Raw genomic sequence first — 72089 nt, 5'->3', positions numbered from 1 at the left:
AATCAATCCCGTATACAATTCCCTTTGTCTACCGGTACAGTACTTGCCCGAGACTCGATCGTCGGTATGCCAATACCTTGTTCAATCTTGTTACCGGCAAGTCTCTTTACTCGTTCTGTAACACATCATCCCGTGATCAACTCCTTGATCACATTGTGCACATTATGATGATGTCCTACCGAGTGGGCCTAGAGATACCTCTCCGTTACACGGAGTGACAAATCCCAGTCTCGATTCGTGCCAACCCAACAGAACTTTTGGAGATACCCGTAGTGCACCTTTATAGCCACCCAGTTACGTTGTGACGTTTGGTACACCCAAAGCATTCCTACGGTATCCGGGAGTTGCACAATCTCATGGTCTAAGGAAAAGATACTTGACATTTAGAAAAGCTTTAGCATAGGAACTACACGATCTTGTGCTAGGCTTAGGATTGGGTCTTGTCCATCACATCATTCTCCTAATGATGTGATCCCGTTATCAATGACATCCAATGTCTATGGTCAGGAAACCATGACCATCTGTTGATCAACGAGCTAGTCAACTAGAGGCTCACTAGGGACATGTTGTGGTCTATGTATTCACACATGTATTGCGGTTTCCGGTCAATACAATTATAGCATGCATAATAGACAATTATCATGAACAAGGAAATACAATAATAACCATTTTATTATTGCCTCTAGGGCATATTTCCAATAGTCTCCCACTTGCACTAGAGTCAATAATCTAGTTCACATCACTATGTGATTGTAATGAATTGACACCCATGGGGTTTGATCATATCTCGCTTGTGAGAGAGGTTATTAGTCAACGGATCTGAACCTTTTAGATCCGTGCGTGCTTTGCAAATCTCTATGTCATCTCCTAGATGCAGCTACCACGCTCTATTTGGAGCTATTCCAAATAACTGTTCTACTATATGAATCCGGTTTGCTACTCAGAATAATCCGGATTAGTGTCAAAGTTTGCATCGGCGTAACCCTTTACGACGAACTCTTTTACCACCTCCATAATCGAGAAAATTCCTTAGTCCACTAGTTACTAAGGATAAGTTTGACCGATGTCCTGTGATCCATTCCTGGATCACTCTTGTACCCCTTGACTGACTCATGGCAAGGCACACTTCTGGTGCGGTACACAGCATAGCATACTATAGAGCCTACGTCTGAAGCATAGGGGAGGACCTTCGTCCTTTCTCTCTCTTCTGCCGTGGTCATGTCTTGAGTCTTACTCAATACTCACACCATATAACACATCCAAGAACTCCTTCTTTGCTGATCTATTTTGAACTCCTTCAAAATCTTGTCACGGTATGTATTCATTTGAAAGTACTATTAAGCGTTTTGATCTATCCTTATAGATCTTGATGCTCAATGTTCAAGTAGCTTAATCCAGGTTTTCCATTGAAAAACACTTTTCAAATAACCCTATATGCTTTCTAGAAATTCTACATCATTTCCGATCAACAATATGTCAATACCACATACTCATCAGAAATGCTATAGTGCTCCCACTCACTTCTTTGGAAATACAAGTTTCTCATAAACTTTGTATAAACCCAAAATCTTTGATCATCTCATCAAAGCGTATATTCCAACTGCAAGATGCTTACTCCAGTCCCTAGAAGGATTGCTGGAGCTTTGCACACTTGTTAGCATCTTTCAGGATTGACAAAACCTTCTGGTTGTATCACATACAACCTTTCCTCAAGAATATCATCGAGGAAACAAATGTTTTGACATCCTATCTGCAAGATTTCATAAATCATGCAGTAATTGCTAATATAATTCCAACAGACTCTTAGCATCGCTACGAATTAGAAAGTCTCATCGCAGTCAACTCCTTGAACTTGTCGGAAAACATCTTAACGACAAGTCGAGCTTTCTTAATGGTGATACTTACCATCATTGTCCATCTTTCTTTTAAAATCCATCTGTACCCAATAGCCTTACGACCATCAAGTAGTTCTTCCAAAGTCTATACTTTGTTTTCATACATGGATCCTCTCTCAGATTTTTATGGCCTCGAACCATTCATCGGAATCCGGGCCCACCATCGCTTCTTCATAGCTCATAGGTTCATTGTTGTCTAGCAACATGACCTCCAAGACAGGATTACGTACCACTCTGAAGTAGTATGTATCCTTGTCAACCTACGAGTTTTGGTAGTGACTTGATCCGAAGTTTCATGATCAATATCATCAGCTTCCACTTCAATTGGTGTAGGAGCCACATGAACAACTTCCGGTGCCCTGCTACACACTAGTTGAAGTGACGGTTCAATAACCTCATCAAGTCTCCACAATCCTCCCACTCAATTCTTTCGAGAGAAACTTTTCCTCGAGAAAGGACCCATTTCTAGAAACAATCACTTTTGCTTCCGGATATGAAATAGGAGGTATACCCAACAGTTTTTGGGTGTCCTATGAAGATGTATTTATCTGCTTTGGGTTCGAGCTTATCTGGCTGAAACCTGTTCACATAAGCGTCGCAGCCCCAAACTTTTAAGAAACGACAACTTAGGTTTCTCTAAACCATAGTTCATACGCTGTCATCTCAATAGAATTACGTGGTGCCCTATTTAAAGTGAATGTGGTTGTCTCTAATGCTTGACCCATGAACGATAGTGGTAATTCGATAAGAGACATCATGGTATGCCCCATATCCAATAGGGGCATCTATGATGTTTGGACACACCATCACACTACGGTGTTCCAGGCGGTATTAGTTGTGAAACAATTTCCACAATGTCTTAATTGTGTACCAAACACGTAACTCAAATATTCATCTCTATGGTCATATCATAGACATTTTATCCTCTTGTCACGACGATCTTCAACTTCACTCTGAAAGTACTTGAACCATTCAATAATTCAGACTTGTGTTTCATCAAGTAAAATATACTCAGCATCTACTCAAATCATCTATGAAGTAAGAACATAACGATATCCACTGCGTGCCTCAGCACTCATTGGACTGCACACATCAAAATGTATTACTTCCAACAAGTTGCTTTCTTGTTCCATTTTACTGAAAACGAGGCTTTCAGTCATCTTGCCCATGTGGTATGATTTGCTTGTCTCAAGTGATTCAAAATCAAGTGAGTCCAAATGATCCATCTGTATGGAGTTTCTTCATGCATACATACCAATAGACATGGTTCACATGTCTCAAACTTTTCAAAAACGAGTGAGTCCAAAGATCCATCAACATGGAGCTTCTTCATGCGTTTTATATCAATATGACTCAAATGGCAGTGCCACAAGTATGTGGTACTATCATTACTATCTTATATCTTTTGGCATGGACATGTGTATCACTATGATCGAGATTCAAAAAACCATTCATTTTAGGTGCAAGACCATTGAAGGTATTATTCAAATAAATAGAGTAACCATTATTCTCCTTAAATGAATAATCGTATTGCGACAGACATAATCCAATCATGTATATGCTCAACGCAAACACCAAATAACAATTATTTAGGTTTAACACCAATCTCGATGGTAGAGGGAGTATGTGATGCTTGATCACATCAAGCTCGGAAACACTTCCAACACATATCGTCATCTCACCTTTAGCTAGTCTCCATTTATTCCGCAGCTTTTATTTCGAGTTACCAACACTTAGCAACCGAACCGGTATCTAATACCATTGTGCTACTAGGAGTACTAGTAAAGTACACATTAATGTAATGTATATCCAATATACTTCTATCGACCTTGCCAGCCTTCTCATCTACCAAGTATCTAGGGTAGTCCTGCTTCAGTGACCGTTCCCCTCATTACAGAAGCACTTAGTCTCGGGCTTGGTTTCAACCTTGGGTTTCTTCACTGGAGCAGCAACTGATTTGCCGTTTCATGAAGTACCCCTTCTTGCCCTTGCCCTTCTTGAAACTAGTGGTTTTACTAACCATCAACAATTGATGCTCCTTCTTCATTTCTACTTTCGCGGTGTCAAACATCGCGAATAGCTCAAGGCTCATCATATTTATCCCTTATATGTTATAGTACATCACGAAGCTCTAGTAGTTGGTGGCAGTGACTTTGGAGAAACATCACTATCTAATCTGGAAGATTAACTCCCACTCGATTCAAGTGATTGTAGTACTCAGACAATCTAAGCACATGCTCAACAATTGAGCTTTTCTCCTTTAGTTTGTAGGCTAAGAAACTCATCAGAGGTCTCATACCTCTTGACGAGGGCACTAGCCTGAAGTCCCAATTTCAGCCCTTGGAACATCTCATATGTTCTGTGACGTTTCAAAAATCGTCTTTGGTGCCTCAATTCTAAACCGTTTAACATTACTGAACTATCACGTAGTCATCAAAATGTGCATGTCAGATGTTCGCAACATCCACACATGACGTTCGAGGTTCAGTACACCGAGCGGTGCATTAAGGACATAAGCCTTCTGCGCAGCAATGAGGATAATCCTCAGTTTACGGAGCCAGTCCGCATAATTGCTACTATCAACTTTCGACTAAATTTTCTCTAGGAACATATCTAAAACAATAGAACTGAAACGCGAGCTATGACATAACTTGCAAAGACCTTTTGACTATGTTCAGGATAATTAAGTTCATCTAATGAACTCCCACTCAGATAGACATCCCTCTAGTCATCTAAAGTGATACATGATCCGAGTCAACTAGGCCGTGTCCGATCATCACGTGAGACGGACTAGTCATCTTCGGTGAACATCTTCATGTTGATCGTATCTACTATACGACTCATGTTCGACCTTTCGGTCTCTTGTGTTCCGAGGCCATGTTTGTACATGCTAGGCTCGTGAAGTCAACCTAAGTGTTTCGCGTGTGTAAATCTGTCTTACACCCGTTGTATGTGAACGTTAGAATCTATCACACCCGATCATCACGTGGTGCTTCGAAACAACGATCTTTCGCAACGGTGCACAGTTAGGGGGAACACTTTCTTGAAATTATTATGAGGGATCATCTTATTTAGTACCGTCGTTCTAAGCAAATAAGATGCATAAACATGATAAACATCACATGCAATCAAATAGTGACATGATATGGCCAATATCATTTTGCTCCTTTTGATCTCCATCTTCGGGGCTCCATGATCATCATCGTCACCGGCATGACACCATGATCTCCATCATCGTGTCTCCATGAAGTTGTCTCGCCAACTTATTACTTCTACTACTATGGCTAACGGTTTAGCGAAGAAGTAAAGTAATTACATGGCGTTATTCAGTGACACGCAGGTCATACAATAAATTAAGACAACTCCTATGGCTCCTGCCGGTTGTCATACTCATCGACATGCAAGTCGTGATTCCTATTACAAGAATATGATCAATCTCATACATCACATATATTTCATTCATCACATCCTTCTTGGCCATATCACATCACATAGCATACCCTGCAGAAACAAGTTAGACGTCCTCTAATTGTTGTTTGCATGTTTTACATGGCTGCTATGGGTTTTTAGCAAGAACGTTTCTTACCTACGCAAAAGCCACAACGTGATATGCCAATTGCTATTTACCCTTCATAAGGACCCTTTTCATCAAATCCGATCTGACTAAAGTGGGAGAGACTGGCACCCGCTAGCCACCTTATGCAACAAGTGCATGTCAGTCGGTGGAACATGTCTCACGTAAGTGTACGTGTAAGGTCGGTCCGGGCCGCTTCATCCCACAATACCGTCGAAACAAGATAGGACTAGTAACGGTAAGCATATTGAACAAAATCAACGCCCACAACAACTTGTGTTCTACTCATGCATAAAATCTACGCAATAGACCTAGCTCATGATGCCACTGTTGGGGAACGTAGCAGAAATTCAAAATTTTCTACGCATCACCAAGATCAATCTATGGAGATTCTAGCAACAAGAGAGAGAGGGAGTGCATCTTCATACCCTTCAAGATCGCTAATCGGAAGCGTTGCAAGAACGCGGATGAGGTAGTCATACTCGTGGCGATTCAGATCGCGGTCGATTCCGATCTAAGCGCCGAACAACGGCGCCTCCGCGTTCAACACACGTGCAGCCCGGTGACGTCTCCCATGCCTTGATCCAACAAGGAGAGAGGGAGAGGTTGGGGAAGACTCCGTCTAGCAGCAGCACGACGGCGTGGTGGTGGTGGAGGAGCGCGGTACTCCAGCAGGGCTTCACCATGCACTACGAGAGACGAGGAGGGAGAGAGGTAGGGCTGAGCCTTGGGAGAGAGATACTCATATGTTGGTCAGCCCCAAAACCTCCACTATATATAGGGGGAAGGGAGAGGGAGAGGCTCCCTAGGGTTTCCCCTAGGGGGGGGGGGCGGCCACAGCAGATGGGATCTCCCCTTTGGTGACTTGGCCGCCAAGCCAGGAGGTGGGAACCCTAGATGGGGCGCCCCAAACCCCCTGGTCATGTGGGAATAGGTGAGGGGGGCGCACAGCCCCTTAGTGGGCTGGTTTGCCCCCTCCCATTGGCCCATGAAGCCCCCCAACACTTGTCGGGGCTCCCGAAACACCTTTCGGTCATGCTGGTCATCACCCGGTACCTCCGGAACACTTTCGGACTCCAAAACACTCCGTCCAATATATCAATCTTCACCTCCGGACCATTCCGAGAGTCCTCATGACATCCGGGATCTCATCCGGGACTCCGAACAACATTCGGTAACCGCGTACATACCTTCCCTATAACCCTAGCATCATCGAACCTTAAGTGTGTAGACCCTACGGGTTAGGGAACCATGCAGACATGACCGAGACAACTCTCCGGCCAATAACCAACAGCGGGATCTGGATACCCATGTTGGCTCCCACATGTTCCACGATGATCTCATCGGATGCACCACGATGTCAAGGATTCAATCAATCCCGTATACAATTCCCTTTGTCTACCGGTATAGTACTTGTCCGAGATTCGATCGTCGGTATGTCGATACCTTGTTCAATCTCATTACCGGCAAGTCTCTTTACTTGTTCTGTAACACATCATCCCGTGATCAACTCCTTGATCACATTGTGCACATTATGATGATGTCCTACCGAGTGGGCCCAGAGATACCTCTCCGTCACACAGAGTGAAAAATCCCAGTCTCGATTCGTGCCAACCCAACAAACACTTTCGGAGATACCCGTAGTGCACCTTTATAGCCACCCAGTTACGTTGTGACGTTTGGGACACCCAAATCATTCCTACGGTATCTGGGAGTTGCACAATCTCATGGTCTAAGGAAAAGATACTTGACATTTAGAAAAGCTTTAGCATACGAACTACACGATCTTGTGCTTGGCTTAGGATTGGGTCTTATCCATCACATCATTCTCCTAATGATGTGATCCCGTTATCAATGACATCCAATGTCCATGGTCAGGAAACCAGGACCATCTGTTGATCAACAAGCTAGTCAACTAGAGGCTCACTAGGGACATGTTGTGGTCTATGTATTCACACATGTATTGCGGTTTCCGGTCAATACAATTATAGCATGAATAATAGACAATTATCATGAACAAAGAAATACAATAATAACCATTTATTATTACCTCTAGGGCATATTTCCAACAAATAATTCATCTATCCTATGTTTAGATGTGTTTTTATGTTTTAATTAGTGTTTGTGCCAAGTAGAACCTTTGGGAAGACTTGGGTGAAGTCTATGCGATCTTGCTGTAAAAAACAGAAACTTTAGCGCTCACGAGATTAGCTGCCATTTTTTTACTGGAGAGTGCTTTTAGGTTTATTATTTTTGAAGATTATCAATAGAAAAATTCCTCACATCCGTCAATTTATATTAGAACTTTCGGAGTTACAAAAGTATTCGAAAGTTACAGATTGCTGCAGACTCTTCTCTTTTTGACAGATTCTGTTTTTCATGTGTTGTTTGCTTATTTTGATGAATCTATGGCTAGTATCATGGGGTATGAACCATAGATAAGTTGGAATAAAGTAGGTTTAACAGCAATATAAACAAAGAATGAGTTCATTACAGTACCTTAAGTGGTGGTTTTTCTTTCTTGCACTAACGGAGCTTATGAGATTTTCTGTTGAGTTTTGTGTTGTGAAGTTTTCAAGTTTTGGGTAAAGATTTGATGGACTACGGAATAAGGAGTGGCAAGAGCCTAAGCTTGGGGATGCCCAAGGAACCCCAAGATAAATTCAAGGACAACCAAAAGCCTAATATTGGGGATGCCCCGGAAGGCATCCCCTCTTTCGTCTTCGTCTATCGGTAACTTTACTTGGAGCTATATTTTTATTCACCACATGATATGTGTTTTGCTTGGCGCGTCTTGTATGATATGAATGTTTGATTTTTAGTTTACCACAGTCATCTTTGCTATACATACCTTTTGGGAGAGACACACGTGATTCGGTATTTAATAGAATACTCTATGTGATTCACTTATATTCTTTGAGCTAGATAATTTTGCTCTAGTGCTTCACTTATATGTTTTTAGAGCACGGCGGTGGTTTTATTTTTGTAGAAATTATTTATCTGTCATGCTTCACTTATATTATTTTGAGAGTCTTTTAGAATAGAATGGTATTTTCTTGGGTTATGAAATTAGTCCTAATATCATGGTCATCCAAGTTGGATATAATAAAAACTATCATATATAGTGCATTAAACACTATGATCAATTTGATACTTGATCATTGTTTTGAGATATAGAGGTGGTAATATTAGAGTCATGCTAGTTGGGTAATTATGAAATTGAGAAATACTTGTGTTGAAGTTGGCAAGTCCTGTAGCATGCACGTATGGTAAAAGTTGTGTAACAAATTTGTAGCATGGGGTTCTCTTTGATTGCCTTCCTTATGTGTGGAGGTCGGGATCGCGCGATGGTTAACTCCTACCAAACCTTCCCCTAGGAGCATGCATAGTAGTACTTTGCTTCGAGGGCTAATAAACTTTTGCAATAAGTATATGATTTCTTTATGACTAATGTGAGTCCATGGATTACACGCACTCTTACCTTTCCGCAATTTGCTAGCCTCTACGGTACCATGCATTGCCCTTTCTCACCTTAAGAGTTGGTGCAAACTTCGATGGTGCATCCAAACCCCGTGATAAGATATGCTCTATCACACATAAACCTCCTTATATCTTACTCAAAACAGCCACTATACCTACCTATTATGACATCTCCATAGCCATTCCGAGATATATTGCCATGCAACTTTCCACCATTCCGTTTATTATGACACGCTCCATCATTGTCATATTGTTTTTGCATGATCATGTAGTTGGCATCGTATTTTGTGGCAAAGCCACCTTCATAATTCTTTCATACATGTCACTCTTGATTCATTACATATCCCGGTACACCGCCGGAGGCATTCACAGAGAGTCATATTTTGTTCTAAATATTGAGTTGTAATTCTTGAGTTGTAAATAAATAAAAGTGTGATGATCTTCATTATTAGAGCATTGTCCCAAGTGAGGAAAGGATGATGGAGACTATGATTCCCCCACAAGTCAGGATGAGACTTCGGACTTTACAAAAAAAAGAGGCCAAAGAAGCCCATCAAAATAAATAAAAAATGAGAGAAAAAGAGAGAAGGGACAATGTTGCAATCCTTTTTCCACACTTGTGCTTCAAAGTAGCACCATGATCTTCATGATAGAGAGTCTCCTATGTTGTCACTTTCATATACTAGTGGAAAATTTTCATTATAGAACTTGGCTTGTATATTCCAATGATGGTCTTCCTCAAAATGCCCTAGGTCTTCGTGAGCAAGCAAGTTGGATGAAAACCCACTTAGTTTCTTTTGTTGAGCTTCCATACATTTATAGCTCTAGTGCATCCGTTGCATGGCAATCCCTACTCACTCGCATTGATATCTATTAATGGGCATCTCCATAGCCCGTTGATACGCCTAGTCAATGTGAGACTTTCTCCTTTTTTGTCTTCTCCACACAACCTCCATCATCATATTCTGTTCCACCCATAGTGCTATATCCATGGCTTATGCTCATGTATTCTGTGAGAGTTAAAAAACTGAAGCGCGCTAAAAAGTATGAACCAATTGCTTGGCTGAAACCGGGGTTGTGCATGATGGGAGTATTTTGTGTGATGAAAATGAAGCATAGCCTAACTATATGATTTTGTAGGGATAAGCTTTCTTTTGCTATGTTATTTTGATAAGACATGATTACTTGTTAGTATGCTTGAAGTACTACTATGTTTATGTCAATATGAACTTTTATTTTGAATCATTTGGATCTGAACATTCATGCCACAATTAAGAAAATTACATTGAGAAATATGCTAGGTAGCATTCCACATCAAAAATTCTGTTTTTATCATTTACCTACTCGAGGACGAGCAGGAATTAAGCTTGGGGATGCATGATACGTCTCCAACGTATCTATAATTTTTGATTGTTCCTTGCTATTATATTACCTCTTTTGGATGTTTATGGGCTTTACTAAATACTTTTATATAATTTTTGGGACTAACCTAGTAAACGGAGCCCCAACCCAAATTGCTATTTTTTTCCTATTTCAGTGTTTCGCAGAAAAGGAATATCAAACGGAGTCCAAACGGAATGAAACCTTCGGGAGAGTTATTTTTGGAACAAACGCAATCCAGGAGACTTGGAGTGGACGTCAAGAAGCAAACAAGGAAGCCACGAGGCAGGGAGGCGCGCCCTAGGGGGGTGGGCACACCCCCCACCCTCGTGGGCCCCTCATGGCTCCCCTGACCAACTTCCTTCACCTATATATATCTATGTACCCCGAAAACATCCGGGAGTACCACGAAACCCTATTTCCACCGCCGCAACCTTCTGTTCCCGTGAGATCCCATCTTGGAGCCTTTTCCGGCATTCTGCCGGAGGGGGAATCGATCATGGAGGGCTTCTACATCAGCCCACCCCGAGCCCACCCCAGCCCACCCGCGCCGCCCTAACCCTAGCCGCCGCCAGCCGCCGCAGCCACCGCCCTGCCGGAGCCGACCGCCGCCGCCGCCCGTTGACCCGCCGCCGCCGCCATTGACCCTCCGGAGGTAGTCCCCGCCGCCGCCGCGGTTTTCGAGAGAAAACCATCGGTTTTTTAGGTACCTGGTTTATTTTTTTATATAGATCGTTTTTTTCCTGGTTTAGTTATTTAGCAAACGCCCGTTCGTTCGTTCGTTTTAACGAATGGTTTTCGTCTTTTAGCCGCAGACAGCGAACATTCGTTGTTAGCCTGTTCGTCTATTTTTCTTTTTATCGGATTTTCTGCGATTATTTTCGATCGCAATTTCTGATCCAATTTTCGTTCTAGTATAACTTTTTGCTCGTTTATCGGAAATCAGGCGATTCAAGCGCTTAGAGTTTCGTCTCGAAACCCTCTTTCCATTTAAACAACTCAAACAAGTTTTTTCTACTGTAAAATTTGACTTACGTCCAGATTAGTAAACGAAGCCTCTTTCTTTCGCCGTTTGACTTTCGCTGCTTCGTTTGGTTTGATTATTTTTGCAAACCGGAGTTCTTAAGTTGAACTTTCTGGTTAGATCTCTTATTTGAGTTTTACCTGTGCGTTAGTTGAGTGCTTATTGTATGCTTGTTTGTTTGCAATAGAGTACTCGGAGTGTGTCGCTTGCTACTTCGAATCTCTAGGTTTGACGGATCATCAGCAAGGCAAGTAACACTTTGATCATACCTCTTACTACCCAATTTTATTGCATTAGATCAATCCTCAAACAATTGCATGATTAGGATCTGATTAATATGTGGGTTTTGGGAAGTAGATGAGGTAGAACCTATTACCTGTTTTATTATCAACCTTTGGGAGTTACTTCTACATTTGCTTATTTTTGCTTTGCTATGCTAGTAGACGTGGATTGGGTGAGTGTATCCATGACAGGTGTGAGATTGTTAAATTAATGGTTTACTTAAGGTGGCAACTTAAATTCACATCTGGGTGGATTGAGGCACCTGGGAAACCCAGTGTTGCCTGTATTTTTGGAAATCCCGGGGTACCGTGTGATTCTCCTATGGACCGCCACCCAGGCTCAAAGGGATCATGATATTTTTCATGCTAGAAACTTCCGTGTGCAGCCGCAAGCTACCATGGGCTCTAGCATAGTTGATTAAGTTGCGTGAGCTCTTGAAGAGGTAGACTAGCAGATGTAGGGGATGTAGATTGGTACTGTCTACCTGGAGTAGAGAGTTAATGCTTCTGAAAGACCGTGTCTCGGTCATCCGTTTCTCAAACATCATGTCGTGCGAGAAATCAAGCGAAGGAGATCGAGTCTTGTGGGGAAAAGTGTGCAAACCTCTGCAGAGTGTATAAACTAATCATGGTTAGCTGTGTCCCCGGTTATGGACGTTTTGAGTATCTAGTACCTGCATTATCATGTGAATCTCATCATGTTACTTTAAATTAATTTGTTGGGTTTAATGATGATGCTTAATTGGGATTGAGTTGGAGGAACCTTCTCAATGTTTAACAACCACCATGATAGTTAAATAAAATTTATTCCTTTGCAGTAGGGAAAAATTGGCTTTATGCAAAACTGTAACCATATTTCTTTCCACCAGCCATATATGCATGTGGTGATAGCATTAGTCTGTTCATTACTCTCTATGTGTTACATTGCCAGCATATTCCATGTGCTGACCCATTTTCGGGCTGCAACATTCATGTTGCAGACTTTTCAGACGACGAGTAAGGTGCCTTAGGTCGTGGTCTTATACTCTGTGATGCCGTTGGAGTTGATGGACTCTCTTATCTTCCAAGCCTTCCGCTGTTATCGATATTAGATGGACTTAAGCCATATTTATTGTAATAAGTTCTCTTTTGAGACATTCGATGTAATAAGTGTGTGATTGCTACTCTGTCATAAATCCTTCAAGTACTGTGCATGTCAGCATTACCGATCCAGGGATGACACTGATGCACAGAGATCAGACTGTTTGAGGTCTGGTCGCTACACTAAGGTTTATCAATCCGTGGGAGGCATAGTATGAAGATGGTCTCTTTCAAACAACCCTGCAACCAAATAACAAAGAGTCTCTTGTGTCCCCAACACACCCAATACAATGGTAAATTGTATAGGTGCACTAGTTCGGCGAAGAGATGTTGATACAAGTGCAATATGGATGGTAGATATATATTTGTAATATGAAAATATAAAAATTGTAAGGTAGAAAGTAACAAAAGTCAGCGAAAACGGTATTGCAATGCTTCAAAACAAGGCCTAGGGTTCATACTTTCACCATTGCAAGTTCTCTCAACAATGATAACACAATTGGATCAAATAACAATCCCTCAACATGCAACAAAGAGTCACTCCAAATTCGCTATAGCGGAGAACAAACGTAGAGATTATTGTAGGGTATGGAACCACCTCAAAGTTATTCTTTCTAATCAATCCATTGGACTATTCCTATAAGTGTCACAAACAACCCTAGAGTTTGTAGTAAAATAACACCTTAAGACACACGTCAACCCAAATCCTGATGTCACCTCAAGTATCAGCGGGTATGATTATACGATCTGCATCACACAATCTCAGATTCATCTATTCAAACCAACACAAAGAACTTCGAAGAGTGCCCCAAAGTTTCTACCGGAGAGTCAACACGAAAATGTGTGCGGACCCCTATGCATATGTTCACAAGGTCACAGAACCCGCAAGTTGATCACCAAAACATACATCAAGTGGATCACGTGAATATCCCATTGTCACCACAGATAAGCACATGCAAGACATACATCAAGTGTTCTCAAATCCTTAAAGACTCAAAATAATCCGATAAGATAACTTCAAAGGGAAAACTCAATCCATTACAAGAAGGTAGAGGAGGAGAAACATCGTAAGATCCAACTATAGTAGCAAAGCTCGCGGTACATCGAGATCATGCCACATCAAGAACACGAGAGAGAGAGAGAGATCAAACACATAGCTACTGGTACATACCCTCATCCCCGAGGTGAACTACTCCCTCCTCGTCATGGAGGGCGCCGGGATGATGAAGATGGCCAATGGTGATGGATCCCCCTCCGGTAGGGTGTTGAAACAGGGTCCCGATTGGTTTTTGGTGGCTACAGAGGCTTGCGGCGGCGGAACACCCGATCTAGGTTTTGTTCTGGAAGTTTGGGGATATATAAGAGGTGTTGGCATCGGGAACAAGTCAGGGGGGTCCATGAGGCAGCCACGAGGTAGGGGCGCACCCATGGGGGTAGGGCGTGCCCTCCACCCTCGTGGTGGCCTCGGGACTGTTCTGGTCCATCTCCGATGCTCCGTGGGCTTCTTCTGGTCCAAAAATAATCTTTGTAAATTTTTAGGTCAATTGGAGTCCGTTTGATATTCCTTTTCCGCGAAACTCAAAACAAGGAAAAAACAGAAACTCTCACTGGGCTCTAGGTTAATAGGTTAGTCCCAAAAATCATATAAAATAGCATATAAATGCAAACATCCAATAGATAATGTAATAGCATGGAACAATCAAAACTTATAGATACTTTGGAGACGTGTCAAGCATCCTCAAGCTTAATTCCTGCTCATCCTCGAGTAGGTAAATGACAAAAACGGAATTTTTGATGTCGGAATGCTAGCAAGTGCACAAGTTTGATCAATGATAATTTCAACCACTTTCTCTAGCATCCATGTATCATAAACAGTAGCCCATCTCATAAAACTTCTCATGATCAAGTAACAAGCTATTCACATGTTAAAGCATAGACCATAAACTTTCTTGAAAACTAGCAAACTATATTCTCAGTCCTCAAACAATTGCAATTCATCTTATTTTTAGGAAGGGTATATGTAAGAGATTTGATTTAGAAAATCCCACATACTTAACTATCATATAGTCTTCCAGGATTTCTACCACTCAAAGCATATTCTTAGAACAAATAGCATCCATCGAACACAGAGAAAGATAGGGGCTTAATGTTTCGCCTTCCTACTTACTTATCATATAGATAATTGTCAACAATAATAATTCATGATCAAATATATTTGAATGGCCATATATGCTTAGATCTTTCCCCACCACATGATGCTTGCCAACTAAAGAGTAGGTTGGAATGAGAAGTGTTGGGATATAACTATTGGGTATGACCTGCCCAAGAGGGGTCGAGTCACACCACTAGCAGGTTATAACGATAAGGCGCATGAAGATGTTGAAGATGGCGGTACACGAAGAAAGCTTATTGAAGGCCCAAGACCCAAAGGCGATTTGAGGCCCATGGTCGTAAACCGCCATATGTTAACTTGTAGGTTAAGGAAAGTGTAGATTCTGTCACCGAGCCGGACACGTTGTGTATGAGCCAGCCATGACTCTGTAAGCCACCGGACATTAGCCTGTGTATATATAGGGGTGACCCAGCGGAGGTTTAGGGCAAAAAAACAACAAATTGAGATCTAGGTCAAGTGTATTCGCTCCCTGGTAATTGAAACCCAAGCAATATAGCCTAAAGCAGGAGTAGGCCTTTACCTCGTTGTGAGGGGCCGAACCTGGGTAAAAACTCTCCGTGTCCCTTGTCCCGTTTAACCCCTAAGCTAACCTTGTAGTGATGGATCCAAACCTAAGTCCTCATGCTAGGGCATCTGCTGTGACAATTCCATGACAGTTGGCGCCCATCGTGGGGCCAGCGCACGGTGGTTTCGAGTTCTTGAAGGCAGCTTCGCAGGGCTCAAGGGATACGCTGTGGGCTGGATGAGCAAGAGTTGTCGCGGCAAGCTTTACATTGATTATGAGGGCTGGGGCCCCGAGGCCGGCTCAATCGAGTACGGGTACCGGGTCCCCTTTGGTGGAATCCATGTCTTCATTGGCAAGATCGGTGAGTCGGAAGCTGAGACGGACATCTCCACCAACATCGTCGAGTCAGCTCGGTGCGCGTGACCCGCCAAAGCCACCCTGAAGCATGTCTTTGTTGGTTTCGTTCACGGAGTGGAGCTGGAAGGAGGATCTGAATCTGGTGGTGAGACGGTTGTCTACTCAGGCGACGAGTCCTCAACTGGAGAGACCAACTCCATCTATCAGGTTCAGGATGGCGGGCTTGGGGGCTGTTCCGATGGTGACAGTATTCCGGACCCCTACGAGCCGCCACATCGGGTCATGATCTTTATGGCCGATACACAACCATGGCAGGATTCTACAACTGCAGCAGCAATGATCTCCGGGTCAGCAGCAGCGATGGCTGTTAGGGCAGGAGGCCCTGTGCGCCCGTCGGCTCAAGTTTTGTCTGATCTGGTGGATGCCCTGGCGAAATTGGTTACGGCAGAAGTTAACCCGGGTAACAACCGACTCTTGCATAAAAGTAAAAGATAGGCCCTTCATAGAGGGAAGCAGGGATTTGTAGAGGTGCCAGAGCTCGAAGCTTTTAAAATAGAGATAAAATAATTTTGGGAGGTATGCTTTCATATTCAACATAACAACTAAGAGTTCCCAATATCTTCCATACTATATACATTATAGGCGGTTCCCAAACAAAATGGTAAAGTTTTTACTCCCCACCACGAACAAGCACATTCCACGGCTGGTCCAAAACAACGGGTACCGTCCAACTATCAACAATCCTGGGGGAGTTTCGTTTAATTATTTGTGATTTTGTTTTTAATCTTTTGATCATAGGACTGGGCATCCCAATTACCAGCCACTCTCTCGTGAATGATGAGTGGAGTCCATCTTGATAACCCACAAGTATAGGGGATTGCTTGTAGCCTTCTTTGATAAATAAGAGTGTTGATACGTCTCCATCATATCTATAATTTTTGATTGTTCCATGCCCATATTCTACAACTCTTACATACTTTTGGAAACTTTTTATACTATTTTTGGGACTAACATATTGATCCAGTGCCCAGTGCCGGTTCCTGTTTTTTGCATGTTTTTTGTTTTGCAGAAAATCCATATCAAACGGAGTCCAAACGGGATAAAAATGGACGGAGTTTTTTTGGAATATATCTGAATTTTGAGAAGTGGAATCAACGCGAGACGATGCTCGAGGGGCCCACGAGGCAGCGGGGTGCGCCCCAGGGGGGTGGGCGCGCCACTGACCCTCGTGGGCACCCTGTAAGGCGGTTGTTGCCCATCTTTCACCGCAAGAAAGCTAATATCCGGAAAATATCATGTACGAAGTTTCAATCCAATCGGAGTTACAGATCTCCAGGAATATAAGAAACGGTGAAAGGCCAGAATCTGGAATGTAGGAACAGAGAGAGACAGAGAGACATTTCCAATATCGAAGGGGCTCTCGCCACTCCCATGCCATGGAGACCATGGACCAGAGGGGAAACCCTTCTCCCACCTAGGGAGAAGGTCAAGAAAGAAGAAGAAGGAGAAGGTCAAGGAAGAAGCATAGCCTAACTATATGATTTTGTAGGGATAAGCTTCTTTTTGGCTATGTTATTTTGATAAGACATGATTACTTTTTAGTATGCTTGAAGTATTACTATGTTTATGTCAATATGAACTTTTATTTTGAATCATTTGGATCTGAACATTCACGCCACAATAAAGAAAATTAGATTGATAACTATGCTAGGTAGCATTCCACATAAAAAAAGCTGTTTTTATCATTTACCTACTCGAGGACGAGCAGGAATTAAGCTTGGGGATGCTTGATACGTCTCCAACGTATCTATAATTTTTTATTGTTCCATGCTATTATATTACCTGTTTTGGATGTTTATGGTCTTTACTAAACACTTTTATACCATTTTTAGAACTAACCTATTAATTGGAGGCCCAGCCCAAATTGCTATTTTTTTTGCCTATTTCAGTGTATCGCAGAAAAGGAATATCGAACGGAGTCCAAATAGAATGAAACCTTTGGGAGAGTTAATTTTTGGAACAAACGCAATCCAGGAGACTTGGAGTGGACGTCAAGAAGCAAACAAGGAAGCCACAAGGTAGGGAGGCGCCCCCTAGGGGGGTGGGCGCGCCCCCCACCCTCGTGGGCCCCTTGCGGCTCCCATGACCGACTTCCTTCGCCTATATATATCTACGTACCCTGAAAACATCCGGGAGCACCACGAAACCCTATTTGCACTGCCGCCACCTTCTGTTCCTGTGAGATCCCATCTTGGAGCCTTTTCCAGCATTCTGCCGGAGGGGGAATCGATCACGGAGGGCTTCTACATCAACGCCAACGCCTCTCCGATGAGTTGTGAGTAGTTTACCACAGACCTTCATGTCCATAGTTATGAGCTAGATGACTTCTTCTCTCTCTTTGAATCTCAATACAATGTTCTCCTCGATCTTCTTGGAGATCCATTCGATGTAACTCTTTTTGCAGTGTGTTTGTCGAGATCCGATGAATTGTGGGTTTATGATCAAGTTTATCTATGAGAAATATTTGAATCTCCTCTGAATTCTTTTATGTATGATTGGTTATCTTTGCAAGTCTCTTCGAATTATCAGTTTGGTTTGGCCTACTAGATTGATCTTTCTTGCAATGGGAGAAGTGCTTAGCTTTGGGTTCAATCTTGCAGTGTCCTTTCCCAGTGGCAATAGGGGCAGCAAGGCACATATTGTATTGTTGCCATCGAGGATAAAAAGATGGGGTTTATATCATATTATTTGAGTTTATCCCTCTACATCATGTCATCTTGCCTAATGCGTTACTCTGTTCTTATTAACTTAATACTTTAGATGCATGCTGGATAGTGGTCGATGTGTGGACTTATAGTAGTAGATGCAGAATCATTTCGATCCACTTGTCGCGGACATGATGCCTATATACATGATCATGCCTAGATATTCTCATAACTATGCACTTTTCTATCAATTTCTTGACAGTAATTTGTTCACCCACCGCAATACTTATGCTATCTTGAGAGAATCCACTAGTGAAACCTATGGCCCCCGGGTCTATTTTCCATCATATAAGTTTTCAATCTACTTTATTTTGCAACCTTTACTTTTCAATCTACATCATAAAAATACCAAAAATATTTATCTTATTTTATTATCTCTATCAGATCTCACTTTCGCAAGTGGCCGTGAAGGGATTGACAACCCCTTTATCGCATTGGTTGCGAGGTTCTTGTTTGTTTGTGTAGGTACAAGGGACTTGGAGTGTAACCTCCTACTGTATTGATACCTTGGTTCTCAAAGTTGAGGGAAATACTTATGCTACTTTGCTGCATCACCCTTTCCTCTTCAATTACCCATCACAAACTCTTCTCCCTCTCATTACATTATTTGCCATTTGCCTCTCATTTTCCTCTCCCCCACTTCATGCTTGCCGTTTTATTCACCCTCTCTTTTCCGTTCGCCTCTTTTTCGCTTGCCTCTTGTGTGCTCGTGTGTCAGATTGTTTATTTCATCATCATGGCCAGTCCCCCTATCATTGTTAGTACCCCCAATCATGAAGTTCTTAATTTTAAACAAAAGGAGGGAGAAAATCTAAAAGATGCTTGGCATAGAATTTGCAATGCTCAAAATAGATCTACTAGGAAGCAATCTACTTCTGTTCTTCTTCGCAATTTTTATGTAGACATTACTCCTTGGAATAGATGCATTCTTGATACCATTACCGGAGGGAATTTTTTGGGCAGCCATACTTTTGATGCTTATAATGCTATGTTAGATTTGTTTGGTCCACCACCTCTTTTGGTTAATGGAACTATTTTAACTTTAGAACATGTGATGCAAAGACTTGAAATTATTGAAAACAAAGTTGTCACTGTTGAGTTAATTGAAAATTTGGAGGAAAAGATCCACCACCAAATTACCCAATATGGATCTAAGGTTGGTGTTACTCTGAAATTTTTTAAGGAGAAGGAACCCATAGTTAACGAAAGAATAGATCAAGATTCTACAAGAATCGGTAAACTTGAGGACATTATTACCAACTTAGGGTCTGCCTTTCCATCCGTGATAAAATACTCCAATTCCTCCTACCAAAATTGCCAAATTAATGTATGTTCCTAAAAATAAGGGTGAATCTTCTAGTAAGGAAAATGCGGATCTCAAATCAATAAGTGTTCATCCCAACTTTTTCGCTTTCATTAAGGAACCTTTTGCTACAAACGAATCTCTTGATTTCTTGCCTAGGAGTTTAATAATTACTAAAAAGAAAGAAACTCCTAAGGGTTATAAGTGTTCTATTGAAGAATTGAATACCAAAGATGCCAATACTTAGATCTATTCTCGGTTTTGTGCCTAGCTAGGAGCGTTAAACAATAGCGCTTGTTGGGAGGCAACCCAATTTTATTTTTGTTCCTTGCTTTTTGTTCCAGTTTAGTATTAAATAATGTTGGGGAACGCAGCAGAAATTCAAAATTTTCTACGCATCACCAAGATCAATCTATGGAGATTCTAGCAACAAGAGAGAGAGGGAGTGCATCTTCATACCCTTGAAGATCGCTAAGCGGAAGCGTTACAAGAACGCGGATGAGGTAGTCATACTCGTGGCGATTCAGATCGCGGTCGATTTAGATCTAAGCGCTGAACAACGGCACCTCCATGTTCAACACACGTGCAGCCCGGTGACGTCTTCCATGCCTTGATCCAGCAAGGAGAGAGGGAGAGGTTGGGGAAGACTCCGTCCAGCAGCAGCACGACAACGTGGTGGTGGTGGAGGAGCGCGGTACTCCAGCAGGGCTTCGCCAAGCACTACGAGAGACGAGGAGGGAGAGAGGTAGGGCTGCGCCTTGGGAGAGAGAGACTCATGTGTTGGGCAGCCCCAAAACCTCCACTATATATAGGGGGAAGGTAGAGGGAGAGGCGCCCTAGGGTTTCCCCTAGGAGGGGGGGGGGGCACGGCAGATGGGATCTCCCCTTTGGGAGACTTGGCCCCCAAGCCAGGAGGTGGGAACCCTAGATGGGGCGCCCCAAACCCCCTGGTCACGTGGGAATAGGTGAGGGGGGCGCACAACCCCTTAGTGGGCTGGTTTGCCCCCTCCCCTTGGCCCATGAAGCCCCCCCAACACTTGTCGGGGCTCCCGAAACACCTTTCGGTCATGCTGGTCATCACCCGGTACCTCCGGAACACTTCCGCACTCCAAAACCCTTCGTCCAATATATCAATCTTCACCCCCGGACCATTCCGGGACTCCTCGTGACGTCCGGGATCTCATCTGGGACTCCGAAGAACATTCGGTAACCGCGTACATACCTTCCCTATAACCCTAGCGTCATCGAACCTTAAGTGTGTAGACCCTACGGGTTCGGGAACCATGCAGACATGACCGAGAAAACTCTCCGGCCAATAACTAACAGCGGGATCTAGATACCCATGTTGGCTCCCACATGTTCCACGATGATCTCATCGGATGAACCACGATGTCAAGGATTCAATCAATCCCGTATACAATTCCCTTTGTCTACCGGTATAGTACTTGCCCGAGACTCGATCGTCGGTATGCCAATACCTTGTTCAATCTTGTTACCGGCAAGTCTCTTTACTCGTTCTGTAACACATCATCCCATGATCAACTCCTTGATCACATTGTGCACATTATGATGATGTCCTACCGAGTGGTCCTAGAGATACCTCTCCGTTACACGGATTGACAAATCCCAGTCTCGATTCGTGCCAACCCAACAAAACTTTTGGAGATACCCGTAGTGCACCTTTATAGCCACCCAGTTACGTTGTGACGTTTGGTACACCCAAAGCATTCCTACGGTATCCGGGAGTTGCACAATCTCATGGTCTAAGGAAAAGATACTTGACATTTAGAAAAGCTTTAGCATACGAACTACACGATCTTGTGCTAGGCTTAGGATTGGGTCTTGTCCATCACATCATTCTCCTAATGATGTGATCCCGTTATCAATGACATCCAATGTCCATGGTCAGGAAACCATGACCATCTGGTGATCAACAAGCTAGTCAACTAGAGGCTCACTAGGGACATGTTGTGGTCTATGTATTCACACATGTATTGCGGTTGCCGGTCAATACAATTATAGCATGCATAATAGACAATTATCATGAACAAGGAAATAAAATAATAACCTTTTTATTATTGCCTCTAGGGCATATTTCCAACAGTCTCCCACTTGCACTAGAGTCAATAATCTAGTTCACATCACTATGTGATTGTAATGAATTGACACCCATGGGGTTTGATCATATCTCGCTTGTGAGAGAGGTTATTAGTCAACGGATCTGAACCTTTTAGATCCGTGCGTGCTTTGCAAATCTCTATGTCATCTCCTAGATGCAGCTACCACACTCTATTTGGAGCTATTCCAAATAACTGTTCTACTATATGAATCCGGTTTACTACTCAGAATAATCCGGATTAGTGTCAAAGTTTGCATCGGCGTAACCCTTTACGACGAACTCTTTTACCACCTCCATAATCGAGAAAATTCCTTAGTCCACTAGTTACTAAGGATAAGTTTGACCGATGTCCTGTGATCCATTCCTGGATCACTCTTGTACCCCTTGACTGACTCATGGCAAGGCACACTTCTGGTGCGGTACACAGCATAGCATACTATGGAGCCTACGTCTGAAGCATAGGGGAGGACCTTCGTCCTTTCTCTCTCTTCTGCCGTGGTCATGTCTTGAGTCTTACTCAATAATCACACCATATAACACATCCAAGAACTCCTTCTTTGCTGATCTATTTTGAACTCCTTCAAAATCTTGTCACGGTATGTATTCATTTGAAAGTACTATTAAGCGTTTTGATCTATCCTTATAGATCTTTATGCTCAATGTTCAAGTAGCTTAATCCAGGTTTTCCATTGAAAAACACTTTTCAAATAACCCTATATGCTTGCTAGAAATTCTACATCATTTCCGATCAACAATATGTCAATACCACATACTCATCAGAAATGCTATAGTGCTCCCACTCACTTCTTTGGAAATACAAGTTTCTCATAAACTTTGTATAAACCCAAAATCTTTGATCATCTCATCAAAGCGTATATTCCAACTGCAAGATGCTTACTCCAGTCCCTAGAAGGATTGCTGGAGCTTTGCACACTTGTTAGCATCTTTCAGGATTGACAAAACCTTCTGGTTGTATCACATACAACCTTTCCTCAAGAATATCATCGAGGAAACAAATGTTTTGACATCCTATCTGCAAGATTTCATAAATCATGCAGTAATTGCTAATATAATTCCAACAGACTCTTAGCATCGCTACGAATGAGAAAGTCTCATCGCAGTCAACTCCTTGAACTTGTCGGAAAACATCTTAACGACAAGTCGAGCTTTCTTAATGGTGATACTTACCATCATTGTCCATCTTTCTTTTAAAATCCATCTGTACCCAACAGCCTTACGACCATCAAGTAGTTCTTCCAAAGTCTATACTTTGTTTTCATACATGGATCCTCTCTCAGATTTTTATGGCCTCGAACCATTCATCGGAATCCGGGCCCACCATCGCTTCTTCATAGCTCATAGGTTCATTGTTGTCTAGCAACATGACCTGCAAGACAGGATTACGTACCACTCTGAAGTAGTATGTATCCTTGTCAACCTACGAGTTTTGGTAGTGACTTGATCCGAAGTTTCATGATCAATATCATCAGCTTCCACTTCAATTGGTGTAGGCGCCACATGAACAACTTCCGGTGCCCTGCTACACACTAGTTGAAGTGACGGTTCAATAACCTCATCAAGTCTCCACAATCCTCCCACTCAATTCTTTCGAGAGAAACTTTTCCTCGAGAAAGGACCCGTTTCTAGAAACAATCACTTTTGCTTCCGGATATGAAATAGGAGGTATACCCAACAGTTTTTGGGTGTCCTATGAAGATGTATTTATCTGCTTTGGGTTCGAGCTTATCTGGCTGAAACCTGTTCACATAAGCGTCGCAGCCCCAAACTTTTAAGAAACGACAACTTAGGTTTCTCTAAACCATAGTTCATACGCTGTCATCTCAATGGAATTACGTGGTGCCCTATTTAAAGTGAATGTGGTTGTCTCTAATGCTTGACCCATGAACGATAGTGGTAATTCGATAAGAGACATCATGGTATGCCCCATATCCAATAGGGGCATCTATGATGTTTGGACACACCATCACACTACGGTGTTCCAGGCGGTATTAGTTGTGAAACAATTTCCACAATGTCTTAATTGTGTACCAAACACGTAACTCAAATATTCATCTCTATGGTCATATCATAGACATTTTATCCTCTTGTCACGACGATCTTCAACTTCACTCTGAAAGTACTTGAACCATTCAATAATTCAGACTTGTGTTTCATCAAGTAAAATATACTCAGCATCTACTCAAATCATCTATGAAGTAAGAACATAACGATATCCACTGCGTGCCTCAGCACTCATTGGACTGCACACATCAAAATGTATTACTTCCAACAAGTTGCTTTCTTGTTCCATTTTACTGAAAACGAGGCTTTCAGTCATCTTGCCCATGTGGTATGATTTGCATGTCTCAAGTGATTCAAAATCAAGTGAGTCCAAATGATCCATCTGTATGGAGTTTCTTCATGCATACATACCAATAGACATGGTTCACATGTCTCAAACTTTTCAAAAACGAGTGAGTCCAAAGATCCATCAACATGGAGCTTCTTCATGCGTTTTATATCAATATGACTCAAATGGCAGTGCCACAAGTATGTGGTACTATCATTACTATCTTATATCTTTTGGCATGGACATGTGTATCACTATGATCGAGATTCAAAAAACCATTCATTTTAGGTGCAAGACCATTGAAGGTATTATTCAAATAAATAGAGTAACCATTATTCTCCTTAAATGAATAATCGTATTGCGATAGACATAATCCAATCATGTATATGCTCAACGCAAACACCAAATAACAATTATTTAGGTTTAACACCAATCTCGATGGTAGAGGGAGTATGTGATGCTTGATCACATCAAGCTCGGAAACACTTCCAACACATATCGTCATCTCACCTTTAGCTAGTCTCCGTTTATTCCGCAGCTTTTATTTCGAGTTACCAACACTTAGCAACCGAACCGGTATCTAATACCATTGTGCTACTAGGAGTACTAGTAAAGTACACATTAATGTAATGTATATCCAATATACTTCTATCGACCTTGCCAGCCTTCTCATCTACCAAGTATCTAGGGTAGTCCTGCTTCAGTGACCGTTCCCCTCATTACAGAAGCACTTAGTCTCGGGCTTGGTTTCAACCTTGGGTTGCTTCACTGGAGCAGCAACTGATTTGCCGTTTCATGAAGTACCCCTTCCTGCCCTTGCCCTTCTTGAAACTAGTGGTTTTACTAACCATCAACAATTGATGCTCCTTCTTCATTTCTACTTTCGCGGTGTCAAACATCGCGAATAGCTCAAGGCTCATCATATTTATCCCTTATATGTTATAGTTCATCACGAAGCTCTAGTAGTTGGTGGTGACTTTGGAGAAACATCACTATCTAATCTGGAAGATTAACTCCCACTCGATTCAAGTGATTGTAGTACTCAGACAATCTAAGCACATGCTCAACGATTGAGCTTTTCTCCTTTAGTTTGTGGGCTAAGAAACTCATCAGAGGTCTCATACCTCTTGACGAGGGCACTAGCCTGAAATCCCAATTTCAGCCCTTGGAACATCTCATATGTTCCGTGACGTTTCAAAAATCGTCTTTGGTGCCTCAATTCTAAACCGTTTAACATTACTGAACTATCACGTAGTCATCAAAACGTGCATGTCAGATGTTCGCAACATCCACACATGACGTTCGAGGTTCAGTACACTGAGCGGTGCATTAAGGACATAAGCCTTCTGCGCAGCAATGAGGATAATCCTCAGTTTACGGAGCCAGTCCGCATAATTGCTACTATCAACTTTCAACTAAATTTTCTCTAGGAACATATCTAAAACAATAGAACTGAAACGCGAGCTACGACATAACTTGCAAAGACCTTTTGACTATGTTCAGGATAATTAAGTTCATCTAATGAACTCCCACTCAGATAGACATCCCTCTAGTCATCTAAAGTGATACATGATCCGAGTCAACTAGGCCGTGTCCGATCATCACGTGAGACGGACTAGTCATCTTCGGTGAACATCTTCATGTTGATCGTATCTACTATACGACTCATGTTCGACCTTTCGGTCTCTTGTGTTCCGAGGCCATGTTTGTACATGCTAGGCTCGTGAAGTCAACCTAAGTGTTTCGCGTGTGTAAATCTGTCTTACACCCGTTGTATGTGAATGTTAGAATCTATCACACCCGATCATCACGTGGTGCTTCGAAACAACGATGTTTCGCAACGGTGCACAGTTAGGGGGAACACTTTCTTGAAATTATTATGAGGGATCATCTTATTTAGTACCGTCGTTCTAAGCAAATAAGATGCATAAACATGATAAACATCACATGCAATGAAATAGTGACATGATATGGCCAATATCATTTTGCTCCTTTTGATCTCCATCTTCGGGGCTCCATGATCATCATCGTCACCGGCATGACACCATGATCTCCATCATCGTGTCTCCATGAAGTTGTCTCGCCAACTTATTACTTCTACTACTATGGCTAACGGTTTAGCAAAGAAGTAAAGTAATTACATGGCGTTATTCAGTGACACGCAGGTCATACAATAAATTAAGACAACTCCTATGGCTCCTGCCGGTTGTCATACTCATCGACATGCAAGTCGTGATTCCTATTACAAGAATATGATCAATCTCATACATCACATATATTTCATTCATCACATCCTTCTTGGCCATATCACATCACATAGCATACCCTGCAGAAACAAGTTAGACGTCCTCTAATTGTTGTTTGCATGTTTTACGTGGCTGCTATGGGTTTCTAGCAAGAACGTTTCTTACCTACGCAAAAGCCACAACGTGATATGCCAATTGCTATTTACCCTTCATAAGGACCCTTTTCATCAAATCCGATCCGACTAAAGTGGGAGAGACTGGCACCCGCTAGCCACCTTATGCAACAAGTGCATGTCAGTCGGTGGAACATGTCTCACGTAAGTGTACGTGTAAGGTCGGTCCGGGCCGCTTCATCCCACAATACCGTCGAAACAAGATAGGACTAGTAACGGTAAGCATATTGAACAAAATCAACGCCCACAACAACTTGTGTTCTACTCATGCATAAAATCTACGCAATAGACCTAGCTCATGATGCCACTGTTGGGGAACGTAGCAGAAATTCAAAATTTTCTACGCATCACCAAGATCAATCTATGGAGATTCTAGCAACAAGAGAGAGAGGGAGTGCATCTTCATACCCTTGAAGATCGCTAATCGGAAGCGTTGCAAGAACGCGGATGAGGTAGTCATACTCGTGGCGATTCAGATTGCGGTCGATTCCGATCTAAGCGCTGAACAACGGCGCCTCCGCATTCAACACACGTGCAGCCCGGTGACGTCTCCCATGCCTTGATCCAACAAGGAGAGAGGGAGAGGTTGGGGAAGACTCCGTCTAGCAGCAGCACGACGGCGTGGTGGTGGTGGAGGAGCGCGGTACTCCAGCAGGGCTTCGCCAAGCACTACGAGAGACGAGGAGGGAGAGAGGTAGGGCTGAGCCTTGGGAGAGAGATAATCATATGTTGGTCAGCCCCAAAACCTCCACTATATATAGGGGGAAGGGAGAGGGAGAGGCTCCCTAGGGTTTCCCCTAGGGGGGGGGGGGCGGCCACAGCAGATGGGATCTCCCCTTTGGGTGACTTGGCCGCCAAGCCAGGAGGTGGGAACCCTAGATGGGGCGCCCCAAACCCCCTGGTCATGTGGGAATAGGTGAGGGGGGCGCACAGCCCCTTAGTGGTCTGGTTTGCCCCCTCCCATTGGCCCATGAAGCCCCCCCAACACTTGTCGGGGCTCCCGAAACACCTTTCGGTCATGCTGGTCATCACCCGGTACCTCCGGAACACTTTCGGACTCCAAAACACTCCGTCCAATATATCAATCTTCACCTCCGGACCATTCCGAGAGTCCTCATGACATCCGGGATCTCATCCGGGACTCCGAACAACATTCGGTAACCGCGTACATACCTTCCCTATAACCCTAGCATCATCGAACCTTAAGTGTGTAGACCCTACGGGTTCGGGAACCATGCAGACATGACCGAGACAACTCTCCGGCCAATAACCAACAGCGGGATCTGGATACCCATGTTGGCTCCCACATGTTCCACGATGATCTCATCGGATGCACCACGATGTCAAGGATTCAATCAATCCAATATACAATTCCCTTTGTCTACCGGTATAGTACTTGTCCGAGATTCGATCGTCGGTATGTCGATACCTTGTTCAATCTCGTTACCGGCAAGTCTCTTTACTTGTTCTGTAACACATCATCCCGTGATCAACTCCTTGATCACATTGTGCACATTATGATGATGTCCTACCGAGTGGGCCCAGAGATACCTCTCCGTCACATAGAGTGAAAAATCCCAGTCTCGATTCGTGCCAACCCAACAAACACTTTCGGAGATACCCGTAGTGCACCTTTATAGCCACCCAGTTACGTTGTGACATTTGGGACACCCAAAGCATTCCTACGGTATCTGGGAGTTGCACAATCTCATGGTCTAAGGAAAAGATACTTGACATTTAGAAAAGCTTTAGCATACGAACTACACGATCTTGTGCTTGGCTTAGGATTGGGTCTTATCCATCACATCATTCTCCTAATGATGTGATCCCGTTATCAATGAGATCCAATGTCCATGGTCAGGAAACCATGACCATCTGTTGATCAACAAGCTAGTCAACTAGAGGCTCACTAGGGACATGTTGTGGTCTATGTATTCACACATGTATTGCGGTTTCCGGTCAATACAATTATAGCATGAATAATAGACAATTATCATGAACAAGGAAATACAATAATAACCATTTATTATTGCCTCTAGGGCATATTTCCAACAAATAATTCATCTAGCCTATGTTTAGATGTGTTTTATGTTTTAATTAGTGTTTGTGCCAAGTAGAACCTTTGGGAAGACATGGGTGAAGTCTATGCGATCTTGCTGTAAAAAACAGAAACTTTAGCGCTCACGAGATTAGCTGCCATTTTTTTAACTGGAGAGTGCTTTTAGGTTTATTATTTTTGAAGATTATTAATAGAAAAATTCCTCACGTCCGTCAATTTATATTAGAACTTTTGGAGTTACAAATGTATTCGAAAGTTACAGATTTCTGCAGACTCTTCTGTTTTTGACAGATTCTGTTTTTCATGTGTTGTTTGCTTATTTTGATGAATCTATGGCTAGTATCATCGGGTATGAACCATAGATAAGTTGGAATAAAGTAGGTTTAACAGCAATATAAACAAAGAATGAGTTCATTACAATACCTTAAGTGGTGGTTTTTCTTTCTTGCACTAACGGAGCTTATGAGATTTTCTGTTGAGTTTTGTGTTGTGAAGTTTTCAAGTTTTGGGTAAAGATTTGATGGACTACGGAATAAGGAGTGGCAAGAGCCTAAGCTTGGGGATGCCCAAGGAACCCCAAGATAAATTCAAGGACAACCAAAAGCCTAATATTGGGGATGCCCCGGAAGGCATCCCCTCTTTCGTCTTCGTCTATCGGTAACTTTACTTGGAGCTATATTTTTATTCACCACATGATATGTGTTTTGCTTGGCGCGTCTTGTATGATATGAATGTTTGATTTTTAGTTTACCACAGTCATCTTTGCTATACATACCTTTTGGGAGAGACACACGTGATTCGGTATTTAATAGAATACTCTATGTGATTCACTTATATTCTTTGAGCTAGATAATTTTGCTCTAGTGCTTCACTTATATGTTTTTAGAGCACGGCGGTGGTTTTATTTTTGTAGAAATTATTTATCTGTCATGCTTCACTTATATTATTTTGAGAGTCTTTTAGAACAGAATGGTATTTTCTTGGGTTATGAAATTAGTCCTAATATCATGGTCATCCAAGTTGGGTATAATAAAAACTATCATATATAGTGCATTAAACACTATGATCAATTTGATACTTGATCATTGTTTTGAGATATAGAGGTGGTAATATTAGAGTCATGCTAGTTGGGTAATTATGAAATTGAGAAATACTTGTGTTGAAGTTGGCAAGTCCTGTAGCATGCACGTATGGTAAAAGTTGTGTAACAAATTTGTAGCATGGGGTTCTCTTTGATTGCCTTCCTTATGTGTGGAGGTCGAGATCGCGCGATGGTTAACTCCTACCAAACCTTCCCCTAGGAGCATGCATAGTAGTACTTTGCTTCGAGGGCTAATAAACTTTTGCAATAAGTATATGAGTTCTTTATGACTAATGTGAGTCCGTGGATTACATGCACTCTTACCTTTCCGCAATTTGCTAGCCTCTACGGTACCGTGCATTGCCCTTTCTCACCTTAAGAGTTGGTGCAAACTTCGATGGTGCATCCAAACCCCGTGATAAGATATGCTCTATCACACATAAACCTCCTTATATCTTCCTCAAAACAGCCACTATACCTACCTATTATGACATCTCCATAGCCATTCCGAGATATATTGCCATGCAACTTTCCACCATTCCGTTTATTATGACACGCTCCATCATTGTCATATTGTTTTTGCATGATCATGTAGTTGGCATCGTATTTTGTGGCAAAGCCACCTTCATAATTCTTTCATACATGTCACTCTTGATTCATTACATATCCCGGTACACCGCCGGAGGCATTCACAGAGAGTCATATTTTGTTCTAAGTATTGAGTTGTAATTCTTGAGTTGTAAATAAAGAAAAGTGTGATGATCTTCATTATTAGAGCATTGTCCCAAGTGAGGAAAGGATGATGGAGACTATGATTCCCCCACAAGTCAGGATGAGACTTCGGACTTTACAAAAAAAAGAGGCCAAAGAAGCCCATCAAAATAAATAAAAAATGAGAGAAAAAGAGAGAAGGGACAATGTTGCAATCCTTTTTCCACACCTGTGCTTCAAAGTAGCACCATGATCTTCATGATAGAGAGTCTCCTATGTTGTCACTTTCATATACTAGTGGAAAATTTTCATTATAGAACTCGGCTTGTATATTCTAATGATGGTCTTCCTCAAAATGCCCTAGGTCTTCGTGAGCAAGCAAGTTGGATGAAAACCCACTTAGTTTCTTTTGTTGAGCTTCCATACATTTATAGCTCTAGTGCATCCGTTGCATGGCAATCCCTACTCACTCGCATTGATATCTATTAATGGGCATCTCCATAGCCCGTTGATACGCCTAGTCAATGTGAGACTTTCTCCTTTTTTGTCTTCTCCACACAACCTCCATCATCATATTCTGTTCCACCCATAGTGCTATATCCATGGCTTATGCTCATGTATTCTGTGAGAGTTAAAAAACTGAAGCGCGCTAAAAAGTATGAACCAATTGCTTGGCTGAAACCGGGGTTGTGCATGATGGGAGTATTTTGTGTGACGAAAATGAAGCATAGCCTAACTATATGATTTTGTAGGGATAAGCTTTCTTTTGCTATGTTATTTTGATAAGACATGATTACTTGTTAGTATGCTTGAAGTACTACTATGTTTATGTCAATATGAACTTTTATTTTGAATCATTTGGATCTGAACATTCATGCCACAATTAAGAAAATTACATTGAGAAATATGCTAGGTAGCATTCCACATCAAAAATTCTGTTTTTATCATTTACCTACTCGAGGACGAGCAGGAATTAAGCTTGGGGATGCATGATACGTCTCCAACGTATCTATAATTTTTGATTGTTCCATGCTATTATATTACCTCTTTTGGATGTTTATGGGCTTTACTAAATACTTTTATATAATTTTTGGGACTAACCTAGTAAACGGAGCCCCAACCCAAATTGCTATTTTTTTCCTATTTCAGTGTTTCGCAGAAAAGGAATATCAAACGGAGTCCAAACGGAATGAAACCTTCGGAAGAGTTATTTTTGGAACAAACGCAATCCAGGAGACTTGGAGTGGACATCAAGAAGCAAACAAGGAAGCCATGAGGCAGGGAGGCGCGCCCTAGGGGGGTGGGTGCACCCCCCACCCTCGTGGGCCCCTCATGGCTCCCCTGACCAACTTCCTTCACCTATATATATCTATGTACCCCGAAAACATCCGGGAGTACCACGAAACCCTATTTCCACCGCCGCAACCTTCTGTTCCCGTGAGATCCCATCTTGGAGCCTTTTCCGGCATTCTGCCGGAGGGGGAATCGATCATGGAGGGCTTCTACATCAACGCCAACGCCTCTCTGATGAGTTTTGAGTAGTTTACCACAAACCTTCGGGTCCAGAGTTATTAGCTAGATGGCTTCTTCTCTCTCTTTGAATTGCAATACAATGTTCTCCTCGATGTTCTTGGAGATCCATTTGATGTAACTCTTTTTGCGGTGTGTTTGTCGAGATCCGATGAATTGTGGGTTTATGATCAAGTTATCTATGAGAAATATTTGAATCTCCTCTGAATTCTTTTATGTATGATTGGTTATCTTTGCAAGTCTCTTAGAATTATCAGTTTGGTTTGGCCTACTAGATTGATCTTTCTTGCGATGGGAGAAGTGCTTAGCTTTGGGTTCAATCTTGTGGTGTCCTTTCCCAGTGACAGCAGGGGCAGCAAGGCGCGTATTGTATTGTTGACATCGAGGATAAAAAGATGGGGTTTATATCATATTGCTTGAGTTTATCCCTCTACATCATGTCATCTTGCCTAATGCGTTACTCTGTTTTTATAAACTTAATACTGTAGATGGATGCTGGATAGCGGTCGATGTGTGGAGTAATAGTAGTAGATGCAGGATCGTTTTGATCTACTTGTCGCGGACGTGATGCCTATATACATGATCATGCCTAGATATTCTCATAACTATGCACTTTTCTATCAATTGCTCGACAGTAATTTGTTCACCCACCATAATACTTATGCTATCTTGAGAGAAGCCGCTAGTGAAAACTATGGCCCCCGGGTCTATTATCCATCATATAAGTTTTCGATCTACTTTATTTTGCAATCTTTACTTTTCAATCTACATCATAAAAATGCCAAAAATATTTATCTTATTTTATTATCTCTATCAGATCTCACTTTTGCAAGTGGCTGCGAAGGGATTGACAACCCCTTTACCGCATTGGTTGCGAGGTTCTTATTTGTCTGTGTAGGTATGAGGGACTTGGAGTGTAGCCTCCTACTGGATTGATACCTTGTTTCTCAAAACTGAGGGAAATACTTATGCTACTTTGCTGCATCACCCTTTCCTCTTCAAGGGAAAATCCAACACATGCTCAAGAGGTAGCAAGAAGCACCCACAACCACGCTCCAGGGGCCTGGGGCACGCCCTGGTGTATCTGGTCCGTGCGGGCCTCCGTTTGTGTTGATTCCAACTCCTAAAATTCACAAATATTCCAAAATAATTCTCCATTGAGTTGCATCACGTTTGGACTTTGTTTGATATGGATTTTCTGCAATACAAAAACATGCAACAAACAAGAACTGGCACTGGCCACTGGATAAGTAAGTTAGTCCAAACAAATCATATAAAAAGTTACCCATAGTATGTAAAAGTTGAATAATATTGGCATGAAACAATCAAAAATTATAGATACGACGGAGACGTATCAGCATCCCCAAGCTTAATTCCTGCTCGTCCTTGAGTAGGTAAATGATAAAAAAGATAATTTTTGATGTGGAATGCTACCTAGCATAAACTTGATCATATGTCTAGTCATGGCTTGAATATTAAGACATAAGTGATTCAAAGCAATAGTCTATAATTTGACATAAAGACATCAATACTCAGGCATCCCAACAAACAATCTTGTCTTTCAGAATATCAAATGCTAAAGAACGTTATCCCTACAAAATCATATAGCCTTGTCATGCTCTGTCTTCTTAACACAAAGTATAAATCATGTACTACCCCGGTGTCAGCCAAGCAATTGGTTCATACTTTTTAACGCCCTTCAGCTTTTTCAACCCTCACGCAATACATGAACGCAGGCCATGGATATAGCACTACAGGTGGAATAGAGTATGATGATGGGGTTAAATATAAAGAAGACAAAAAAGTAAGAAAGTCTCCCATCAACGCGGCTAACCAACGGGTTATGGAGATGCCCATCAATTGATATCAATGCGAGGAGTAAGGATTGTCATGCAACGAATGCAATAAGAGCTATAAGCGTATGAAAGCTCCATATGAAAACTAAGTGGGTGTGCATCTAATCCTATAATGAAATATTGCCACTCGTATATGAAAGTGACAACATATGAGACTCTCCATATGAAAAACATGGTGCTACTTTGAAGCACAAGTGTGGTAAAGGATAATAACAATTCCCCTTCTCGCTTTTTTTTCTTTCCTTTTTTTCTTCTCCTTTTCTTCTTTTTTTTCTTTTTTTTCTTTTCTCCTTTTTTCTCATTATCCGGAGTCTCATCCCGACTTCTGGGGGAATCATAGTCTCCATCATCCTTTCCTCACTGGAGCACTGCTCTAATAATGAATAATGATGATCATCACACTTCTATTTACTTATAACTCAAAAGAAATAAAAATTCCAACTCGATACCTATGACAAAGTATGACTCTATATGAATGCCTCTGGTAGTGTACCAGGATGTGCAATGATCTAGCATAACAATGATATCAAAAAAAGGGACAAGCCATGGAAATATCATGCTAGCTATCTTACGATCATGCAAAGCAATATGAAAAAGACTGCTTAGGTTATCATGCAGAAGCAGTGGAAGTTGCATGGAAATATATCCTGGAATGGCCATGGAAAAGCCATAATAGGTAGGTATGGTGGCTGTTTTGAGGAAGATATAATAAGGCTTATGTGTGATAGAGCGTATCATATCACGGGGTTTGGATGCACCAGCGAAGTTTGCACCGACTCTCGAGGTGAGAGAGGGAAATGCACGGTACCATAGAGGCTAGCAAATTGCAAAAAGGTAAGAGTGCATATAATCCATGGGCTGACATTAGTCATAAAGAACTCATATGCTTATTACAAAAGTTTATTAGCCCTCGAAGCAAATTAATACTATGCTTGCTCCTGGGGGGAGGTTGGTAGGAGTTAACCATTGCGCGCCCCCGAACTTCACACAAAGGTAGACAATCAAGGATAAATCATGCTCCAACTTTAATAGCATAACGAGAGACTATACATGCATGCTTCGGGAATCACAAACCTTAACACCAATATTCCTCTTAACCACAACCGTTTACTAGTACCTCCCACATATTATCATCTCTATATCGCAAAACTATTGCAAGGAATCAAACATATCATATTCAGTGATCCATAAGTTTTATGTAGGATTTTATGACTAACCATGCAATCGACCAATTCCGTTTGTATCTCTAAATAGATATAAGTGAAGCATGAGAGTTTAATTCTTTCTACAAAAGATCATGCTCTAACAAATATAAGTGAAGCAAAAGAGCATTCTATGAACATTGGTTTTCTATGTGAAGAGAAATAGGCAATCCAAACTTCAAATGATATAAGTGAAGCACATGAAGCCTTCTATAAAGCCATACTCAAAAGATATAAGTGAAATGCAATGAGAATTCTATAAATCAACCATGGACTATCTCATACCAGCATGGTGCATAAAATAAAAATGAAAACTAAATGCAAAAGATGCTCCAAGATTTGCACATAACACATGAACGAAACGAATCCGAAAACATACCGATACTTGTTGAAGAAAGATGGGATGCCTTCCGGGGCATACCCAAGCTTAGACGCTTGAGTCTCCTTGAATATTTACTTGGGGTGCCTTCGGCATCCCCAAGCTTGATCTCTTGCCTCTCCTCCTTCTCCTCATATCAAGACCTCCTCAATATTCAAACACTTCATCCATACAAAACTTAACATAAATAAATGACTCTCTAAAATTTCCGGGTTGTCTCCCTGGCAGCGCTTTCTTTAAAGCCATTAAGCTAGGCATGAAGTGCTCAAGTAATGAATCCACCTGGATCCCAAGGTATATCGATGCCAATTTTAATTAACAATGATTTGGCATTTAGTAGTGAGCACAAAGCAACACATATCAAGCAATGACGAAGTCTAACTCTCTTCCTATGCATCGGCATGTCATACAAGAACAATTCATGCACAGCAAGTAAAGGCCAATACATAGCATAAACAGTTTCTTGCAATTTTATCGTGTTCGAAACATAGATAGGTGGATATGTAGTTCCTCTCTCATAATAATTGCAAGTAGGAGAAGCAAGCACATGCATATTACATTCATCAAAATTATCATGTGCAATGGTAAAAGGCAACCCATCAATGTATTCTTTAATAAGAACAAACTTCTCTGATATAGTGTAGTTTGGAGAATTCAAAAAGATAATAGGACTATCATGTGTGGGTGCAATAGCAACAATTCATGTTTAACATAAGGAATAATAGCAAGTTCATCTCCAATAGCATAATTCATATTAGCATCTTGGCCACAAGCATAAAAAGCATCAAGTTCATCTAAAAGGGATATTTCAAATGAATCAACGGGGATCGTAGCAATTATCATAGCATACATCCTTCCGTAAGAACAAAGGGACATTAGACAATGTATGAGTTGAAGAGTTACTCTCATTAGAAGGTGGGCACGGGTAGCTAATCCTCTCTTACTCCTTTTGTTCTTCATTCTCCTCATCATCTTTTTCATCCAATGAGCTCACAGTTTCATCAATTCCTCCTTCCATATACTCATGCAAAATATTAGTCTCTTCTCGGACAGCGGAGATTCTCTCAATAAATGCATCAAGATTGTAATTGTATTTAAAATTATCATAACAATATTTAAGGATGGCAATTTTTTTAGGCCTATAAACATCATCATCAAAAGCTTCATACTTTAAAAACAAAGATTCAATTTCGTAAGCACCCTTAAAAGCAACAAATTCTTCTGTTCGTTCCACATCATAGTAGTCATATATACCATTTGCATAAGAAGCCAAGGTTTCATTATCATTAAATTTGCATGAAAAGGGAAGGTGTGGAGCATTCATCCTAGAGCAACAAGTATAATCATATCTCAATCATAGCTCCCGAGCATACCAATGCAACATATGAATTTGATCCCATAAAAGTTTCCCTTTTTGTGTCAAGCAATAATGCCTAAAGTATTCACGCTGATCCAACGTTACTCCCATTATCAAGTTGAATGGGGTTTTCTCAGGATTATGAAAGTAGTGCATAATATTTTTCACATAACGAGCATCGAGGGTTTTAGGAGGTTCCCCATCTCCATGAGTAGCAAGTACAACTAATTTTTTTGGTGTTTCGTGTTCCATATCCATAACTAAAGATAGAGAATAACTTAGAACTGAAAATAAAAACTACTTAGTGATAAAGCAAACAAGCACACACGAGAATATTCACCCCACGCTATTGCTCCCCAGCAACGGTGCCAGAAAAAAGTTCTTGATAACCCAGAAGTATAGGGGATCATTTGTAGCCTTCTTTGATAAATAAGATTGTCGAACCCAACAAGGAGCTAAAGGTAGAACAAATATCCCCTCAAGTTCTATCTTCCACCGATACAACTCTACACACACTTAACATTCACTTTACCTAGAACAAGTATGAAACTAGAAGTACTTTCTAGGCATAGTAGGAAAGGTTTGCAAGATAATAAAGGGCGGTAAAATAAAAGTTAGGTGATGTTTAAATAAAAGTGCAAAAAGTAAATAAAGCAAGTTTGGGAAAGTGGTGGTAGTATCTACGAAATTGTCCCTAGGCAATTGATAACAAGTAACGGTAACCATTCTTGCAACTTTATGAGGGAGAGGCATGAGCTAACATACTTTATCTACTTGGATCATATGCACTTATGATTGGAACTCTAGCAAGCATCTGCAACTACTAAAGATCATTAAGGCTGTGAAACCCAACCATAGCATTAAGTATCAAGTCCTCTTTACTCCCATACGCCATAACCCACATATCCACGTTTAGGCCGCTCTCCCCCCCGCAACACTGACAATAAGCAAACCATGAACATATTGTAACACCCTATAGTGGGGGCCCCTCATGTTTGCGTGAGAACGGAGGGCACCGTAGGACAACACCAAAATAAAATATACAATCATACCACCAAGATCACGATTAACCCATAGGACAACAAAAATCTACTCAAGCATCATAGGATGGCAACACATCATTGGATAATAATATGAAGCATAAAGCACCATGTTCAAGTAGAGGGTACAATGGGTTGCTCGAGAGTGGACTGCTGAATATAGATGGGGGAAGGTGATGGAGGTGTTGATGAAGATGACGTAGTTGTTGGAGTAGATCGCCGTCACATGATGATTGCCCCGACGGCGTTCCGACGCCACTGGGAGAGAGGGGGAGAGATCCCCCTCCTTCTTCTTCTTCCTTGGCCTCCTCCTAGATGGGAGGAGAGTTCCCTCTATGGTCCATGGTCTCCATGGTGGAGGAGGGGTAGGAACCCCACCGAGATTGGATCTCCCTCTCTGCTCTCTTCTGTTTCGTGCTTCCCTGATCTAGCCGAAAACCATTTCTTATATTTCCGGAGATCCATAACTCCGATTGCGCTGATCTTTTTACAGGATTTTTTTCTTGATATAAGCTTCCTTGCGCCTGAAGTACAGCTCCAACCGACATACGAGGTGAGTAGCACCCACCACCATGCACCAGGGGCCTGGGGCGTGCCTTGGTGTATCATGGTCCGTGTGGGCCTCCGTTTGCGGTGATTCCAACTCCTAAAATTCAAAAATATTCCAAAATAATTCTCCGTTGAGTTGCATCACATTTGGACTTCGTTTGATATGGATTTTATGTGATACAAAAATATGCAACAAACAGGAACTGGCACTGGGCACTGGATAAGTAAGTTAGTCCAAATAAATCATATAAAAAGTTACCAAAAGTATGTAAAAGTTGAATAATATTGGCATGAAACAGTCAAAAATTATAGATACGGCGGAGATGTATCAGTCCACTCATCGTGAGAATAACGCACCTAGCATGGAAGATACTGATAGCCCCTAGTCACTTCATTAGCGATTCGGGCATACAAAACAGATTATTATTTGAAGGTTTAGAGTTTAGCACACGCAAATTTACTTGGAACAACAGGTACATACCGCATAAAGGTAGATATGGTGGACACTCATGGCAGAAACTTGGTCCAAGGATTTTGGATGCACAAGCAGTATTCCCACTTAGTACAGAAATTTTGGCTAGCAAAGGATTCTAAATAGCAAGCACCACATGTTGGAGGATCTATAACAATATAACTTCTATACAAATATACCCAATCATAACTCATTATGTTGTCTTCCTTGTCCAACTTCAACTGATTTGATCGAGGTTGAAAATAATTAATGGGGCTCACAAACATAGAATATGTCCAAGATAGTATATTTATATGTGAAATATCTCTTCCTTAAATATTCTTTCATGAATTGTTCAGTGCCCAATACTAGCTAACTTTCAATAAATTTACCACCTGTACTCCTTATATGTGAAGTCATTACTCCCCCATGGGATAAGCATATGAAACATATATAATTTCAGATTTATGATATTAAATTCATTCAACCATTTACTCATAGGATATAAGTGAAGCACGTGAGTAAATGACAAACTACTCCAAAAAATATAAGTGAAGATCAATGAGTAGTCGAATAATAATGTAACTATGTGAAGACTCTCCCTCATTAAAAAAATCAGATCTAATGTATTTATTCAAACAGCAAGCAAAAAAATGACATTGCAAGGATAGCACATATCATGTGAAGAAGCATGAAGAAGCAAAAACTTAGGCTCAACCAAAACTGGCCGATAGTTGTTGAAGAAGAAAGGTGGGATGCCAACCGGGGCATCCCCAAGCTTATATGCTTGAGACTTCTTGAGATATTAATTAGGGATGCCTTAGGCATCCCCAAGCTTGAGATTTTGTGCCTCCTTAATTCCTTTTATATCACAGTTTCCCTAAATCTTAAAAACTTCATCCACACTAAACTCAACAACAACTCGTAAGATAAGTTAGTATAAATCAACCAATAACCTTATATTATCTACTGTAGAAAATCACTAAAATTATTATTAGATATTGAATACTAAATGCCTCTGCATATTTAACACTCCTATCTTCAAATAGAATCATTAAATAAGCAAACATATGCAAACAATGCAAACATAACAGCAATCTGTCTAAACAGGACAGTCTGTAAAGAATACAAGAGGAATCATACTTCACTAACTCCAAAAATTGTACAAAATTACCAAACTATAGATAATTTATCATAGCTCGCTGTGCAAAAAATTTCAACATTCTGTCACATTATGACTTTTCTCGGGAATTTTTGCAACAGCGATAAACTTTTTGTTTCTAAACAGCAACATATAGACTTGCAAAATAAGCATGGTAAAGGCTATACTTGAACTTTTTATTGAACTAAAAGATAGAAAACATGTCTCTGAATAACACAAAGCCAATAAACAAAAGAAAATGATGCTCCAGGCAAAACACATATCATGTGGTGAATAAAAATATAGCTCCAAGTAAAGTTACCGATGAACGAAGACGAAAGAGGGGATGCCATCCGGGGCATCCCCAAGCTTAGGCTCTTGGTTGTCGTTGAATATTACCTTGGGGTCCCTTGGTCATACCGAAGCTTAGGCTCTTGCCACCGCTTATTCCATAGTCCATCAAAACTTCACCAAAAACTTGAAAACTTCACAACACAAAACTGAACAGAAAACTCATAACCTCCGTTAGTATAAGAAAATAAAATCACCACTTAGGTACTGTTGTGAACTCATTATAAATTCATATTGGTGTTATATCTAATGTATTCCAACTTTTCTATGGTTCATACCCTCTGATACTACTCATAGATTCATCAAAATAAGCAAACAACACATAGAAAACATAATCTGTCAAAAATAGAACAGTCTGTAGTAATCTGTAAACTTTCCATACTTCTGTAACTCCAAACATTCTGAAAAATTAGGACAATCTAGGCAATTCGATATCAATCTTGTGTAAAAAATCAGATCAAAAGCACGTTCCACGAATTTTCAAATTTCCTTGACTGAGCACAAAAGTTTCTGTTTTTGCACATAATCAAGTCAACTATCATCCACACTATCCCAAAGGATTTACTTGGCATTTTATTGAAACAAAAGATATAAAACATGATTAATACAGTAGCTTAATCATGTGGACACACAAAAACAGTAGGGTTAAATGTTGGGTTGTCTCCAACAAGCACTTTTCTTTAATGCCTTTCTAGCTAGGCATGACGATTTCAATGATGCTCACATAAAAGATAAGAATTGAAACACAAAGAGAGCATCATGAAGAATATGACTAGCACATTTAAGTCTAACCCACTTCCTATGCTTAGGGATTTTTTGAGAAAACAACTTATGGGAACAAGAATCAACTAGCATAGGAAGGTAAAACAAGCAAAACTTCATGATTTTCAACACATATAGAGGAAACTTGGTATTATTGCAATTCTTACAAGAATATATTCCTCCATCATAATAATTTTCATTAGCATCATGAATGAATTCAACAATATAACTATCACATAAAGCACTCTTTTCATTATGCATAAGCATAGAATTTTTATTACTCTCCACATAAGCAAAACTCTTCTCATTCGGAATAGTGAGAGTATCATAAGAAACTCGAATACTATAAATTGTTTCCACATTGAAAGAATAATGTTCAGAAAAAGGGTATTCATAATCATGATAAGTTTTATAAATATAATCATCACTACTTTGTATAACATAAGTGTCATCACAATAATCATCATAAGTAGCAACTTTGTTCTCATCAAAATCAATTGAAACATCTTCCAAAATAGGGGAATAATTACTAAATAAAGTCATGACCTCTCCAAATCCGCTTTCATAATTATAACAATAAGTTTAAACACCCTAAAAAATAGTGGGATCATTACTCCCTAAACTTTACACCTTCCAAACCCACTTTCATCAATATAATCATCACAAATAGGAGGCATGCTATCATCATAATAAATTTGCATATCAAAACTTGGGAGACTAAAAATATCATCTTCATTAAACATAGCATCCCCAAGCTTGGGCCTTTGCATATCTTAAGCATAACCACTCTCATCATTAATAGTATGGATAGCCCCAATAGTATAGCAATTATTATCATCACAACTTTCTAAGTTGTGGCGAAAAATCTTCTCAAGATTATAACAAGTATCATTACTATCCCAATCATAACTATCACAATGAGTAATAGGCATAATAATAATAGGAGAAACATCATTTGGGAGGGATAGCTTTTTACCTTTGCTTCTCTGTCTTTTCTTTTTTCTTTTTCACATCATGTGTGGGTTTAATCCTCTTTTTGGAGCTCCTTATTGATGAGACTGGTTGAATAGAAAGCTCCTCCTCATTACCTGATTCATCACAAGAAAAAATAGAAGGATATTGGGAAACCTTTTCCCTTTCATTAGTATTCTCTTCATCTTCTATTTATTTTCTTCTCTTTAAGTAATTGGCATTATAAGGATTCTCAAAGCAATTTACCGCACAATACATATAAATTTCCTATAGATCAAAATCAAGGACTCTCTCAAGGCTAAATTCTGGAATATCCTTAGTCATACATTTCATTTCTTCAATACCCAAAAGCAAACTAAATTCATTATGATGCGCAAGGGAAATCAAGTCTTGATCATGAAACAATTTGCATTGGAGATTTAAATGACCACGTTCATTGCAAAGTTCACAAGGATGGCAAAGAAAATTTAAATTTCCAGCACAAACATCTAGACTCTCTTGCAACCATTTAGTTTCTAAATACTTATGCCTCTTGCAAAATCTATCTTCCCTATTGGGTGTCTACTTGCAAACTCTATGCACTCCAAAAAAGTTGACATGCTTATAAGAGACATTTTTATCATGACTAGTGTAATCATCATTAGTACTATGGATTTTCAAAGAGTTCATGCTAACAACATTGCAATCATGCTCATCATTCAAAGATTGTATGCCAAAAATTTTATTGCATTCTTCTTCTAACACTTTGGCACAATTATCAGAATCCTTATTTTCACATAAGACATTAAAAAGATGAAGCATATGAGGCAACCTCAATTCCATTTTTTTGTAATTTTCTTTTATAGACTAAACTAGTGATAAAACAAGAAACTAAAAGATTCAATTGCAAGATCTTAAGATATACCTTCAAGCACTAACCTCCCTGACAATGGCGCCAAAAAAGAGCTTCGTTGACGGGATGTGAGTGCCGCTTACCTAGCCTCCCCGGCAACGGCGCCAGAAAAGAGCTTGATGTCTACTACGCAACCTTCTTCTTGTAGACTCGTGTTGGGCCTCCAAGCACAGAGTTCTGTAGGACAATAGCAAACTTCCCTCAAGTGGATGACCTAAGGTTTATCAACTCGTGGGAGGAATCGGATGAAGATGGTCTCTCTCAAACAACCCTGCAACCAAATAACAAAGAGTCTTTTGTGTCCCCAACAAACCCAATACAATGGTAAATTGTATAGGTGCACTAGTTCAATGAAGAGATGGTGATACAAGTGCAATATGGATGGCAGGTATAGGTTTTTGTAATCTGAAAATATAAAAACAGCAAGGTAGCAAGTAACAAAAGTGAGCGAAAACGGTATTGCAATGCTTCGAAACAGGGCCCAAGGTTCATAGTTTCACTAGTGCAAGTTCTCTCAACAATGATAACATAATTGGATCAAATAACAATCCCTCAACATGCAACAAAAAGTCACTCCAAAGTCACTAATAGCAAGAACAAATGAAGATATTATTGTAGGGTATGAAACCACCTCAAAGTTATTCTTTCCTATCAATCCATTGGGATATTCCTATAAGTGTCATAAACAACCCTAGAGTTCATAGTAAAATAACATCTTAAGACACACATCAACCAAAACCCTAATGTCACCTAGATACTCCAATGCCACATCAAGTATCCGCGGGTATGATTATATGATATGCATCACACAATCTCAGATTCATCTATTCAAACCAACACAAAGAACTTCAAAGAGTGCCCCAAAGTTTCTACAGGAGAGTCAAGACGAAAACGTGTGGCAATCCCTATGTATAAGTTCACAAGGTCACAAAACCCACAAGTCGATCATCAAAACATACATCAAGTGGATCACATGAATATCCCATTGTCACCACAGATAAGGACATGCAAGACATACATCAATTGTTCTCAAATTCTTAAAGACTCAATCCGATAAGATAACTTCAAAGGGAAAACTCGATCCATTACAAGAAGATAGAGGGGGAGAAACATCATAAGATCCAACTATAGTAGCAAAGCTCGCGGTACATCAAGATCGTGCCACAGAAAGACTAAGAGAGAGAGAGAGAGAGAGAGATCAAACACATAGCTACTGGTACATACCCTTAGCCCCGAGGGTGAACTACTCCCTCCTCATCATGGAGAGCGTCGGGATGATGAAGATGTCCACCGATGATGGATCCCCATCAGGCAAGGTGCCGAAACATGGTCCTAATTAGTTTTTGGTGGCTACAGAGGCTTGCGGCGGCGGAACTCCTGATCTAGGTTCTGTTCTGGATGTTTGGGGATATACAAGAGGTGTTGGCATTGGGAACTAGTCAGGGGGGGTCCACGAGGCATCCACCAGATAGGGGGGCACGCCCTCCACCCTCGTGGTGGCCACAGGACTCTTCTGTTTTGTCTCTGATGCTTCATGGGCTTCTTCTGGTCCAAAAATAATCTCCATAAATTTTCAGGTCAATTGGACTCCGTTTGATATTCCTTTTTTGTGAAACTCAAAAACCAGGAAAAAACAGAAACTGGCACTGGGCTCTAGGTTAATAGGTTAGTCCTAAAAATCATATAAAAATAGCATATAAATGCATATAGAACATCCAAGATAGATAATATAATAGCATGGAACAATCAAAAATTATTGTGACGTTGGAGACGTATCACTATTCTATGACAAAGAGTTGATAATAAATTAAATGTTATTCATTATGCTAGTAAAACTCTAGACAGTGCTCAAAGAAGTTATGCTACAACTGAAAAAGGATTTTTAGCAGTCATGTTTGCTTGTGATAAGTTCAGATCTTATATATTGTTGGTACGAAAGTAACTTTTCACGCTGATCATGGTGCTATTAAATATCTTGTGGAAAAGAAAGATAATAAACCTATACGTATTAGATGGGTTCTTTTGCTACAAGAATTTGATTTGCATATTATTGATAGAAAAGCGGCTAAGAACCCCTTAGCAGATAACTTGTCTAGGTTAGGGAATGGTTTTGATGACCCACTACCTATCGATGATAGCTTTCCTGATGAACAACTAGGTGTCATAAATGCTTCACATAGTGCTCCATGGTATGCTGATTATGCTAATTACATTGTTGCTAAATTTATACCACCTAGCTTCAGATACCAACAAAAGAAAAAGTTTTCAATGATTTAAGACATTACTTTTGGGATGATCCACACCTTTATAAAGGAGTAGATGGTGTTATTAGGCATTGTGTACCTGAGCATGAACAGAAACAGATCATACGCAAGGGTCATTCCGAGGCCTACGAAGGACAACATGCTGGAGATAGAACTGCACACAAGGTATTACAATCTGGTTTTTATTGGCCTACTCTCGTCAAGGATGCTTGTAAGTTTATCTTGTCTTGTGATGAATGCCAAAGAATTGGTAATATTAGTAGACGTCAGGAAATGCCTATGAATTATTCACTTGTTATTGAACCATTTGATGTTTGGGGTTTTGATTATATGGGGCAGTTTCCTTCCTCTAATGGGTATACACATATTCTAGTTGATGTTGATTACGTTACTAAGTGTGTAGAAGCTATTCCAACTAGTAGTGTTGATCATAACACTTCTATTAAAATGCTTAAAGAAGTTACTTTCCTGAGGTTTGGAGTCCCTAGATATTTAATGACTAATGGTGGTTCACACTTTATTCATGGTGCTTTCCGTAAATTGCTTGCTAAGTATGATGTCAACCATAGAATTGCATCTCCATATCACCCTCAGTCTAGTGGTCAAGTAGAATTGAGCAATAGAGAAATTAAATTGATCTTGCAAAAGACTGTTAATAGATCTAGAAAGAACTGGTCTAAGAAACTTGATGATGCACTATGGGCTTATAGAACTGCTTATAAAATCCTATGGGTATGTCTCCATATAAAATGGTTTATGGAAAAGCATGTCACTTACCTCTTGAACTAGAACATAAAGCTTATTGGGCAATTAAATAGCTCAACTATGATTTCAAACTTGTTGGTGAGAAGAGGTTATTTGACATTAGCTCACTTGATGAATGGAGAACCCAGGCCTATGAAAATGCCAAGTTGTTTAAAGAAAAAGTTAAAAGATGGCATGATAAAAGAATACAAAGGCGTGAATTTAATGTAGTTGACCATGTCTTGCTATACAACTCTCGGTTAAGATTTTTTATAGGAAAGCTTATCTCTAAGTGGGAAGGGCCTTACATTGTCGACGAAGATTATTGTTCCGGTGCCATCAAGATTAACAATGCCGAAGGCAATAACCTGAAGGTGGTAAACATGCAAAGAATCAAACATTATATCTCAGGTACTCCCATAAATGTTAAAACCAATATTATTAATACCATAACCTCGGAGGAGTACATAAGGGAGACCTACTAGAATGTTTCAGACTCCAAAAAGGACTAATATGTGATACGTTAAGTAAACTGACTCCTAAACTTTTCCAATAGCAATGTTACTTCGTTCTGGAATATTCAAAAAATTAGGAAAATTAAAAGTAGTCCGGAAAGTGCATGAGGAGGCGGCAAGGCCAGGGGGTGCGCCCTACCCCCTGGGCGCGCCTGCCTGCCTTGTGGCCACCTCGTGTGCCCTCTGGACTTCGTTTTCTTGTGGAATACTCCTTTTGGTCAGTAAAAATTCATTATATAATCTCCCAAAGGTTTTGACCACCGTACCACGACAATATCTCCTGTTTTTATTTCGAGCTATTTTTCGAAACAGATCTAGATTGCCATGACGTCCCCAAGTGGTCCGAAGGACAAGTTCTTCGAGAAGGTCATCAACCCCTACCTTGCGGAGGTGCTGCGACACCCTCAAACCATTGAGATGCATGAGGGGGTGCTGCACATCCATGATGCTTAAGGGCCAAAGAAGACCGGAAGCATGGAGACAAGGCTCGAAGCAATGGAGCAGCAAGTCTTCAAGTCCCAATGGATGGTGGAACATGGACTCAACAGCAATCACTCAATGATCAAGGATTTACACGTGACCAGAAGCTGGATGGCAAAAATATCGAGGAGGCCATCTTAAAGCTTCATGAGAAAATCGAGCATCTCCTAGCCCAGATCTATGACCCGCCAAACCAAAACTACGAGTATGAATACATATTTAAGAAGATGAGTTTGGCTGCAGATTTGAGGATCCCAGAGACTCGTTCGTCCTTCTACGATGGTGAACCTATGCCTTGGAAGATGGAGGACAAGCCTACAACATCATCAACTCCATCAACAACACCACCTCCGAAGAAAGAGATCTAAATACATGGGTATGGGTAGTCCCCTTGGCTTGTGCTAGGCTTGGGGGAGATGCCCAGATATCGTATCACCATCATATCTTTACCTTTATCGTTTTTCTTAGTTCGATCCTTTTGGTTATATCCTAGTTTAGTAGAATTAAAGTTTTTTAGTATGATATAGCCTTGAGTTTTGCTTTATGTTCCCTCTATGTAATTGAGTCCGAGAGTTATATAATAAAGAGTAATTTTGAGTTGAGGGCTTTGCTTTCTTGCTATGATCTTAAGAAAAACAAAATAAAGAAAATAATTGAATAAAAGTAATAAAAATTCTATATAATGATCTTATGGGGAGTGATGACTTCACATATAAAGAGTATGATCAATAAAATTTGTTGGGAGTTGACAAACATAGTTTTGGTCAATGTTGGAATTAATAGGAAGTAATCAAGAAAGAGAGGTTTCACATATAAATACACTATCTTGGTCATCTTTTGTGACTGTGAGCACTCATTAAAATATAAAATGTTGAAAGGTTGGTGTTGGACAAGACAACATAATGGGTTATGTTTTCCTATATCTGAATAGAAGTTATATTCTCATGGATCCTCCAACATGTTGAGTTTGCCTTTCCCTCTTATGCTAGCCAAATATTTTGCACCAAGTAGAGATACTACTTGTGCTTCCAAACATCCCTTAAATCAGTTTTGCCATGAGAATCCACCATACCTACCTATGGATTGAGTAAGATCCTTCAAGTAAGTTGTCATCGGTGCGAGCAATAAAAATTGCTCTCTAAATATGTATGATCTATTAGTGTGAGGAAAATAAACTATATACGGACTTGTGATATGGAAGAAATAAAAGCGACAGACTGCATAATAAAGTTCTTTATCACAAGGGGAAATATAAAGTGATGTTCTTTTGCATTAAGACTTTGTGCATCCAACCATAAAAGCGCATGACAACCTCTGCTTCCCTATGCGAAGGGCCTATCTTTTACTTTCTACCCTTATACAAGAGTGATGGTGATCCTCACCTTTCCATTTTGCACTTTTCCTTTTGGAAAGCACTATATGTTGGGGGAGATCCAAATATATATATCCACTCGGATGTAGGTTACCATAAAGTATTGTTGTTGACATTACCCTTGAGGTAAAAGGTTGGGAGGTGAAACTTTAAGCCTCCTATCTTTCTCTGTGTCTGACTGAGGCTTTGAGCTAATAAGTATCACGTGAGTGTTAGCAATTATGAAAGACTAAGAGATGGTTGAGTATGTGGACTTGCTATACAAAAGCTCTTACATTGACTCTTTCCGATGTTATGATAAATTGCAATTGCTTCAAAAACTGAGATATAGTTTGTTAGTTTTCAATAAAGTTTCCGATTCATACTTTACCTTGTGAATGAATTGTCACTTTAGCATAGTTATATGTCAATATATATTGCTGTTCTAAAGATGATCACGATGCCCTCATGTACGTATTTTATTTTATTGACACCTCTGTCTCTAAACGACATATTTATCGATTTCGGCTTTCACTTGAGGACAAGCGAGGTCTAAGCTTGGGGGAGTTGATACGTCCATTTTGCATCATGCTTTTATATTGATATTTATTGCATTATGGGCTGTTATTACACATTATGGTACAATACTTATGCCTTTTCTCTCTTATTTTACAAGGTTTACATGAAGAAGGAGAATGCTGGCAGCTGGAATTCTGGACTGGAAAAGGAGCAAATATGATAGACCTATTCTGCACAACTCCAAAAGTCCTGAAAATTTATGGAGAATTAGTTTGGAATTAATAAAAAATATTGGGAGAAGAAAATACCAGAGGGGACCCACGCAGCGACTCTTCACCCCGAAAGTGTCCCCTGCACGCCCCCCTGGCTTGTGGCCTACCCGTCAGGCCCCTGGTGCCCATCTTCTGCTATATGATGTCTTTTGACCTGGAAAAAAAATCATAAGGAAGCTTTCGGGATGAAGCGCCACGGTCTCGAGGCAGAACCTGGACAGAAGCAATCTAGGGCTCCGGCGGAGCTGTCCTGCCGGGGAAACTTCCCTCCTAGAGGGGCAAATCTGAGCCATCGTCATCACCAATGATCCTATCATCGAGAGGGGGTCAATCTCCATCAATATCTTCACTAGTACCATCTCCTCTCCAAGCCCTAGTTCATCTCTTGTATCAGATCTTTGTCTCAAAACCTCAGAATGGTGACTGTGGGTTGCTAGTAGTGTTGATTACTCCTTCTAGTTGATGCTAGTTGGTTTATTCGGTGGAAGATCATATGTTCAGGTCCTTAATTATAATTAATACTCCTCTGATTATGAACATGAATATGCTTTGTGAGTAGTTACATTTGTTCCTGAGGACATGGGAGAAGTCTTGTTATAAGTAATCATGTGAATTTGGTATGTGTTCGATATTTTGATGAGATGTATGTTGTCTTTCCTCTAGTGCTGTTATGTGAACAGTGACTACTTGACACTTCACCATGGTTTGGGCCTAGGGGAAGGCATTAGGAAGTAATAAGTAGATGATGGGTTGCTTGAGTGACAGAAGCTTAAACCCTAGTTTATGCATTGCTTCGTAAGGGGCTGTGTCGGTGTCAAAACCAGCGGATCTCGGGTAGGGGGTCCCGAACTGTGCGTCTAGGCGGATGTAACAGGAGACAAGGGACGCAATGTTTTTACCCAGGTTCGGGCCCTCTCAGTGGAGGTAAAACCCTACTCCTGCTTGATTAATATTGATGATATGGGTAGTACAAGAGTTGATCTACCACGAGATCAGAGAGGCTAAACCCTAGAAGCTAGCCTATGGTATGATTGTTGTTCGTCCCACGGACTAAAACTCTTCGGTTTATATAGACACTGGAGAGGGCTAGGGTTACACAGAGTCGGTTACAATGGGAGGAGATCTTCATATCGTATCGCCAAGCTTGCCTTCCACGCCAAGGAAAGTCCCATCCGGACACGGGACGAAGTCTTCAATCTTGTATCTTCATAGTCCGGGAGTCCGGCCAAAGGTCATAGTCCGGCCATCCGGATACCCCCTAATCCAGGACTCCCTCAGTAGCCCCTGAACCAGGCTTCAATGACGACGAGTCCGGCGCACAAATTGTCTTCGGCATTGCAAGGTGGGTTCCTCCTCCGAATACTTCATAGAAGATGTTGAACACAAGGATAGTGTCCGGCTCTGCAAAAATAAGTTCCACATACCACCGTCGAGAGAATAATATCCGCACAAATCCAATCTGCTGACATATTCCATAGCGTGACATCACGCCACGATCAAGCCTTCATTCGAACCATTTTACTGTTCCACCTCAGTGCATTTAGCGAGGCGGTTTCTTTGGCACGTCTTGTCAAAGCAGAGATCGTGTCCCCTTATTTCGGGATTCTCATCAATACGGGCGTGGGTAACCCAACCGCGCCATTAACCGCGGCGCTTGGGAGATAAGCGAGTTTTATTGGGCCGGTGGGGGCTCATAGTTTCGACCGCCCATATAAGGGGATAAGATTCTACCCTTTCCATTTACGCCTTCTTCCTCCTTTGCCTATCCGTCCCTGCGCACTCGAGCTCCAACGCCCAAGCCCGCACTTCCCACCTCAACCTTCTCCAATCATGTTCGGAGCGGGAGGTAGATGGATGGCCTCCTCCATCACGGAGGGGCAAATCAAAAAGCTGAGGAAGGCCGGATACCTGTCTGACGACATCGCGCACTGGCTTCCAGATGTGGGGCAACTCATCCCCACCCCCAGGCCCCATGAGAGGGTTCTTTTTCTTCCCCATTTCCTCCGCGGACTAGGTTTTCCTCTTCACCCGTTCGTCTGGGGGCTCATGTTCTACTATGGCCTGGACTTCCATGATCTGGCCCCGAACTTCATCCTCAACATCTCAGTGTTTATCATCGTGTGCGAGGCCTTCCTCTGCATCCAGCCCCACTTCGGCTTATGGCTGAAGACTTTTAATGTCAAGCCAAAAGTAGTGGGTGGCCGCCAAGCGGAGTGCGGAGGTGCCATGATGGGCCGGATGGCCAACATCCTATGGCTCGAGGGCTCCTTCGTGGAAACAATAAAAGGGTGGCAATCGGGGTGGTTCTACATCACCGAGCCGCGCGACCCCAAATGGGAAGCTGCCCCCGAATTCCGATCTGGCTTTCCCACACGACTCACCTATTGGAAAGAGACGGGCCTAACGTGGGGAGATTCGGAAGAGCTGACCGGACTCCAAACCCGCGTCAAAAGCTGGTGAACAAGAATCTCAAGCTCGTCAACGTAGTCTGGGTCATGCTTATCCGCCGGTTCCTCCCATGCCAACAACGAGCCTTCAAATTGTGGGAGTTTGATCCGGCACAGCACGAAACCTTGAGCGGGCTCTTCGACACTACGTACGAATATGCCTGGAAGGTGTTGTTCAAGGGCGCTGAGGCCCCCGCATCCGCTACCGAAGATCGCGGATTTAGCTCGCGGTGCCAGGCCAACGAGGTAAGCTATTCTACCCTTTACGGGACTCTTGTCTTTCATAGTCTGACTCTATGCGGGATCTAAACTCCCCTACCTTTGACAGGACTGGCTGAAGAAGTCCGGGCAGGTTATCTGTCCGGCTCCCCTACCAGAAGACCCAGCGGACGCCCGATTGACGGGGCTGCTGGTTCCGGCACCTCACGTGGTGCCGGAGAACAAGGCCAAGAAGAAGGCCACGGGGACTCGAAAGAGCTCCTGGTGCCTGGTGGTGTCGGATTCATCGCCCGACAACCCCGAAGCACCCTCCGCCTCTGAAGACGAGGAGGAGGAAGAAGAAGAAGCCTCTCCCCCTCCAACGGGGGAGGAAAGAAAAGAAAGGCCGCCCCAACTAGGGAGGCCGGAGGGTCCAAGAAGGGGAAGACCCTTCTGCCGGACTACGCCTCCGATGCCGAAGACGGCGGGGAGGAATGGCCATCCAGGGTGAAGCCCCTGGCAAAATTGTAAGTGTTTGGTTACCCGAATGACTTATGGTGCTCCTCTATTATTCGGTAGCTTCTGAAACCGAATTTAATTATGCAGTCCGCCTAGGGCTCAGCTCGGCGATTCGTCGAGCGGCTCCCTAAATTTGTTGGATGTGAACAACGCTTCACTTCTGATGGCCTCCTCCCCTCTCCCTGCGGACGACGCCGAGGTGGAGTCCCAAAAGGGACTGAACCAGGAGGAGGTGGTCCTGGAGGCGCCTCAAGGTGACCTCCCGGACTCCAGGCCCAAAGGGGGTAAAGCCCCAGGGTGATCTAAGTGCGGCCCTGGTCCGGACACTGCTCCGGAACCATCAACGGTTCCAGAGTCTGACAGGCGGCGCCTTCATAAGAAGGGCAAGCCTACAACGCCGGCGACCTCCGTCCATCCGGAGGCGCCGGACAATTTGCTGGAGGTGCTTAATGGCACCTCTATCGACGAGGAACACCGCACTGTTATGAGTGCAGTGATTCAGAAGGTTCAGTCCGCCAAGAGTGGGCTGACAAAAGCCTGTACAAGTCTTTTAACAGGCTTTAAGGTTTGTGTTCAAAACATATAAAAATGTTACCGCATAGATAGTAGCCCCTGATGCTCAGTTCGGCGTTCGGAAAGAAAAGCCGAGCTGAGGATCTAAAAATATATACGCAGGAGTCTAATAAAAATATGTCAATATGGGAATGCAGGCTGTGCTGCTCACCTCTGCCGCACTGACTGCGGAGGTCAATGCATTGAAGGAGAGCCTCGAGCGGTCCGAGAGCGAGCTCGGCCGTGCCAAGAAGCAGCTCAATGACAAGGAGGGTATGTAGTACCACATGTATATAGAAATACTTGGTTGCAAATAATGACAGGACCAACGTAAATGTTGCAGGGGCCACGGCCGAGGTGGCGACCCTGAAGGAGGCGGTCTCCAAGGCCGAAAACAGTGCAGCCTTGGAGCGCACTGAGCGAGAGAAGCAGGAGGCGCGGGTGGCGGAATAAGGCAAGAGCTCCAGGCTCTCGTGGAAAAACACGAGAGTTTGGAGCGTGACTCGAAGACTCGGGAGTCCGAGCTCACCTTGGCTCTTGAGAGTGCCAAGACTGCTAAGGCCAAAGCCTAGAAGGCCCTCCAGGAGATCGAGGCGATGAAGAAGATAGCGGCGGGTAAGGCATTCTTTATGCAAAGCAAGAACATAAAAGTAAATTATCTGTTACTTACCCGAATCCGGATCTCTCCAGGAGCGTTCGCCGATCTGCCCCGTAGTGTGTCTGATGCTGCCACGTTCTACCGAGCCGAGGAGGGGAGCTCAACGGAAAAGGTGTTCTGGTCTCAGTATGCTGACGTCGAACATCCGGTGCCCCTGAGCGACCAGCTGAAGCAGTTGGTCGAGCTCCACAAGGTGGCCGAACAGGCCATGAAGGGCCTCATAGTTCGGCTGTGGCCTAGGGAAGCCATGCCCGGGAGCTACTTCGGTCTGGTGCGGTGGCTGGTGGACGCGTGTCCGTGGATTGACGTCATCAAGCGCTCCGTCTGTATTGAAGGTGCCCATCGGGCCCTCGCCCATGCTAAAGTGCACTGATGCAAGCTGGACGTGGAGAAGCTTTTGACGGACGCGCCACCGTCGGGCAAGGAGTATCGCACGCCCGAGATGTATTATAAGGGTGTCCTGAAGGGTGCCCGCCTTATAGCGGGTGAATGCTCCAAAGATGTAATTTTTGAGTAGACTCGCATCTGTTATCCTGTACGCTGAAAACTTTGTTCATATGCGTTAAGCAACGCTTTGTTAATTTGAAATTTTACCTTCTGTGCGGCCGTTTATCAAATCTGAGAGATGCAAGTCGTCGGCTTCTACCCCCATGCCACGAGTGCTGGGGTGTTTGGGATAAACCTGAGCGCTCTTGTTCCCATTCTTGGGTCCATTTAGGGACGCGCTCAGCACAACGAACCAGGCCATCGGACTTATAATGCTTTATCACTCTCACTTAGCCATAGAATTCTATAATTTTAAATTTCGGCGAAGCCCCTAGTATTCGGAAGACCGAGTTCGGGGCGCTATCCACGCCTAGGCCGGATAAGTCCGGCTCCTCGCTCTAAGCGGCATAAGTCTTTAAGGACTTGAAAAACCTCGCGAACAGCGACCGGTCTCTCGCACTATCATGACGGTCAGTTTTAGCTTTCTCTACTGAGGTGTTAACCCAGCTCAACTGGGACACAATCGCAGTAGTTCTCCCAGCGCTACCTTAGCCAACATTGCGGAACGTAAGGTACCAAAACATGGGAGCCGGGCAAACCCAACTATTGACCCAAGACATGATTCGGAGCCGATGCATATAGTGCTATAAGTTCGGGGTGCCGCACTCGTGAGAGTGTTCGGTCTTCTCACACCATGTTATGGGGTGCTTAAGCCCCTGGTGTATTGGCCGTACCAAAGTGTAGGGTTGCATAATGTCATGACTGAACATATTTGTATAAAAAATAGATGAATACAATAATAGATAAGAGCTATGTATTGTTTATTAAAAAAGGGCTGCTATGAAAGCAGAACGATACAAATAGTGCGATAAGCAAGAGATGGGATTATTTGACATGTCCCCCTCCAGGGGCAAGCTGCGGGACTTTAAGTAAAAACAGGTATTTAACTCGTTATAGAGACCACTTGGACATTCGACGCGGCTTGTTCTTGCCCTGGCTGTTGCATCGTGTGTTCGGCGAGTGTATTGCCGGACAGGCCCTCCGACTAGTTGAGTCCTGAAAGTATATAAAAAAGAAATGGCAGAATAGGGAGCCCCTAAGTGCGGTTGAGCCACATTCTGGGCGTGCCGTAGTTGTGCCCCCCCCCCCCTTTATGCCCATGGTACTTTCAAAGTGTAATTATGTACACGTGGTACCGATATCACCATCTGGCGAGGGCTGGGGTTGGGGCCGCACTGCTATGCTTGCTCGGAACGTGCCAGCCGGCTTTGTTGTAGGTTACTTCGGGCGCGCTTGACGTTGTCCGTACGTTTAACACCCGGATTGGAGAATTGCCTTGAGAGGCTGCTCTGTACTTCCGCTGCCAAGGCCGCCGTGTGCTCCTCCGTTTGGAGAGAGCGTTCGGTGTTTCCATTTACCGTGATGACTCCGCGAGGGCCTGGCATCTTGAGCTTGAGATATGCGTAGTGCGGCACCGCATTGAATATTCCAAATGCAGTTCGTCCGAGCAGGGCGTGATAGCCACTGCGGAAGGGGACTATGTCGAAGATTAACTCTTCGCTTCGGAAATTATCCGGGGATCCGAAGACCACTTCGAGTGTAACCGAGCCTGTACAGATGGCTTCTACACCTGGTATGACGCCTTTAAAGGTTGTCTTTGTGGGTTTAAGCCTTGAGGGATCTATACCCATTTTTCGCATTGTATCCTGATAAAGCAGGTTCAGGATGCTGCCGCCGTCCATGAGGACTCTGGTGAGGTGAAATCCGTCAATGATTGGGTCTAGGACCAATGCAGCGAATCCGCCGTGACGGATGCTAGTGGGGTGGTCTCTTCGATCAAAAGTGATCGGGTAGGAGGACCATGGGTTGAACTTTGGGGCAACTGGCTCCAATACATAGACGTCCTTGAGAGCACGCTTCCGCTCCCTTTTGGGGATGTGGGTTGCGTATATCATGTTCACCGTCCACACTTGCGGGGGGAATCCCTTCTGCCCTCTGTTGTTCTGCGGCCGGGGCTCCTCCTCGTCATCGCTACACAGCCCCTTGTCTCTACTTTCGGCACTTAACTTGCCTGCCTGCTTGAACACCCAACAGTCCCTGTTGGTGTGGTTGGCTGGTTGTTCGGGGGTGCCGTGTATTTGGCACGAGCGATCGAGTATCCGGTCTAAGCTGGATGGGCCCGAAGGGCTTCTTTTGAATGGCTTCTTCCGCTGACCGGGTTTAGAGCCTCTGAATCCGGCATTGACTGCCGTATCCTTAGTATTGTCGCCGTTAATGCGGCGCTTGTGCTTGTTGCGACGTGACCTGCCATTGTTGTCCTTGGTATCCGAATTGCCAGGGCTCTTGGTTATGTTATTGCTATGAGCTAGCCAGCTGTCTTCGCCCGCGCAGAAGCGGGTCATGAGTGTCGTGAGGGCTGCCATAGATTTCGGCTTTTCCTGTCCTAGGTGCCGGGCAAGCCATTCGTCGGATGTTGTGCCTGAAGGTTGCAAGGGCCTCGTCGTCCGGATAGTCGACTATTTGATTTTTCTTGGTTAGGAACCGTGTCGAGAATTGCCTGGCCGATTCCTCTGGCTGCTGGATTATGTGGCTTAGGTCATCGGCGTCTGGTGGTCGCACATAAGTGCCCTGGAAGTTGTCAAGGAATGCGGATTCCAGGTCCTCCCAGCAACTAATTGACTCTGCTGGCAGGCTGTTAAGCCAATGTCGAGCTGGTCCTTTAAGCTTGAGCGGGAGGTATTTGATGGCGTGTAGATCATCACCATGGGCCATGTGGATATGAAGGAGATAATCCTCGATCCATACCGCGGGATCAGTTGTGCCATCGTATGATTCGATGTTTACGGTTTAAAACCCTCGGGGATTTGATGATCCATTACTTCATCTGTGAAGCATAGTGGGTGTGCGGCGCCCCTGTACTGGGCTATATCGCGGCACAGCTCGGATGAGCTTGGTCTGTTGTATTCGGCCTGGCCGTATTTATCATATCCGGTGTGACGGTTATCGTCACGTGATGTGGGGCGCCCACACGATCCGTAGATCGATCTTTTTTGCCTTGCCTTATCCTCCAATATGTCTCGCAGGTCTGTTGCGTTTCCCCGTGCTCTGGTATTCTTAGAGCGGCGCCGGGGTGCGGCTTGGATTGAGGGCCGGAGGGCCTCTCTGTCGTGGCCACGAGGTGGCCGATCGGGCGCATCGTACGCTGGTGATGTAGGTTTAGTTTCTTCCTCCTCTAGTTGGGGTAGCAGCCTGCGCTTTGGGTAACTCATGGAGGGGCGTTCGAGTTTATACTCTTCGGCCGCCAGGACTTCAGTCCATCTGTCGGCTAGCAGGTCTTGGTCAGCTCTAAGCGGCTGCTGTTTTTTCTTCAGGCTGCTTGCCGTGGCCATAAGCCTGCGTTTGAAAGGTCTTGTTCGACGGGATCCTCTGGCACGACGAATTCTTCGTCGTCGAGGCTTGCCTCATCTTCGTACGGAGGCATATAATTGTCGTCCTCGACTTCTCTGTCAGCCGCTTTCTCATGAGGGCTGGCTCCTTCGTCCTCCTGCGCTGAATCCTGCTGGAGGGGGATGTCTTCGGCACTGTCCGGGGTGTTGACGTCTCCAGTGTCGGATTCTCCGTTCTTGCTTTGGCGGGATTTAGAGCGGCGCCGCTGACGTCAGCGCTTGGGTTGCTTCTTGGAGGGTCGTCCTCCGGTTTTTCATCACCATCCCCTGCTTTGGGGGTGTCCATAATGTATATTTCATATGACGAGGTGGCCTTCCAGTGCCCTATAGGTGCTGGTTCTTGGTCGTCTCCTTCATCGGCGTCCATATCGTCGATGTCTTCGGAGTCGAAGTCGAGCATGTCGGTTAGATCATCGACAGTGGATACAAAGTGGGTGGTGGGTGGGTTTCGAATTTCTTCGTCGTCCGCATCCCAACCCTGCTGACCATAGTCCGGCCAGGGCTCTCCTGACAAAGAGAGAGACTTTAGGGAGTTCAAGATATCGCCAAAGGGCGAGTGCTGAAAGACGTCCGTGGGGGTGAACTCCATGATCGAAGCCCAATCGGGTTCGATCAGAAGGGGTGCGGGAGATTCGGAGTCTGGAACGGAGTCCGGCACCTTGGAGTCACTGGCCTTGCAAAGGACTAAGCTGGTATTCGGCTCTATCGCCGTAGAGATTGCGGCTCCTGGGGCGGCGTCCAACCGTCCATCCCCGACTAGCACAGTCGGCTCCAAGATAATGATCGGAGCGGACACCTGAGCGGCACTCTGGACGCTGTCCGGTGGCAGAGTTAGATCATGCCCATCGGGATAGTGCGGCACGCTCGGCCGTGGCTTGAATCTGTCGAAGATCAAGTCCCCGCGAATGTCGGCCATGTAATTTAAGCTTCCAAACCTGACCTGATGGCCAGGGGCGTAGCTTTCGATCTGCTCCAGATGGCCAAGCGAGTTGACCCGCAGTGCGAAGCCACCGAATACGAAGATCTCTCCGGGGAGAAAAGTCTCACCCTGGACCGCATCGTGGTTGACGATCGAAGAAAACATTGGGCCTAAAGGTGACGACACAGAGGAACTTTCAATGAAAGCACCAATGTCGGTGTCAAAACTGGCGGATCTCGGGTAGGGGGTCCCGAACTGTGCGTCTAGGCGGATGGTAACAGGAGACAAGGGACACGATGTTTTTACCCAGGTTCGGGCCCTCTTGGTGGAGGTAAAACCCTACTCCTGCTTGATTAATATTGATGATATGGGTAGTACAAGAGTTGATCTACCACGAGATTAGAGAGGCTAAACCCTAGAAGCTAGCCTATGGTATGATTGTTGTTCGTCCTACGGACTAAAACTCTCCGGTTTATATAGACACCGGAGAGGGCTAGGGTTACACAGAGTCGGTTACAATGGGAGGAGATCTTCATATCGTATCGCCAAGCTTGCCTTCCACGCCAAGGAAAGTCCCATCCGGACACGGGACGAAGTCTTCAATCTTGTATCTTCATAGTCCGGGAGTCCGGCCAAAGGTCATAGTCCGGCCATCCGGACACCCCCTAATCCAGGACTCCCTCAGGCTGATTTGGATCCATATGTTTCATGCTATGGTTAGATTTATCTTAATTCTTCTTTTGAAGTTGCGGATGCTTGGCAGAGGGGTTAATCATAAGTGGGAGGCTTGTACAAGTAAGGACATCACCCAAGCACCGGTCCACCCACATATCAAATTATCAAAGTAACGAATGTGAATCTTGTGAGCATGATGAAAACTAGCTTGACAGTAATTCCCATGTGTCCCCGGGAGCGCTTGCCTTATATAAGAGTTCGTCCAGGCTTGTCCTTTGCTATAAAAAGGATTGGGCCACCTTGCTGCACTTTAGTTACACTTTTTACCTGTTATAAATTATCTTATCACAAAACTATCTGTTACCGATAATTTCAGTGCTTGCGAGAATACCTTGCTAAAAACTACTTGTCATTTCCTTCTGCTCCTTGTTGGGTTTGACACTCTTACTTATGGAAAGGACTACGATAGATACGCTATACTTGTGGGTCATCAAGGTACACCTTCCTACATCACAAGCCAAACAAACCACAAACATGAACATCTAGCTCTCAATCTCATACACCTGAACTAATAATGCCTTGCTAACCTTGCAACAAAGTGGTCAACAGCTAGGAGGTGGATCCATGCGGAAGCGACAATCATCTCGCTCGCAAACACTCATCGACAAAAGTAAAACCCCAGTTGTACCAAGAAGTAGAATAATATCACATCTAAAACTATCAGCCGCAACAATCTGCAAGTAAAACAGAGAATTACACACAATTTGGTAGAAATGCAACATATGTTGTTGGCCTTGTAGTGAAGAAAGTTTCATTTAGTAAAATAAGAACATGTTTCACTTAGCTCGAAGTAAGAATTAAGAATTATATCACAGTGTCCAAAACACCACATTTGGTATAGGTAATTCCAAAACATCATCGTATATATAAAATTAATTGGCAATAAACTATTTCTTCATATAGTTTGTAAATAAATGTGAAAACAACAGATAGATACAAAAATGAAGGTGAGATTAAGGCGCCAAAAAGGCATACCTAATGTGCGTAGGTAATTACCCTTGAACCAGAAAGAGTATGTCAAGTTAACCGCATGACAGAAAGCACATATGAGATATGACTACTTCAATCCCCTAAGGAGCGTAATTGTTGGGGATATGACTATTGGGTATGAACCGCCCAGGAGGGGCCGGGTTATACCTATAGTTGTTCATCAATACAAAGCCCATGAGGATGTTGAAGATGGCGATTCATGAAGCAAGGGCCCAAAGCCCAAAGGCGACTTAAGGCCCATAGGGATAAACCGCCATATGTGTATGACTTATATTGTAAGGCAAGTATATTTAGTCACCGAGCCAGACACGTTGCCTATGAGCCAGCCGGGACTCAGTGAGCCACTGGGCGTCAACCTGTGTATATAAAGGGATGACTCGGCGGCGGTTCAAGGCAAGAAACAAGAGATCGAAAGCTAGGTCAAGCGGAATCGCTCCCTGATAATCGAGACATAAGCAATACCACCTCAAACTGGATTAGGACTTTACCTTCACCGCAAGGGGCCAAACCAGTATAAACTGCTGTGTCCTTTGTCCCGTTTAACCCCTTTAAGCTAACCTAGTTGCGATGGCTCCACGACAAAGTCCTCATACTATGACATCTGCTGTGACAATTCCACGACAGTAGGCGCCCACCGTGGGGCTTGCGCACGGTGATTTTGAGTTCTTGAAGGGCAGCTTCAAAGGGATGAAGGGGTACGCTATGGGCCGGATGACCAAGAGTTGTCGTGGCAAGCTCTACATCCACGATGCAGGCTGGGGCCCCGCGGACGGCTCAATTGAGTACGGGTACCGGGTCCCCTTTGGAAGAATCCAAGTTTTCATCGGCAAGATTGGCGAACCAGGCCCTGAGCTGTACATCTACACTGACATCATCGAGACGGCTCAGCATGCGTGACTCGCCCGAGTTCAGCCCGCCCTGAAGTGTGCCTTCATGAGATTCATCCATGGGGTGGAATCTGAGGATAGATCGGTGTCTGGTGGTGAGACGGTTGTCTACTCCGATGGTGAGTCATCCACTGGTGACACAGATTCGATGTACCAACTGAAAGATGTCTGGATTGGGGGCTATTCTGATGGTGATAGTATTCCGGACCCCTATGAGCCGCCAAATAGGGTTGCGATTTTCATGGCCGGTGCACAGCCCACGCAGAATTCGATTGCGGCAGCAATGGTCTCCGGGTCAGCAATGGCGATGGCAGTTGGGGCAGGAGGCCCTGTGCACCCGCTGGCTCAGGTTTTGACTGATTTGCTGGATAATCTAACAACCTTCTTAATAGCGGAGGTTAACCCAGCAAATCAACTTCATCACAATGTGGAAGTTGCAAAGTTGCATGATGAGATAGCACATGCCAAAGAGGAGCTGAATGTAGAGAACGTCAGGACAGCCATGGAGCGGGCTGCCCTAGATGCTCAGGCATAGCGGATTTAGTAAGAGGCCTTCCGGCTTAGGATGGATCAAAACGCTTCAAATGAAGTCATGATGAGGAGGCATCAGTCTCGTCTACCTCCGGTGTACGAGTTCAGAAACCTCTTTTCCACGCCTAAAGCAGGGACCAGTAACCAACCAGAGATAAACTGGGTTGAAGCGCCTGGGGATGGAGCACCGGCTCAACCGCGCATGACGGAGCCGCCTCGTCTGAATAATACAACGCCTCTGTATGTGTCGACACTGCCGAGTCATTTTCTAATCCCTTGGATAACATGATCCCTACGGCGACACAACTGTCGGCTCTGCCGATTGAGGGTGAATCACCGGCAGGATGGAAATACAATGAGCCGGGGAGCTGCTCCAAATGGCTATGGCTCAATAGGCGGCTTGTTCATACAGTCGGGACCGTATCCACTCCACGCCACGTCGCAAAAGTTATAGCAGGCATATTGATGAACCGTCCGTGTTAAGCAACGGACGAAACCGCAACTCGCCTCGTGGGCATGAGCCGGCGCGTGGTGGAGGTAATGCTCAGAATGTTGTGGATCAGGGTAGAGCGCGTTGGGAGGCTGAGCTGGTGGGTCAATACGTAGCTCATCAACATTCTCCGGCTCATCCGACAGCCTCGGTGGAAACAGGCGTAACCTTCAAAACTTTGGGTGTGCCATGCTTAGTGCCGGCAGTGCGTAATGAAAGTTTGCCTAAGGATTTCAAGGGTCCTCGCAAGGTGCCTAACTATACAGCTGATTTACCCCCTGGGGCATGGGTTGAGAGTTATGAGATGGCCATGGAACTCTTGGATGTTAGTGATGCGGCATGTGCTAAGTATTTCACCATGATGTTGGATAGAACAACTCGTACTTGGTTGAAAGGGCTGCCTGCTAACTCCATTGGGTCATGGACCGAGTTGAAAGCCCGGTTTATTCAGAATTTTAAAGATACATGCAAGCAGCCTATGTCAATTGTGGATTTCGATGCCTGTGTCCAGGAAGAGGGCGAATCAACAACCCATTGGGTGCGCCGGGTCTCAACTATCCTGCACTCATCAGATCGCATCAATGTCGGTTCAACAGTATTGATGTTAGAGAAGAATTGCCATTTTCTGCCCCTTAAACAAAAACTAGGGTGGCTTAAGCGCCACTGCAGTGACATGGGGGAGATGGTGGCATCTCTGGTTAAGTATGCCGACTCTGATGGTACCAAGGACCCTGAGTCTGATGATGAAAAGCCGGGAAAGGGAAAGAAGAGTGGCAACACCAAGGGGCAGCATCATAACCCAACAAGTCATGGGGGCAATGGTAATCGCAAGGCTGATACTAGTTTGGATTTTGTGGCCAATACCAACACACAGAATTATAACCAGCGTCCTAAGGGGAGGCCAGATTAGTCTCGAGGAGGAGAAGTCAACCTAGAAGCAGTGATGAACCAGCCGCGTCCAAGGCACGGAACGAAGGAAAGCCATCTAAACATTTGTAGAAGGATTGCTTTACCATGAAGCAGTTCAAAGAGTGTCATCTTTTCTAGCATGGCCATGGCCCGAATGGCGGGTCAGATTCCGGCTCACAAGGTCCGGGTTACGGTGGTGGCGCTTCTAATTCTGGTTTCCAGGGCCACCAAAACCATCAAGGTAATCAGGGTGGTTATAATCAACAATCTGGTTAGGGGGCTCAGCAGCAGCATCAGTCTGGTTATCAATGTAATCCGAAGTAGTCGAATAGTGGGTAGTACCACGTCTTCACCACAAGTTTATGCAAGCGGGGTCAGAACCTCCATAAAAGGGTTGTGAATGCCATTGAGCCGGCAGTTCCCCGTTACTTGCGATGGTCTGAGTAGCCCATTGTCTGGAGTCGGGTGGATCACCTGCCCCGGGTTGATAATCTGGGTCACTTGGCTTTGGTGGTGGCGCCTCAAGTTGGTGGATACAAATTCACTAAGGTACTCATGGATGGGGGTAGTAGCATTAACATCCTTTACTATGATACTTTCCGTCGCATGGGGTTGACTGACAAAAGTCTTAAGCCATCCAATACTGTTTTCCATGGAGTGGTGCCTGGTAAGTCGGCGTATCCTGTACGCAAGATTGATTTGGAAGTAGCCTTTGGGGATGAACATGATTCCAGGGCCGAGAGACTAACCTTTGAAGTGGTCAAGATTAAAAGCCCGCATCATGCTCTATTTGGACGGACGGCTTATGCCAAGTTCATGGCACGACCTTGTTATGTTTATCTGCAGCTCAAGATGCCGGGTTACAAGGGGACCATCACAGTGCATGGAATCCAGAAAATAGCTTTGGAGTGTGAATAAGGTGACGCTGTTTATGCTGAGTCTGTCTGTGCAACAGAGGAATTGAAGTTCTACAAAGACAATGTTGATCCGGTGGATATGACATCTTTGAAAAAGCCAACTACAGAGCATGATCTGGTATTGAAGTTTAAGTCGGCCGATGACACTAAGCTAGTTGACTTTGTTCCTGGCGATTCATCCAAGCAGTTCTGTATCAGTGCTAACCTGGATCCAAAATAGGAAAGCGCGCTCATCGAGTTCATCCATGAGAACCGGGACATCTTTGCATGGAAACCTTCTGATATGCCAGGTGTACCGAGGGAACTCGGTGAGCACACTCTTAATATTGATCCAAAGTTTAAGCCGGTCAAGCAATTCCTTCATCGCTTCAATGACGAGAGGCTTAAGGCCATTGGTGAAGAAGTGGCCCAGCTCATAGCGGTTGGGTTCATTATTGAAGTCTTTCATCCTGAGTGCTTGGCTAATCTGGTGTTCGTACTTAAGAAGAATGGCACTTGGCGTATGTGTGTGGACTACACGGACTTAAACAAGGCCTGTCCGGCTCATCTTTTTGCTCTCCCTCGTATTGACTAAATCACTGATCCTACGGCGGGTTGTGAGTGTTTGAGTTTTTTGGATGCTTATTTTGGTTATCATCATATCAAGATGGCAGTTAAGGACCAGGAGAAGATGACTTTCATCACTCCTTTTGGAGCCTTCTATTATGTGTCTATGCCTTTCGGGCTCAAGAGTGCCTAGGCGACTTACCAACGCTATGTACAGAATTGTTTTCATGATCAGATCGGGCGCAATGTCCATGCTTATGTGGATGATATTGTGGTGAAATCCAGAAAGAAGGAAACTTTTATAGATGGTTTGAAGGAGACCTTTGACAATCTCCAGGTCTATAAAATGATGCTTAACCAGACCAAGTGTGTTTTTGGTGTGCCAGCAGGCAAGCTTTTGGGCTTTCTGGTTTCTCAACAGGGTATCAAAGCTAACCCGGAAAAAAATAAGGCTATTACTTCCCTGGCTAAGCCGGCGTGTGTCAATGATGTTCAACGTTTGGCGGGTCGTATAGTGGCTTTAAGCCGGTTGGGAGAGAAGGCTATCCCTTTGTATCAGATGATGAAAAAGATAGATTATTTTGTCTCGAGTGATGCTGCTAATGAGGCGTTTGAAGCCTTGAAGAAACAGCTGGCTGAGCCGCCGGTTCTTGCTACTCCTATTGATAAAGAGTCATTGTTATTATATGTGGCTGCTAATGCCCGGGCTGTCAGCATAGCTATTGTGGTGGAACGGAAGGAAGCAGGCAAGGAATATCCAGTTCAGAGGCCAGTCTATTACATCAGTGAAGTGCTTATTGAGACCAAGCATAGATATCCGCATTGGCAGAAGCTTGTTTATGGGGTGTTCATGGCTAGTCGAAAGCTCAAGCAGTATTTCTTTGGTCATCCTATCACTGTGGTTAGTTCTGCCCCTTTAGGGGATATTATTCAAAACAGAGAAGCCACATGTAGAGTAGCCAAGTGGGCTATTGAGCTTGGACCTCATGGTTTGAAATATATGCCTCGCACGGCCATCAAATCGCAAGCAATTGTGGATTTCATCAATGACTGGACAGAGCTGCAGATGCCTGAAGAGAATCCAGATAACATCTATTGGACTATTCACTTTGATGGTTCCAGGCAATTGGAGGGCTCGAGTTCTAGAGTTGTCTTAGCTTCCCCTTGAGGTGAAAAATTTAATTATGTTTTAAGGTTGATGTTTCCTTGTACTAACAATGCAGCTGAGTATGAAGCCTTGCTCCATGGTCTTCGGATAGCTAAGGAGATGAATTTAAGCCAGATGAGATGTTTCGACGACTCAGACTTAGTGGCTCAGCAAGTTTCGGGCAAATGGGATACTAAGGATCCACTCATGGCAGCTTATCGCTGCGAGGTTGATGCTATTGTTGGGAACTTCAAGGGTTATCAAGTGGAAGATATTGATCATAGGAAAAATGAGGAGGCTGATGCCTTGTGCAGGTTGGGGTCCCAGCGTAAGCCGGTACCACCTAACACTTTCTTGGATATTCTGCATAACCCCTCAATTAAGTTGCCTACAGAGGAAGATCTTGCTATTCCTGACCCGGAGGCACAATTGGTGGCGGCTCTTTACGCCAGTCCTGATTGGACAGTTCCATATTTGGCTTATATGACCCGAGGGGAGTTACCTGAGGATGAAACCTTGGCCAGCCAGATAACCCGATAGTATAAATCGATGACAATTGTCAACAGAGAGTTACACCATTGCAGTGTTACTGGGGCGTTTCAACGTTGTGTCTCTCCTGAAGAGGGTTGTGAAATTCTTCGCGAGATTCCTGAAGGAGATTGTGGTAATCATGCCGGCTCTAAATCTCTTGTGGCTAAAGCTTTTCGTCATGGATTTTATTGGCTGACGGCTCATGCTGATGTAGAGGATTTGGTCAGTAAATGTGATGGTTGTCAGGAATTTTCATGGCAAGCTCACGTGCCGGCTCAAGAATTGAGGATGATTCCAATTACTTGGCCGTTTGCAGTTTGGGGGCTTGATATGGTTGGGCCTTTCAAAATGTCCAAGGATAAGAAGACCCACCTTTTGGTGGCAGTTGACAAATTCACAAAGTGGGTTGAAGCAGAGCCGGTCAGTAAGTGTGACGCGGCAGTTCCTTAAAAAGGTGATTTTCCACTTTGGTTTTCCCCACAACATTCTAACTAATAAGAGCACTAATCTGTCCAAGGGAGCTATGAAAGTGTTTTGTCAATGTGAGCTTATTCGACTCGATGTATCATCAGTGGCTCACCCCCACTCCAATGGTCAAGCTGAGAGAGCCAATCAAGAAAATTTGAGAGGCATCAAGCCCCAGCTTATGGTTCCTTTGTAGAGGATGCTGGGTAGTTGGGTGGAGGAATTACCCTTTGTGTTATGGAGCATCAATACTACCCCCAACAGATTTACGAGTTACACACCTTTCTTCATGGTTTACGGAGCAGAGGTAGTTCTCCCTAGTGACATCCGTCATGACTCGCCGTGTGTGGCGGCTTATGTTGAAGCTGACAATGAGAAAGCACGTCAGGATGCACTTGACCTGTTAGATGAGGAGCATGACCTCGCAGTGGCTCGTTCGGCACTTTACTAGCAAGATTTATGCCATTATCACAGCCATCGAGTTAAAACCAGAACTTTTCAAGAAGGCGACTTTGTGCTCCGGCTTGGGTAGGGCCCTTTGTGGTCAGAAAAAATCTGAACAATGGGTCATACTACCTTATCGATTTTCGAGATCACAAGGACTCACGCACATCGGAGGAGGACACCCAACGGCCATGGAATATTGCGCATCTTAGGCCTTATTACACCTGAGCCACTGGCTCTTGTGATGTACATATTTTTGACAATGTATATATTATGATGAATATAATAAAGCCGGTATGCCTGTCGACGTTCTGGATATGGGGGCATCCAGACTTTCCTGCCTGCGGCCCACCACGTGGCTCCACCAACACACCTGGTATGGCCCAGCTTCTACACCAACAGCACAACACCCTCGCGAGGGGCCAAGCCTCACGAGGCGGACGATGCCAAGACTGGGGATCAGCCTCCTTAGGCTGGCTCCCAAGGGGCAGAGAGTTCTATGCAGGGTATACCTCACGAGGCTCAGCTGACATGAGCCATGACGACCAAGGCCAGGCGGGCGCTAGCGAGCACAGTGCGCTAGTTTCCTCTTTGGTGCAAGGGAGGCAAGCCACAGACGTGGAGTCCCGAGGAATCAACCAAAGGTTTCCATTCTGGTGCAACAAGACCAAGACCGCCAGGACGAAGGTCATCACCGAGCCCACCGCAGTGTCATGACCAGAGGCTTTTCACAGGCCGTTGTGGGATCCCTTCCCGCCAACATTTTGGAAGAGGACCAAGGCCACTATAAATAGGATCTAGCCACCACCATAGAGGGGCATCTAGTCCAGAACAGACCAGCTCTCTTGAGCTTAGGAACACCTCACCTCCTGAGGCCAGTTCATCCATTGTACTAGTTCATCCTCAGCCTTTCGAGGCAATCCACCAAAAACGCTGGGGTAGGGTATTACACCGCAAGGTTGCCCGAAGCAGGATAAACTGCTACATATCTTTGTCTCTTTGAGCTTGTCACGCTAGGCTTAGGAGATGTAACACCCCGGATGTATCTTTCCATCTTTGTAACTCCAACTCTTGCCATTTTCGGCCATGTGATATGATATTCCCTCCGTGGTTGGGTTTTGTCTTTTGTTTTTGCATTTTATTCATGTCATGCATATCATATCATGTCATCATGTACATCTCATTTGCATACGTGTTCGTCTCATGCATCCGAGCATTTTCCCCGTTGTCCGTTTCGTAATCCGACACTCCCACATGCACCGGCGCACCCCTCTTGTCTCTTTCCGTGTGCGGGTGTTGAACGTTCTCGGAATGGACCGAGCCTTGCCAAGTGGCCCTGGTATAGCACCGGTAGACCACCTGTCAAGTTTCGGGTCATTTGGAGCTCGTTTGGTACTCCAACAGTTAACCGCACTCCTACAAAGGCCTCTTTTAAGTTGCAGCCCAACACCCCTCCAAAACAGCCCAATAACCCATATAACTCCCCTCCATGCTCTCGGTCGTTCGATCACGATTGTGTGGGCGAAAAGACACCCCATTTGGACACTCCTAGCTCCCTCTACCTATAAATATGCCTCCCCATCCGAAATTCACGGGCAAACCCTAGCAATTTTTCCCTCTCCGCGCCGCCGGACGAAATCCGGACGGCCGGAGACGTCCGCCCGCCCCGCCCGGACGAATCGCCCGCTGCCACGTGGCGCCGCCGAAGCCCGCCGCAGCCCGCGCCAGGCCCGCAGGGCCCGGATCCGCAACCGCCGGCTGCCGCCTCCGCCCGAGCTCCTCCATCTCCGCCGCCGCCGCCTCGGCGCGCCGCCGTCGCGGGACCCCGCCGCTGACCGCTTCCGCCTCCGCCCGTGGCCGATCCTCCGCCGGCGCCGCCCCGGCCGAGTTCGCCATCCCGCTCGCTGGCCCGCGCCGCCCTCCGCCTCGATCCGCGCGATCCGGTCGGAGCGCCCCTCGCTTGCATCTTCTCCGACCTCCCCGGCTCCGTCCCCGACAACTCCGGCCGTCGTCGTCCCCGTCTCCGGCAAGCCGCGCCGCCGCCTCGATCCGCGCGATCCGGCCAGATCTCGAATAGGGTTGACTTCCTCGTTCCCCCCCTTCTTTTTTTCTGTCTGATATCTGCTGTTAAAATCATTGCATGTTCATTGCATCACATCTTCGTATCCGTAGCTCCGTTTCGTGCGTGTAATATGTCAAATTGTTCGCCTCGAAGAGTACATCATTTCGTTCCATTGCATCAATTGCATTTGAGCTCATCTTGATGCCCGAAATGCTGTTGGAAGAGGGCTTCATATCGTTAGTTTCAGATTCTTATCAGCACGAGCTCTTTTGTCATTTTTGCCATGATTGATGTGTGCATCCTATGGACTTGGTCCCTAAATGTGTTTTGAGCTAGGCTATGTCTTCTTTACAGAGGTGCTTACCATGTATTTTTGTGATCAATGTGGTTACTAGCACAAGCATGCAAACTAGGCTTCGTGATAATGCTAATTTTAGTCCCTGTTCTGTTGTAATTTTGATGCCATGTAAACATGTTGCTATAGAGAGATCCATGCATAATTTGACATACTTCAGTAAGGGTGTTTTGAAAACATGGTTTTGCTCTATCCATGCATGGTCCTGGTTGCAATTATGGAGTAGTCTAGCATGTCATTTTCGTGCTCTACTTATGCTTCAAATTGTTTCCTGGCAGATTGTTTACATATTATTCAATTTGGCCGAGGTTGTTGTAGTTGGTCCGGATATGATATGATGTTGTTTCTTGCCATGTATAGCTTCTATGACATGTCTTCTTGATGTATGTATGCTTAGTTTATCATGAGGTGCTCTGTAGTGAGTGCATCGAGCTCACGAAGGTGCCTTCATAATTATTTCAATGCCATGCTTTGTTTACTGAAATCTGTTAACGAAACTTGCTATGTTTACGTGGGTGCCATCATATTCTATGGTCCTTTTTGGCTTATGGTCAGTAAGGGACTTTTGATCTATGCTTTGAGTAGATTCATGCCATGTCTTATTTTGCTATTATAAGTTCCTGTAGCATGTTGAAAACCTACTCTGAACATTGCTTCGTGATACTGTTTATGCCATGTCCAACCTGATAATTTTTTGCACTTTCTCCACGCTTGTTTGAACCTGTTATGATGTGAATTAGTCGTAGCTCAGTGTTCCTCTTTTGTAAAGCATCTCCTGTAGATCATTGCCATGTGCTTTGTTTTTATGTTGGGGTGCTGTAGCATAGTTTCTTGTTGCATGCTAAGTAGCATCGTGCTGTTAATCGCAGCTTTGTGCCCTACTTGTCTTGCTTGTCATTTGCAAACCGTGCATCCGTTTCCGGTGATCTTTATATCGATTTCAACCGTAATCATCTCATCTTTCCAGCGGCATACTTGGTTTGCCAAGTTGATGCCTTGTTCATCCTTTTTCCTCCCAAAGCACGCATATGCATTGCATATCACATCTCGCATATCATGGCATGTATTGCATCATGTTGCTTGTGCATTGCACCGTGATTTATTGTGGTTCCTTTGCTTGTGTTCTTGCTTTGGGTAGAGCCGGGAGACGAGTACGTGCACGAGGAACCTGTTGAGTACGCTAACGAGGATCCAGCCTTCGACAACTCTGAGAACCTTGCAGGCAAGATGACCATACCTTCGAAATCATTTCTATCTTTGCTTGCTAGTTTTCGCTCTTTCGCTATGTTAGCCCTACCGGCCATTGTTTACCATGCCTACCTATTGCCATGTTAAACCTCTAACCATCCTGTCCTAGCAACCATTGATTGGCTATGTCACCGCTTTTGCTCAGCCCCTCTTATAGCATTGTTAGTTGCAGGTGAAGATGAAGGTTGTTCCAGGTCGGAACATGGATATTTTGGGATATCACAATATCTCCTGTTTAAATTAATGCACCTTATATACTTGGTAAAGGGTGGAAGGCTCGGCCTTATGCCTGGTGACTTGTTCCATCTTGCCGCCCTAGTTTCCGTGATACCGGTGTTATGTTCCTTGATTTTGCGTTCCTTACACGGTTGGGTGATTTATGGGACCCCCTTAACAGTTCGCTTTGAATAAAACTCCTCCAGCAAGGCCCAACTTTGGTTTTACCATTTGCCACCTAAGCCCTTTTCCCTTGGGTTTTCGCGAGCCCAAGGGTCATCTTTATTTAACCCCCCCCCCCACGGGCCAGTGCTCCTTCGAGTGTTGGTCCGAAATGAGCCGCCTGCGGGGCCACCTCGGGGAAACTTGAGGGCTGGTTTTACTCGTAGCCTGTCTCATCCGGTGTTGCCCTGAGAACGAGATATGTGCAGCTCCTATCGGGATTTGTCGGTGCATTCGGCGGCTTTGCTGGTCTTGTTTTACCATTGTCGAAATGTTTTGCGAACCGGGATTCCGAGACTGATCGGGTCTTCCCGGGAGAAGGTCTATTCCTTCGTTGACCGTGAGAGCTTGTGATGGGCTGAGTTGGGACACCCCTGCAGGGTATATAATCTTTCGAAAGCCGTGCCCACGGTTATGAGGCAGATGGGAATTTGTTAATGTCCGGTTGTAGATAACTTGGCACTTGACCTCTTTAAAATGCATCAACCGAGTGTGTAGCCGTGATGGTCTCTTCTCGGCGGAGTCCGGGAAGTGAACACGGTTTGTGTTATGCTTGACGTAAGTAGTTTCAGGATCACTTCTTGATCGCTTCTAGCTTCTCGACCGACGCGTTGCTTCTCTTCTCGCTCTCACTTGCGTATGTTAGCCACCATATATGCTTAGTTCTTGCCGCAGCTCCACCATATTACCCTTTGTCCTACCTATGAGCTTAAATAGTCTTGATCTCGCGGGTGTGAGATTGCTGAGTCCTCGTGACTCACAGATTCTACCAAAACAGATGCAGGTGCCGAGGATACTGGCGCAGATGGCGCAACTGAGCTGAAGTGGGAATTTGATGAGGCCCTTGGTCGTTACTATGTATCGTTTCCAGATGATCAGTAGAGGTGCCCAGTCGGGACGATCGGGGATCTAGCATTTGGGGTTGTCTTCTTTTCATTTGAAATTGACCGTAGCCGGTCTATGAGTGTACTTTGAATGATGTATGA

Source organism: Triticum aestivum, chromosome 2B (genome assembly GCF_018294505.1).
Source record: "Triticum aestivum cultivar Chinese Spring chromosome 2B, IWGSC CS RefSeq v2.1, whole genome shotgun sequence".
Taxonomy (NCBI): Eukaryota; Viridiplantae; Streptophyta; class Magnoliopsida; order Poales; family Poaceae; genus Triticum; species Triticum aestivum.
The sequence above is the reverse complement of the archived record's forward strand: the minus strand, read 5'-3'. Positions refer to the sequence as shown.